The 72,089-nt window shown below is 36.7% G+C and overlaps 2 protein-coding genes across 2 annotated transcripts; both read left to right on the top strand.

Annotated features, from left to right (window-relative positions):
* The first annotated feature begins 27,575 nt into the window (after positions 1-27,575).
* LOC149533146 (uncharacterized) lies at positions 27,576-44,434 on the top strand. Its single transcript, XM_089805815.1, has 3 exons — positions 27,576-27,674; positions 29,362-29,482; positions 44,115-44,434. The coding sequence occupies exons 1-3, from the start codon at positions 27,576-27,578 to the stop codon at positions 44,432-44,434; spliced, it is 540 nt and encodes a 179-aa protein (XP_089661941.1).
* A 12,243-nt stretch (positions 44,435-56,677) lies between these two features.
* Positions 56,678-57,655, top strand: LOC149533145 (uncharacterized). Its single transcript, XM_089804064.1, has one exon. It carries the CDS (start codon positions 56,867-56,869, stop codon positions 57,512-57,514), a length of 648 nt encoding a protein of 215 aa, XP_089660190.1. The 5' UTR covers positions 56,678-56,866; the 3' UTR covers positions 57,515-57,655.
* Positions 57,656-72,089: the final 14,434 nt, after the last annotated feature.

Here is a 72,089-nt window from a genome sequence, read left to right as displayed (position 1 = left end):
ACAAGATATTATTTGTAGAAATATTTTTAGATGATATCATATCTGGTGGACATGAGATGTTATGAAAGACATTTTTTAAAGAAATGAGAAGAGAATTTGAAATGTCCATGTTTGAGGAAATTAAATTCTTTGTGAGTTTACAAATTCATCATATGAAGGATGGGATTCATCACTTAGTCAAAGTACATCAAGGAGACAGTGAAAGTATTTGGAATGGAAGATTCCAAACTAGTTGGAACACCTATGTCAATTGGACATAAGCTCTCAAAGAATGATGATTCAAAGGAGGTAAACTATACTACTTATAGATCAAAGATTGGGAAACTTCAGTATGTGGTATGCACCAGACCTGGTATTGCATTAGAAATTGGAATAGTCACAAGATTTTTTGCTAATCCTAAAGAAAATCACATGATGACAGTCAAAATAATTTTGAGATATCTAAAAGGAACTGAAGAATATAGGTCATGGTATAAGAAAGGGGGAAATCTTGAGTTGAGAGCCTTTACTGATGCAGATTGGGCAAGAAGCATTGATGACAGAAAAAACACTAGTGGAGGAGCATTCTTTCTTGGAAAGAGGCTAGTGTCTTGTACAAGCAAGAAGTAGAATTGTATCTCTAAATACACAGCAGAAGCAGAGTATGTGGTTGCAATATTCAATTATTCTAACATAATATGGATCAAACAACTAATGTCAGGAATGAAGGAAGAAATCAAGAAACCAGTGTTTATCTATTTTGATAACACCAGTGCAACCAACATATCTAAAAATCTTGTGATGCACACAAAGACAAAACACATTATAATCAAGTATCATTTCTTAAAGGAATTGGTTCAAGACAAAGAGGTTGGATTGGAATATGTGAACACCAAGGATCAGATAGCAAATATATTTACTAAGGCTTTACCTAAGGATGCATTTATGTATCTAAGAGGTAAACTAGGGGTTATTTCCCTATCTGATGCTCACTAAAGCAAAAGATAGTGAGGCATCAACCAAGATCTATTGAAAATAAATCAAGTTGATGCAAGTTGTCACACTTCAGGTGTGAAATATAGAGCATATTGCATATGAATTAGTACAAATGGTGGGAATATGATTTAAGATGGATATATGTGCGAAGGAAAAAGTAGAGCAAGAAAGTGTGGAAGATAAGTTACAAAGAACATTTGATCAGGAAGGATCTAGAGGTCAAGCTAGAATAGAGATCTGAATCTACAAAGAAAGTTGCTTTATTAATTAGGTCAAAATTAATGTTGCTTTCTAACCATTATAGCTGTAAAAAAATCTCTTAACAAAGTTGACTTAACAGTCATTTTAAATCCTCTAACAAGGTGATATTTTATGATTGAATTTTTTAAAGACCTCTAACAAGACCACTCCTAATAGGGTGATCTAAATCCTCTAACAGGGTCATACTTAATAGTATGTTTTGTAACCTTCAATAGAGTTGGCTCCTAATAGGGCTCACTTCATAAGAGTGAAAATTATTGTGACTAGTCGCAAGGTGGTTTTTCTCAAATTGGGTTTCCACATTAAATCTTGGTGTCATATGTGTTCATGTTATGTTCTTATACTTTATATTTCTACAACTAATTTACTTAAGGTTATAACAAATTAACAAATCTTGAGATTGCTTTGTTAATTGAATGATAGTAAAATTTTAATGTTAATCGAGCTAGCCAGTATTGCATGATGAGTGAAAGTTTGTATTGACATCTAAGGGAGAAGGATTTTTTTTTGGAGTAACTAATTCACCCCTCCCCTCTCAGTTACACTCTTACATTTATCACAATACTGCACTCACACCTAATGTGTCAAAGGAAGAAGATCAATGAGGGAGATATAAGAACACCCTATATAACAAGAAAAACCTTGGGCATGTTCTATTTGTTGAGAGAAACCTTATAGATTTAGATGATCCTATAGATTCAAAAGTCATCTCTACAAATCCTAATGACCTGCTATCTGAAATTGAAGTACTTAGGAAAAAAGTTGCATAGGAGGATGCTAAATGAATACGCTTGGAAAAAGAGAAAGAAGTGATCACCGTGAATGCCCTCATAGAAAGGAAAAGTTTTTTCAGAAGGATGGAAGCACTTAAAGAGCATAACAAAAGTTGGAAGAGAAATCTTCAACTTTACATTCAGACATATTTGGAGATATGGCAGAAATAAGGTCTAAGATTCAAGATTAAGAATGTGCTCTATGTAAAAAGGAGGGACCTATTATTTCTCAAGTTCAACCTTATAAACCACTTGAAGGTAATGTGATAGATTTTACTAATAAGAATGTTGATAAAGGAAAGAAGAAGGATGTTGGTATTCATATCAATGAACCTCTTGTTGCTCCTAAGAGTACTATTATTTCCAAGATTGATTTGGAGTTGGAAAGGGCTAAGAAAGAAAGGGAAGATTTGACAAAGAATTGGCAAAAGTTGGAAATGAAGCTGAAGCAATAGAAATGAAAAGGAAAATATAATTCCTGAAATCTACCTCTTGTCTAATAGTAGGACAAAACCAGACTTCACAAGGTGTGTCTTCCATCCCAATATGTAGTCCTATGACAACTAGCCAAGGAATTTCCTAGTTAATACGAGTCTTTTCTTCTACCACAACTAGTCAACTAATTATAGTCTGACAAGGAAAAAGTGTTGTACAAGCCCAAGTTGTTGGACCTAGTTCTTCAAATATCTTGGGATCTCAGAAAAAGCCTATCTACATGGAATGATATAAGAAAATGTATTTTATAGGTATCCCTGGTTTTCTCCATCCCATCCCAAATGAATTAAGGGATAAAATCACAAAATTCTCTGGAAATAATGTTATTAGTCGTGAAGAACAACTTAGAAAGTTCACTGACATGTTGAATGATTATGAGGTGGAATTTGAAGATGTTATGATGAAGTTATTTGTGCATTCACTAACAGAGGATGCCAAGGATTGGTTTAGGAGACTTCTTGATGACAACATTGGTTCATGGGATGATTTGAAGAAATTTTTCAAGGAATAGTATAGAGACAACACTAATGCCAATTTTTTCTTGAATGAATTTAACAATATTAAGAAGAATCAAAATGAGTCGACATTTTATTTTAATGTTAGATTCCAAAAAGGAGTGTACAAGCTATTTCAATTCATGAGATTAGGTGAGAATGTATGTTTGACTACCTATTTCAATACTTTTGACAGTAAAATGGCTTATATACTGAGAGACAAGGATCCCAAGATCTTGAGAGATTCTTTCAAGATAGCTGTCAACATTGAAAATAATAGGAAAGCATCTTGGAAGATAGGGAGAAGAGATGATCCTAAGTTGTTCAATCACAGGGGTAATAAAAAAGAAGGAGATAACCCTGGAATGATCAAGAAGATTGAGGAAGATAAAATGGATCAAGTATTGAATTTTCTAAAAAAATCAAAACCCCCAATCAACAATGCAAATAAGCCTAATGTTGGTGAGAAGCCATAGTTCAACAACAATTATAATAGGCAAACCAGATTGTAGATCTACCCCTACAACACACAATAGAAAGATGGAAAGCCCATTAGTAACCCCATGCAAGGTACAAATGAAAAGAATACACCAAATCCATTGTAGATTAACTCTGTTAATATGGTGGAAGAAATGCCTTGGTGTGTTGTTTTTTGTCTCCCCATTCCCTTAACTATTGTGTTTTTTCTCAATCATTTTCGACATCCCAACAAACATAACCTAAAGAACAAAAGGAAGAGAAGATTCATCATGATGTAGCTTGCAATATAATTAATTCTTGTGGTGACTGTGAAGAGTCTAAAACTAAAGAATCTGAATTGGATGTGAGCAATCAGCGAGATATATATGACTTACCATTAGCAGATATTTTTAGATGAGGAAAATGAAGTTGATGACAAAACATGAAACATGACCTCAGGGGTGGATCATATGAAATTGAGAAACCCTTCTAAAGAAGAGTTTGACAAGATAATGTTGAGATGGTTTCCCAAGTTCACAATACTTACAACCTAAGAAACAGAACAATAAAAAATGTTGCTAGCAAAGCTTCAAGAATCTTCATTAAAGATATAACCCACAAAATGAATGATGAAAACAAAGAAGAGGATCAAATGGTTGTCAAGATCAAGGACACTAAGGCTAAGAAATTGGAACCCAAGAGCAAGGTGGAAACTCAAAATGTACATATAGGAAAGATGAATGCAGAAGAAAGGAAGCTAAGACTTGATGTTTTCAGACAAATTGAGGATCCTACTACTCAAGTACAAGAAACTAAAGGTAATTCAAATAAACCTCTCATTTATGATCTTTTTGATATAATGATAACTATGTTGTCACAAATTACTGTGAAGTTTCCTCTGTCTGAAATGGTTAGGATAGAAGAACATAAAAGAAAAGCCCTCTCTTGGTTGGGAGGAATTGGGAACAGTAATGTCGTTAAGGGAGATTCATCATTGGGAAAAGAGGTGTAAGTCATACCAAAGGAAAAGGAAGATAAGGGAGTGATATCTCAAATACCCCAAATGTACTTGGATAGTTCATCAGTAGCATATATAGAAAATATTGACCCTTTTTCCTCACTATAATCATAAATGGAAAAACTCTAAAAAATTGTATAATTGATTTAGGAGCCTTGAATATTGTTATGCCTTTTAAAATCATGGAGTCCCTTGGTCTAAAAGTAGACACCAAACAGGGTAGATGGCGAGCCATGGATGCAAGGGAGGTCCCTATTATAGGTACTATCAATGCATTACCATATAGACTAGTTGCCTATCCTAACATTGATTTGACCATGAGTGTCTTGGTAGTTGATATTCCTCCTCAATATGGTATGTTGATATCAAGGAAATGGAGTGATGCAATGGGAGGAAGCCTACAATGTGATTTATCTTTTTCTACTTTCCACATAAATGACAAAGCCATCAAGGTCAATAGAGAGCCTAGAGTTATTCATATGATTGAGGATAATATTGATATTGATGCTACATGCTTCCTTGACACATATGTAAATGCCTTTAGCGCTGAAATTACTATTCTAGGGACTGAAAAGTCAATCCCATTGATTTCACAAGAGGCAACTAGATGTATTGATTCACAAGGGGTCTCGACAATGTATTTTGATGGGGCTAGTTCTAAGGAAGGGTCTAGGGCTGGAAGAGTTTTCATTTCACCAAAAAAGAACACATTTAGATATTCTTAAATCTTGAACTTTACTTGGACCAACAATATAGCAGAGTATAAAGAACGCTTGCTTGAATTAAAGGTAGCTACTAGTCATGGCATTAAAAAATTCCATGTCATTGGTGATTCTAAGTTGGTAATATCTTAGATTAGACAAGCTTATGCATCCAAGAATAAAAGATTGAAACAATATAGGAATGTTGTGTGGGATGAGATTGAAGCATTTGATGCTTTTGGGATAACTTGGATGGATTGGACAAACAATAAAATGGTTCATACGCTTGTCAATTTAGCTATCAAGCCTAATGATATGTCTTTTGTTGGGGTCTCGGAGATTGAATGTGCAAAATAGGCCCCCAATTCTTGATAATATAGAAAATTGGTAGGTATTTGAAGATGACAAAGACATATTTAAGTTCATTTTAAATGAGGATAAGTATCATGGTTAGGAGTTAGACTGCAATTCCTTTATTGAAAACATAAATTGGAAGGACACAATTTTTGGTCTAGAAATCTTACAGTTATAACTAACAAAGTACCCAAGGGGTTAGTGGTATTGGAGAGTGTTTTTGACAATCAAGATAGGGTTCAGCCAGAAGAGATGGAAGAAATTAATCTTGGAGCAAATGAATCTCCCAAAAAGTTGTACATAGGTAAGACTCTATCCCCTGCTATAAGAAATTCATTAGTTGATTTGTTAAGAAAATTCAAACATATTTTTGCATGGTCTTACAATGATCTAAAAGTTTATAGGGAGGATTTTTTCAAACATGTTATCCCACTGAAGGAAAATGTAAAACCATTTAGGAAGAAACAAAGCCCTGTTAATCTTACATTAGCCCCAAAGATGCAAGAAGATTTAATGAAACTTAGAGATGGAGGGATCATCGAGCCTATAAGGAATTCCACTTGGGCATGTAATTTAGTACCAGTCAGAAAGAAAAGTGGAGATATCAAACTATGTGTGGATTTTAGAAATTCCAATATTGCCTCCCTAAAGGATAACTATGGTTTACCCAACATAGAGGCCACATCGCAACAAGTAATAGGTTCTAAATTAATGTCAATTATGAGTGGTTTCTCTTGTTACAACCAAGTGCTAGTTGATGAAGTGGATGTTAGGAATTAACCACGACAAAAATAAAAATTACATGCAAATATAAACAATATTAGAAAATAATAGATTACATAGAAGAAAACACAAGACAACAAGATTTAACATGGTTCACCCAAACCCTGGGCTATGTCCACTAAACATAAATTCCAATATTATTACAATATAGTAATTACAACTTGATTAAAATCTATAATCCCTTATAGCTCAATATCACCACAAGAAGCAATTTTCACATCACACCTTATAAAACAATCCCTAACCCTAAGCCCTTTTATACAAGTATTTTTGTCACTTTAGGGTTAAAATTAGTTATAGCATGTCATCCATAAATTGGTCAATAAATAATATCCAATTAGTGAATATTAACCAATTGGCGAATAATGGGAAAAAAAAATTATGAAGTATGTACAGCACTTCCCTGATCAGTCACCACAAACTAACAGTGGAACAATACAAAACTTCTTTTACAACACCATGGGGGACCTATGTATATGTTAGAATGTTTTCTGGCTTAATTAATGTAGGGACCACTTTCCAAAGAGCCATGCATGTTGATTTTTCAAAATACATAGAAAATTTTGTGGTGGTTTATCAAGATGATTTAATAGCCTACTCCAAGAAAGAAGAGGGTCATCGCAAAAATCTAGAGAAGATCTTCTTAAAGGCTTTAGAATGTGGAATTTCCTTAAATCAAAGGAAATGTATTTTTAGAGTCATAGAAGGAAAGCTTCTTGGCCACATAGTGTCTAAGGATGGAGTGAAAATTGATAAAGTCCCCAAGCCTATAAATTCCAAAGGTATCCAATCATTTTTTGGCCATGTTAATTTCCTAAGGAGATTCATAACAAATTTTGCAGAGATTAGTACGCCAATTTCCAAGATGCTTAAAAAATGAGCAATAGTCAAATGGGATGGAGAACCTTCAATTGCATTCCAAGAAATAAAAAATGCAATCAAGAATGCACCAATAATTAGGACTCCGGGCTATAACAAGCCCATGCATATATTTTCATTTGTCTCTTTTCACACAATTGCAATAGTATTGCTTCAAAAAAATGAAGAGGGTTTTGAGCAACCCATTGCATTCTTTAGTAAATCACTTCAAGTTGCAGAGCTAAAGTATGGCATAAATGAGAAGTAGGCTTAAGCTCTAGTAAAAATAGTCAAAGCTTTTAGATGTTATTTGGTTGGTGATATTATCATAGCCTTTTCCCCAAGTGTTGTTGTGAAAGATATATTCTCCCAACAAGAGGTATATGGCAGAAGATGCAGATGGATAAACAAGATTCAAGAGTTTAACATAGATGTTTGAATTACAAAATTAGTAAGAGGCTAAGGATTAGAAAAGCTAATGGCTCAATCTAATTTTGATGCCAAGCAAATTAATCTTGACGATGAAGACCACCACCCTTATACCTGTGATATGGATTATTGTGAGTGGTATAAGAGACTCATTTACTATTTTTAATGCATGGAAGCTCCACCTAATTTGACTGACAATGAAAAGAGATCAATAAAGTTGCAAGTAATCAAATACATCATTAATGATGGGAAACTTTGGTGGAGGAACCTTGAAGGAATATTGCTTAAATCTGTCAATCATAAGGAATCAATTTGAGTATTAATTGAGATGCATTCAGCAGTTTATATAGGACATTACATGGCCAAGACAAAAGCTAACAAGGTGATGAAAGTTGCTTTTTGGTGCCCAAGCTTATTCAAAGATGCTCATTGTTTGATTAGGAAGTGTGACCCTTGTCAGAGGTTTGTTGGCAAATTGAAATTTTTTGGGAATATACTATTAAAGCCTATAGAGGTTCAAGCCCCTTTTCAACAATGGGGAATTGATTTTATTGGATAAATAGCTAATAAATTCAGTAGTGGCTACTCATGGATCCTTATAGCTACTGACTACTTGGCCAAGTGGGTAGAGGCTATCCCAACTACACAAGAAACTAGTAAAGTTGTTAATAGTTTCTTGTTGAATAACATAATCACCATGTTTGGATGCCTAGAGAGAATTTTGACAGATAATGCGATGTGCTTCATATCTGATGAATTCATACAATTTTGTCACAAATATGGTATTAATAGGTCTACCTCATCTCCATATCATCCTCTAGGAAATGGGTAGGCAGAATCCACAAAAAAGAGTTTGTCAAAGATTATCAAAAGGATATTGGATAAGAATAAGAAAGCATGGGACTCCAAGTTACCATTGGCAATTTGGGCCGATAGGGTAACATTTAAAAATGCCATTGGAGTATCACCATTTGACCTTGTGTATGGAATTCAAGCAAGAATGCCCCAAAAACAACTGAATGGTCTTGTACAATTTTTTTCCAAAAGTATGATGAAGATATTGCAGATGATATGCAAGAGAGGATAGATGAACTTGTTGGGTTAAATGAGCACAAGAGAGAAGCATTTGCAAGAAATGCCAAACTACAATTACAAATGAAACATTTGTTTAATAAAAGGACTATAGAAATAAAATTTGAAATAGATGACATGGTGCTTCGATGGAATGCTCGATTGGAAGACAAAGGAAAACATGAAAATTTTGATCCCATATGGTTAGGCCCCTATTTGATTCAGGATAGATGGGGTGAAGATTTGTATCATTTGAAAGAGCTTTCTAGTGACCTTCTTGAACTACCAGTTCATGGGCAGTTTTTGAAGAAGTATTTTAGTTGAAGGGGTATCTTTTTCTCCATGAAAAGTAGTTAGGTTGTTAAATTTTTTATATACTATATATAGTGTCTGTCCTTCTGGTTGGTCTATTGTTTTCAGTTTGCAGTTTTAGTGCTCTCCAGTTTTGTCAAGTTTATGGTATGTTTTAACCAAAGTTTCTAAGCTCTTGCATGAATGTGGGCCATTCATCATCCCCAGACAAAGCCACTGTTAGCCCCTTTTTTATTTTCTTCCCTTTGCAAAGTTTGAAATTCTAAATCATGTCAGCAATTACCTCATTTTAATATTTTATAAGGTGGGAAATTATGTCAGAAACCCTAAAAAATAAATGAATAGATTAAACCCTATTATATGTTCAAGCCTTTAGGGTCTTCTTTGATAAGGGATAATATTTTAAAATTAAATTATATCATAAAAAATTTCATGTTTCATTTTCCCCGTGGCCATGTGTTAGTTTTTCCAAGCCTTTCATTTTATTTCCTCAGTATTTTTTACCTTTGGTGGACCCGTGAAACGAGCTATTTTTACAACCATTAGATCTTATTTGGATTGACGATCGTCACTTTGTTGCTGTGAGAAGTAGCAAGGATTTTAAGTATAGTGACAAAGAGAGAAGTTGACATGTGTATAGTGGGTCTAGACAATTATAGCAATTTCAATGATTTAATACAAGTCATCAAATGTAGATCGAATCCACAATGATTGTATAGTCGCCAAGGGAATATGTGAGGTCTTTAGTTATAGCGACAACGCAATAGAGAGACACGTGGATAAAGTGGGACAGAGGGTTTGCAAGTTCCAAAAGGCATGATGTCAGCAGAGAATAACAAGTATCATTTTGTGATTTGGTTGTAGCTCAAGTTAAACAAGTTTCAAAATTTATTTCTAGACATTGATCAGATTGGAGATCAATGGACATCGCTTTCTCATGATGAAAAGGTGCTCAATAGATAAACCATGTGACTAGCCAGAACAAGCCATATGTCTCAAGTGGGCCCCACTTTGAAACAAAGAGTGTTATTTTCCTAATTATTAATCTTAAACAGATCAATGATTATCGCTTTTTCGCGATAAGAATTAGCAAGGTCTTTAGTTATAGCGAAAAAGTGAGAAGATAACACATGTCCATGTGGGCCATAAAAAGAAAAGGTAAGCATCTCTTCTGGCATCTGTTAGATCAAAAGTTCATCTATGTTTTTCGTTATGTTGTTATCCAAAGATGCAAGGTCTTTAGTCCATGCGACTATACAACGAGGTGACATGTGTCCCAGTAGGCCCAGTATTATGAAATATCAATAAGAAATCTTGATCATCCAATGTCGAATAGATCAATACTTGTCACAATGTCACAAAAGCAAGATGCAGGGTCTTTAACCATAGCGATTACATGATGTGAAGACATGTGTCCAAGGTGGGCCATCCGTGGGGAGAAACAATCAATGAATTAAGAATGATCTGAATCGTCCGATGCAAAATGGATCTACCCTATTGTTATGTTGCTATTCAAAGATGCAATGTTTTTAACCATAGTGACATAGCATAAGTTGATGCGTGTCTTAGGGTTTTTCAACTAGTATAGCAAAGATGTAAACAAAGAAGGTGTTTTCCAACTAAAAATATACTATTGGTTTGACTACTATGTTGATATGAAGAAATATGAGTCACCAATAAGATTCAATTGAGATCGTTAGATATAATAGAAATCAACAGCCTAATTTCATTTTTTTCTATGAAGCATGCATACTCACTCCCTACAGAACATTTGTGGAAAATTGAAGTCTCTGGGTGTGGATGAAATATGGAAATATAATGGAAATATAGCATTCTATTATGCAAAAGAAGCAATTGAAGAACTACAATAGAGCACAAGGAAAAAGGAATTTAGTGCTAAGGAAATTATGAATTATTTCAACGAGAAAGTAGTGAGATTACTCTAGTAAGCTTCACCATCCATCTCTATAAGGGATTTTGATATAGAATTATTTGTTTATCGCAAATATGCCACCCAAAAAAAGTTTTTCCAGAAAGACAGATTACCAACACAGAAATGTTCATGACAATTTCCTCGAGCAATTGAGTGAGTCAACCAATAATGTGGCACAAATGAGAAAGTTAGTACCTATTGCTCTGAGATTAAATTTGGCTGAGGGTTTGTATGACAGGGGAAGTAGACTCAAGATGTTGTAACAACCAAGAGCAGGTTACAATTATTCAAGAAATGGTTTACAGAAAGAAAGCTCTTTTCCTCACATGGAAATATTTGAAATTTTGACCTTGGGAAATTGGTGGTGCATGGAGTTTTTATGGATTCAAACCTCTTGACTTCAGTTTTAAGGATGTATGATCCAGTCACTAGGTCAGTGTGAGGAATTAATGGGGACTGCCTAATGAAAATAATGCCCTAGGAGATTAGAAAATTATTTGGGATGGATCTTGTCTGTAAATATCATGAAGTTGTTAATTTTCAAGAATTAGAAAAAGGGTATGAAGCCCAGAGAGTCTATGTCAGACAAAGACATCTGAAACAACATCCGGTAGCCATTGCAAGTACAACATTGGTCATAGCCTCAACCCCAGAGCCTTTCAAGAAAGAAATTTTTAATTCCCATGCTCTAAATATTTACATGTCTTTGTGTCAGGTTTTTGGGGAAGATGAACAGAGCTATATGCCTGTTAAGCTTACGTATATGATGGTGCAAATTTCTTGCTTTGGAGTTGATGTTATCTTTGATTTTGCAATATTCTTAGCTAAAGAAATCCATAATGGGTTGATTGGAATTGCAAAGGGGGAAGTGGAGAAGGCTTTTGGATGGTATTCAATGTCGATGAGTATGTTTCTTTTAAGGGAGCCACCTATTTTGGAGGAGAGATGCAATTAACAAGGGAACATGAAGGAGAATCCTACCTGTCCAACTTTAGAGTGCAGATATCTCATGGGATGTAAATGAAGCCAACTTTGTTATCTAGGGACATTTTGCATCAAAGTTAAGGACATTGTTATCTAGGGAGAATCTAATGATTCCTAAATTGTTGTTATATTTTATCAAACCCATGAATTCCACTACTAGATTAAAGGTTTTTCACAATTTGGTTGATATCATTCCCTATCTGGTTTCTACTATTTTTAGAGTGTATGGGTTTCGAGGAACCCCTCATGCTTTACCATACCAAGTGCCTCTAAAGGTTGGCCTGGCTAATATTCTATAGCAAATAGGAGGTTTGGAGGAAACCAAATTGGCAGGATGGTCAAGAGGTTCAATCTTTCCCACTTGCACCATTGCCCATCAGCTTGTGATCACAAAAGGGGGATGACCTTTCTTGTATAAATTTTTAGATCCTTATAAAATGGAAACATCCCATGCTAGATTCTTTGATACTAAGGGATTTTATGAAATGTTAAGAAAGAGAACAAAGGAAAAATATCATGATCATAGATTTTATTACCTTGAGGACATCATAAGGAATGGGTTCTCCCTACAAGAGAAGAAGTTAAGAAAGAGAAATGGAGGGTCTATTGTAGATTTTTGGAGTTTGTGATTTCTTTTGATAAAGACGATAGCTCATTAGCAGATGCTAAAACTATGGCTAACAAGATGAATAAATTAATGACTTTCTTTGCTAATATTATGGACACATTAAATGAAAAGAAGTCTCTTTTGATAAAATCATACCCTAACCAATCAAGAGAAGTTATATGGAGATTAGCTTTAACTCCTACTATGGGCTCAGGGAAATATGTTATCCAGAAGAAGTTGGGGTATAGCATAGTTTAAATGGAAGGGGGTGATGATGAGAAAGGAAAAGAGAAGAGTGACATTGATGTTCCCTCTTCCTCGACACGCAAGAGACCTCAATTTGAGGTATATTCATCTGAGCATGCATCCAAGAGAAAAAATATTGGAGAAGCTACTATGCCTAAGGGTCAGATGTATACACCATCTCGATCACCACTTTTCTTGGGAAATTATCATCTTATGGTTGAACAATTGGAACAATTTGGAAATTGGGGGTGATTTTTTTGTTATTTGGGTTGAATTGTAGGAAGGGGCATAAAAGGAGCCTCCTATACCAAGCGTGGAATTAACTATTGTTGATTACAAAGGTAAGGAGTTGGATCCTGTGATTGAGCAAGCCAATCATAATTTTTTGTCAGATGATAGTTTTGTGAAATCTAGAGCATTTTTTCAATTTGCATGGAGGTTGAATATTTCTAAATTTGAGGAAAGGTGACAAAAGAGACAAGCAGAGAAACCTAATAAAGAGGACTATGTTGTTAAAGATGAAAATAAAAGAGGAAATGATGCAAGAATTTCATAAGATAACTCCAGAGGAAGGAAGAGTAGTGATCAAGAGGGCTAGAGTACAACTCCTACCTAATTGGGATATGGTTGATGCAATGGTATTCAATGCAGTAAGAAAAAAGGTAAATACCATGTACAAAAGTGAAAGAGGTCAAGAGAGCACCAAAGGTGTAAAATATAGTGAAGGTCATGTTGCTCTGGTTATTTGGTCATTGAAAAAGAGAAATAGGTCTCATTCTTATGAGCCTTTTGACCCAAATTTAATGGGGAACTTAATTATAAAGAGAGTGGAAGATACTCCTAATGACAAGGCTTCTGTCATGAATGTTGAGACTACAAATTTTGCATTAGCTACAACAAGAAAAGAGAATAAATTCATGAATAAATTACATATGAAATATAAGCAAGTTTTGGTAGCTATAATGAGTGGATTAGGAGAAGATTGAAAGTTGAAAATGAGTTTTCTCAATATAAAGGACTTCAGGTTAGACTGTCAAAGGTAGGGGAATCTTCCCAAGGAATGATTGCATCTTTACCTACTCCTCCACCTCCTACTACTCACATAGTTCAGATCCCTGATACTCCATTACATCAAGAAGAGCTTTCTAGAGAAGATATAAAAGAGGATAAAGACAGGCTCAAGGTTGTACAAATAGAAACATGGCAAAGATATGAGGAAAAGATAAGGAATACAATGTTACATTTTTTCTTTGAGATTGACACCAAATGACTACATCATATGATAATTTTTGTCGTTCCACAATGGACGCCCCATTCCCTAGTAGGAATGGGGAGCCCCTATTCTTTTTTCAAATTTGGGACTCACAACTCAGGATCCGAGAAATTCATAGAGTTAAAATCAAAAAAAATCAAAAAATTGAAAAAATTGGAAGAGACAAAAAAAAAAAAAAAAAATTGCACCTACGCAGTTCCCAGGGTGCGCAAGTATGCTCACCTCTGGCGATGCGAGGATGCACACCTGCACACCATCGAAGGTGGGTGGAGTTTATATAAACCCATCCACCCCCTTCTTTCCTTACCACATTTTCTTTTTGCCTCTGTGATGTATACACTTGCACCCTTCGCACTCTACAAACCTCGCCCTCCGCACTCTATGAACCTCACCCTCAGTGTGCTTTGCACCATCTCTGAGGTGTGCAAAAGATCCATCGTAAACATAAAAAAGGGGGGGTGTGCAGTAGTGCACTCGGCTTGGTGTGCTACTGCACACCCCCATACCTTCGCATAGACTTAAAAAACAAAACAAACAAACCCAAAACAAAAGGGGGACGTGGTGTGCACCCGGCTTGGTGCGCTCCCATGGACCCTGCTCCATAGAGACCCTAAAGCGAGGTGCACACTTGCACCCCAAAAACATGTGCTAGAGCATACCTCCACTCATTAAAAAACTTAGAAATGTCAACTTGCACAAAATGAATCCCACTACCAAATTTGGTGCGCATTTGCACACCTAATCTAGTGCGTAGGTGTGCACCTTTTTTTTATCTTTCTTTGATAAATGAAAAGAGGAATTGAATGTTTTTCACACTTTTAATTTTTAGGTTTTCTTGATTCTATGTTAACGTTATTCTAAACTAATAAATTTCTCTTCTTCATGTAGATATAATGGCATTGTCATCTAGCAAGAAAATGGCACCAAAGCCCATAGTTTTCAAGTTTCAAGGGGTCCCACCCAAATCAAGATTCCAAGATGACTACATAGAGATAAAAGACACTAATTTGGGACACAGTGACTTGGGAGAGTTCCTTAGAATATGCAAAAAACCTACAGAGAGATCGGCATTGGTATCTGTTGATCCGATCAGGGTTAGTTAGTGCAACTTCACACCCAATATCAATCCAATCTTTAGAATTAATCATGACACTAGCTCAACACTTTGTTCCTGAAGAAAGGGTGGTGAAGAGCATGATAGGAGAAGTTGTACTTGACCTCTGACCCGACAACATTGAAAGGGTTATTCATCTCCTAAGGACAGATAATTTCATTCGACTCACTTATGAGGCAACTAAAAGGTGGTATAGGGAACACATAAAGGAGGCGACAGATATTGTCCAGTCTTCATATCTCATTGAGAAGACTCCTCTAGGAAGGATAACAAGAAAGGTGGATATGACAAGGAGGTACATGAAGGAGAATATTGGATACTCTATCATTCTTCTGAGCAGGGTGATGGTTCTACCTGCAGCTAGGCACCTCAATGTTTTCATGGTGAATTTCACTAAGACAATCAAGACAACAAGGATGCCACTTGACTAGGCCACCACATTAAGTGAGAACTTGTGTGAACAATTGGCAACAGTCAAGGATAAGAAGAAATTCTACATGACCTCATACATGGTGTATCTGCTAGCAGCAATGGAAATTGATTATCCTAGACTGTACAAGAGGGGCAACATGCAGGATCCCAATGCTTGGCCATACATTGTCTACCCTCAACTGGTGAGGAAGAAGCTCTGAGGATAGAGAAAAGAGTACAGAATCATGAATGATGCATTCATTTTTGCAATCATCTAATTCATTGAGGGAGACTATGCAAAATGATTATCTGATGATGTAATTGCATAGATAACAACTCTTGGGGCCTACTACATCCAGTTTAAAACATTCACGTATCTATGGGTAGCTGGTGCCACCATCAACCCGAAAATGCTCCCTAGATATCCTTGTGATAGACTAGTGTTATTGGAGATATTACGGTAGATTGAGTCTGCATATGGCAAGGTGAGAAAACAACGAAGACCATGTTGGACATGGCCCTCAGTCATAGGGCCATATCAAGTGAAGTGTAAATAGGATATTTTTTCTTTTGAGTGGGAGTGGGAACATTATCCCCTTGAGGAGTACAATTCTCCTAGGCCCTATTTTGATAATATTGGGAAAGTGGAGAGTCTAACCAGCAAAGAATTCCACCATGAAGAGGCCATTGAAGACCACTGGATGAATGCAACAAATGACTATGATGTTTGTATCAGGGACTATTTTAGGATGACTTTGTATCTAGTTGAAAAGGCTCTAAAGGTTCAGATTCTAAAGGAGATACTGAAGCAAGATTCTAGGGAGCTAGTAGACCCTTTGTTCACCATTGGTTGAGGCATGTCATCAGGATGACAAAGGATTGGATCAAGAAATCCTTTCAACTTGATCTAATACCTAATATTGTGATATTTCACACGAAAGCCCGCTCAAAGAAAGTTAAAATTTCTAGCTTTGCAGCCCAATCTCCTATTAGGCGAGAAATAGTATACCAACTTGATCACCCAGTTGGATACTATCACCCTTTAGAGAGGAAAGGAAAGGGGAAAAGAAAGAGGAGTTCTCCCCAGAGGGCTGAAACAGAAGAAGCTGAAGTGCAAGCACCTCCTTAGCAGTAGGAAACAGATGTGCAAGGATTACAGGACATTGGGGCTTCTCAAGACTAGCCTGACCCTCAATTGCCTCCATTTGTGCCCAGCCAGTCTGAAGAGGGTGAAATCCAACAGGTCTTTGTTCCTCCTCCACAAGCAGAACCAACATCCCCTTCTGCCTCCAAGAAATAGAAGAAGATCAAGATCTTGATGAAGAAGAGGAAAAGGGCGATTAGAAGGATGGTTCCTTTTCCATCTATCCTAGAACCTATTCTTGAGGAAGAGGAAGAAGAAGAATAAGAGGAAGAGGAAGGTGAGGAGGAGGAAGTGCCCATACAGAGAAGAATCTAGCTAGCTAGAGCTGCAGAGGAAGAAAGGAGAAGGAGTACCATGGTGACACCACCATCCACCCTAGAGGAACCCTTGGAAGTCTCTTCTTCAGAAGATGAAGTACAGCAATGGGTGGATTGTTAGGATAAACCACGGAAAGAAATGAAAACTACATGCAAATATAACCAATAACAGAAAATAATAGATCACATAGAAATGAACACAAGGCACCAAGATTTAACATGGTTCACCCAATCCCTAGGCTACGTCCACCAAACAGCAAGTTCGATCTTATTACAATCCAGTGATTACAACCTAATTACAATCTGTAATCCCTTACAGCTCAATACTGCTGCAAGAACCAATTTCGCGTCACAACATAATGAAAAAATACCTAACCCTAAACCCTTTTATACAAGTATTTTATGTTGTTTTAGGGTTACAATATGTCAGCCATATGTTGGCCATAACTTTAGTGGCGAATCTATGAATGGTGAATAGTACCAAAAAAAATTCTACGAATGGTGAATCATACCAAAAAAAAATTTCAAGGCGATGCCTCAAACCCTGCTAATTATGAAGTATATATAGTACTTTCTTGATCAGTCACCATAATCTAACAATCTCCCACTTGGGGATTGATCAAGCTCCACACTAAAAAACAATCTCCCACTTGGAGACTGATCCTATAGCAATACCACTACCGCATGGGGGTCCCACTGGATCAAACCACCCTGGACTCTGTTGTTCTTTTATTCATGTTCGGTCGAAAAGACCAACTGAAGCTAAAGAGGAGTTTAGCTTCTCCCTTGTTACAACCTTTGTCAACATATCTACTAGATTATCATTTGTATGTATCTTATCCAGCTTTAACTGTCCATCCTCCAAAACTGACCGAATGAAATGGTACCACAACTATATGTGTTTGGTCTTAGAATGCAAAGCTGAATTCTTTGCAAGATGAATGGCACTCTGACTATCTGTGAACAAATAATTATCCTTTTGAGGATGTCCCAATTCTTCCAAGAAGAACTGAAGCCATATCATCTACTTGGCTACCTCTGTAGCAGCAACATACTCTGCCTCTGTAGTTGATAAAGCATTAATCTTCTGTAACCTAGAAACCTAGCTCACGGTTGCCCCACCAACAATAAAGACATAACTTGTAGTACTCTGCCTGGTATCAATATCCCCTACCAAATCTAAGTCAACATAGCCCTGTAAATCAGTAGTAGAGCCCCCAAAGTGTAAACACTTATTGAATATCCCTCTCAAATATCTGAGAATCCACTTGACAGCATTCCAATGCTCAAATCCTGCATGACTCATATACCTGCTAATGACTCCCAGAGCATGTGCAATATCTAGCCTAGTGCATACCATAGCATACATCAAGTTTCCTACAGTTGAAGCATAGGGTACCTTGGACATCTTATCCTCCTCTTCATGTGTCTTAGGACACATCTCCTTAGTCAATTTCAAATGACCAGGTAAAGGTGTGCTGACAGCTTTAGCATTCTCCATAGAGAAACGTTGTAACACCTTCTCAACATAATCAACCTGAGATAGCATCAATGTTCTATTCTTCCTATCTCTACAAATCTTCATAACAAGGATTTGTTTTATTGCCCCCAAATCCTTCATAGAAAATGCATGTGCTAACTGGCGTTTTAGCCCCTTAATATGATCCATGTTAGACCCAGCTACAAGCATATCATCAACATATAAACATAAAATAATGTAGCTATCATCATCCAACCTCTTAAAATAAACACAGTAATCTGAATGACACCTGTTATATCCATGCTCATGCATAAAACTGTCAAATTTTAGATACCATTGCTGAGGTGCTTGCTTCAAGCCATATAAACTTTTCTTCAATTTGCACACTAAGTTCTCCTTACCTATGACCTCAAAACCCTGTGGCTGAGCCATATATATTTCTTCATCAAAATCACCATGAAGAAAGGTTGTTTTAACATCCAGCTAATCTAAATGCAAATCTTCAGTAGCCACAAGACTTAAAATAGTATGGATAGAAGTCATTTTAACAACAGGAGAAAATATCTCATCAAAATCAATTCCCTTTTTCTGTGCAAATCCTTTTACAACTAACCTGGCCTTAAATATTTTCATACCTCCTTCCTCTTCTTTCAACCTATAAACCCACTTATTCTGTAAAGCCTTTTTACCTGCAGGTAACTTGCACAAATCCCATGTCTTATTTTTCAGCAAAGAGTCCATTTCATCTTTCATTGCAGACTCCCATTGAATCTTAGTATCCACCTGCACAGGTTCATCATAACTTTCAGGTTCAATAGCATCAGTAAGTAAAATAGAATACAAAGAAGGAGAAAACCTTTGTGGAGGTCTAATTTGCCTCGTTGACTGTCTAACATTCACTGGTGTGTGTGGTATTTGTTGTTGCACATCATGAGGAATGGCTGGAACATCAGCTTTTGGAGTATCATCCAGCACTACATAATCATCTTCTTTCTTCTCATGTTGCTGCAACAGATCTTTGTACAACACTTTTTCATTGAATATGACATCCCAGCTTCTTAAAATTTTATGATTTTCAAAATCCCAAAGCCTATAACGAAATTCATTAATACCATATCCAACAAAGACACATTTCTTTGATTTAGCTTCTAGCTTGGTTCTATTTTCAAAGTCCATATGAGCAAAAGCTTCACAACCGAAGGTCTTGAGAAAAGAATAACTCACCTTCTTACCATTCCATGCTTCCTCTGGAATACCACAGCCCAAAGGAGTAGAGGGACCTCTATTAATCAAATATACTGCAGTATTGACAGCCTCCGCCCACATGTATAAGGGCAACCCAGCATGCAACCTCATGCTCCTTGCGCGCTCCATTATAGTCCTATTCATGTGTTCAACCACTCCATTTTCTTGTGGAGTCCTTAGAACAGTTTTTTGTCTACAAATACCATTAGTGGAGCAATAATCTTCAAATTCATGACTGCAATACTCACCACCATTATCAAATCTGAGAAATTTTAGTTTCTTACCAGTCTCATTTTCAACCAAGCATTTCCATTTCTTAAAAGTTTGAAATACATCAGATTTTTGTCTAAGGAAATAAACTCATACTTTTCTAGTTGCATCATCAATAAATGTAACATAATAAGGAGAGCCACCAAGGGAAGATACCTGAGTTGGTCCCCATACATCTGTATGTACAAGCTCTAATTTTTCCTTTTTGTTTTCCTTCCCAGTCTTTACAAAACTCACTCTCTTTTGTTTTCCATACACACAACTTTCACAGAAATCCATATTAACACATTTCAGACCTGGTAAAACTTTCTTTGAATGAAGTACTTTCATACCTTTCTCACTCATGTGCCCAATTTTTTTGTGCCATAGCGTTGTATCAGAATCTACAACGGCTATTTGTTCTCCCTACTCAACTACAGCAATTGTTCCTGAACATTCATTGTTCTCTGAAACAATCAAAGTAGAAGGAACAATTCAACCTGTACAAAGATATAAGATGCCTACTTTCACACCTTTTTCTATTACAAGGGAACCCTTTGAAACCTTCCAATTTTTATCATTAAAAGTAACTACACAACCCTCATCACCAAGTTGCCCCGCTGAAATTAAATTCCTACTCAGCCTTGGAACATGTCTTACCTCATGTAGTAGCCAATGATTCCCATTTTGCAACTTAATCTTAATTTTTCCCTTTCCAACAATCTGACAGGGTTCATTATCCCCCAAATAAACAAGCCCAAAATCCCCTTGGACATAATCAATGAAATAACCTCTATGAGGTGTAGCGTGAAATGAAGCACCAGAATCTAAAACCCATGAATCATCAACACTTTCTAAAGAAAGAAGCAAAGCATCCTCATCGGATTTGTTACTTACCACATTTGCCTCCTTGTCTCCATCTAATTTATCTCCTTCATTTTTCTTTTGATTCCAGCAATCTTTCTTTTTATGACCTGGTTTCCCACAGTACCAACAGTCATTTTGTCCTCTCGATTGAGACCTCTTCCCCTTTGACTTTCCTCTTGATTTCCCACGATTTTCAGAGTTACTTCCTCTCTCAGTCGTTTTGCCCCTGCTTTGTGCATTCAAAGCACTTCCTGATGTAGATCCACCTGAGGATTTCCTATGAGTTTCCTCACTCAAAACAACACCAATCACATCATCATATTTTAGGGTACTAGATTCAGGAACAGAATTACTCACAGCCATTACCAAGCCATTCCAGCTTTCAGGCAAAGAACACAAAATCAAGAGAGCCCTAATTTCTTCATCAAAATTGATACCCATAGAAGATAACTAACTAGTAATAGTATTAAAATCATTTAAATGATCTGCAACAGATCCACCTTCTGCCATTTTCATATTAAATAAACGCTTCATGAGAAATACCTTGTTTGAAGCGGAGGGATTTTCATACAGTGTTGCTAGGGTTTTCATAAAATCTTCTGTCATCTTTTCTTTTGTAATATTAAATGCCACCGATGGTGCCAAGCATAACCGAATGCTTCCGAGTTCCTTTCTGTCCAAAAGATCCCATTCAGCCTCTGACATAGTTCCCTAATTCTTGGTTTTGCCTTCCAACGGCTTCCATAAATACTTCTGATATAGATAGTCTTCCATTTGCATCTTCCATAACTAGAAGTTCTGCCCATTAAACTGTCAACCCTCAGCTTACCCTCATCTGCCATCGCTCCCACTCAACCGTGAGACTTTCCTGCAGAGAATAACTGAAAGACAACCTCGCTCTGATACCACTTGTTAGGATAAACCACGGACATAAATGAAAACTACATGCAAATATAACCAATAACAGAAAATAATAGATCACACAAAAATGAATAGAAGGCACCAAGATTTAACATGGTTCACCCAATCCCTAGGCTACATCCACCAAATAGCAAGTTCGATCTTATTACAATCCAGTGATTACAACCTAATTATAATCCGTAATCCCTTACAGCTCAATACCGCCGCAAGAACCAATTTTGCATCACAACATAATGAAAAAATACCTAACCCTAAACCCTTTTATACAAGTATTTTATGTTGTTTTAGGGTTACAACATGTCGGCCATATGTCGGCCATAACTTTAGTGGCGAATCTACGAATGGAAAATAGTACCAAAAAAAAATTTTCAGGGCAATGCCTCGAACCCCACTAATTATGAAGTATGTACAATACTTTCCTAATTAGTCACTATAATCTAACATGGATGAGCAGAGTGAAGAGGGTGATGACATATTCAAAATGTCAGATTTTGATTTTATGCTCATGGGAATAGAATTGGTTGGGGATAAGATCAAAGATACCCCTATAGGTGAACCCCAATAGGAAGACTAAACGCAGATGTCGCCAAAGTCACAGGGTCCCGATCTTACTCCCCCATCTCCACCGCAAGTCATGGTGGTAGATCAAGGCTTAGTTACTCCTCCCCCTCCAAGTTTTGAAGAAGAACAGGTTTAGAAGGAACCTTCACAAGAGGAGGATCCACCCAAAATGGCAACCAATGAAGTGTCGAAGGAGGGACAAATGGTAGAATACTCTCAAGACAGTGAGGTGCAAACTACAGGGTCCACAGAGACCGAGGCTATAGAAGAAGATCCCTCGCAAAGGGAAAGTACTTTGAGGAGGAGTGCTAAGGGAAAGGAGGTAGCTAAGAATACCACTTCATCATCCTGAGGAAGATCTTCAGCTAAATGTATCCCAAGGTGGCTCAAGAAAGAAATAATGAGGAGCACGAAACCATAATTCTATGCTGACGAGTAGGATATTTTTGAGTTGCCTGAGATCTTGAACAAACCTGAATCTCCATCACATGAAGTGAGACCATTGGCATTTGTCAACAATAACCAAGATCAGGATTTTCTTGCTCAAGTGGTCATCCCTCCTGATGATATAGATATAGAAAGCCTCAGTCCACAAGATTATCAAATCAAAGAGGTCTTCCTTGGGAAACCCACACGGGATACAGCAAAATTGATGGTAACCATGGGGATCAAAGAAGTTTTTAGGAATATGAAACAAGAAGAGGTCAAATTTTGAACACTTCAAAGGCAGAATGAAATCCTAAGAGGATATTTAGCCGAAGTTGTTGGTCCTCTAGATTCCAAGCACCCTAAGGAACCTTGAACACTATACCCAGAGAAGGGGGGGCTATGCATGTAGACCCATTTTTGAAAGCCTTGTAATAGTGATGGGAAAGTTTCGAAGAGAAGGGCATTTTGATAATCTAGGGGAACCTGAAGTTAGTACACGCTACACAGGAGAATGTGTATAAAATGGTGGCAATTTTGAAGCAGGATATCAGTATACTAGATGAAGTAAAGGCCTGGAGTAAGGACTTAAAAGTTTTGCAAAAAATAAAAGGGAAAAGGTATAGGATTTTGGTAGATGTGTATACAGCAGATGAATTAGATTTGATTGATGATTGGATAGAGAATATTGTGGATAATAATAAAGTAATGGAAACATTACACGTGGAGATCCATTGGTTCAAGGACCAAGCGCAAGAGAAAATTTTGGAAGCAAAGAGGCATTATAGCAATGCATGCTTAGAGATTTTTGAAGATGAGGAATGGGAGAAGTTATTTCCTGTAGAAGTAGGAGTGGAGAGTTTTAAGAAGGTTTTTGAGGAAGCTTCCAATGATGAGGACATCTGGCAGGCTTTCAAAATAGAAGAAGCCTTATTAGAATTGGATACCAAACTCGAGGATTTTGTTGAGACTCGAATTGAGGTAGATAATTATAGATAGAAGGTAAAAGATAAATATGAGGCTCTAGACTGATCAGATGTGGCAAATATTATTGAGATTATAGATAATTTCAAGGGCAAACACCTAGACATAGCTTTGGGATGAAGGGGAACAAAACCCAAGAGCCAGAATTTCAAATTTGATACTCTATAAAATTTTGAGATTTTGGGCCCTATTGAGGTGTGCAAGTCTATAGGTGCGCAAGTCTGTAGGTCTATAGGTGTGCATTTCCATAAATTTTTCTGACAGTTAACTACCAATTCCAAAAATATAGTTTTCCATGTATCGAAAATGCATTTTGACGGTAGTTTAACTCTGACAGACGCCCAGTGAAAGATCACCTTCCATTTTTAGCACTTCTAGACACTTCCATTTCAACTGAAACCTTTCTCATTCTTTCTCCTCTCATAAATTCTTTTTTTCTGACATGTAAAGACTCATGCATCCGATTAATGAATGAAAAATGGATGGAGTCCTGATTAGCACCAGCTAGATTGTTAGTTTATATATAATTAGTTTGTTTTATTAAATTAAAAGCATTTTATTGCATGAAGATATCTCTCACTCTCAACACAAATTGAGGAGATGATTTCTTATAAATACTCCATTGTAATATGTAATTGGGGCCACCATTATTTTGCAATAAAATTATGCTTTTAGTGCTTGCATTTGGAGTGTAGTGATTCTTGCCTAAATGTGTCATATTTTTTTGAATTTATGTTCATGGAATTTTGATTGAGCCAAAGGTTTATTGCTTTGTTTTTGGTTGTGCAATTCATTAGTTCTGGTGTTTGCTACAGTTTTATGAATTTTTCTGATGTAACTAGCTTGAGAAGAAATCATTGAATTGTGCCTACATAACTTTTTGTCTCGCATGAGCGCACTTTCCATGGCCTTGTGATTTAATGAAGAGTGAAATATCATACGATTACTAAGTTTCTCAACAATGATTACATCAGTGGAATTGAGGAAGCACTGCTCCTACTTTCATTGGTTACCCACTGATTTCTTTAAAAGCTTTACTCGCAGACGTGTTGTTTTCTATAGCTTATGTCCATTAGGATTTCAATTTCATGTTATCTTCTTTAAAGTCTTGTTATTTTCTTTATTAACCCCTTGTTAGGATAGGAATTCATACTAATTGCATTGTTAGATTACATTCATTAAAAACAAAAAATACAAAAATATAATTCTTTTGTGTGTGTATTTTGAAACAAGGAACAGATTCTACATCTCATGTGAGATCAAAACGAACCAGCAAAGGCCTCCTCATGAACAATCACATTTATCTTCAACTGAGTAGATTTTAGTACATCGTAAGACAACTTCAAACTTGGAGTTGATTCACAAGATTAGCTTTTCAAGAGAGGAGTTCACAAGAATTCTTGTCGTTTAGCATCGTGCATAACGAGAGCTCAACAGAAGTGGCACTAGAAGGAGGGCCGCACTTTTGATTCTCAGAAAAAGAAGGAAAATTTGCCAAAGTTTTAAAATTCTACACTTTTTGTGAAAATCTATGCTTCCCACAAGTTCAAAAAAAATTCTGAGTTTTTGAGAAATTTAGGTGTGCAGGTCCACAAATTTGTAGATCCGCAGGTACGCAGGTGCACAAAACTTAGTGGTGTGTTTCACTTTATGAGAAAATGTACTCCTACAAAGGTGCACTTTTTCAAGAGTTAATGCAAACTGTTGGAGTTGATGAAATCCAACTTCAAAGACACCCAAGATCACCTGCATGCAAAAACTTGTCAAAGAAAAGCCAAGGAGGGAAGAGCACGAAGCAAGGGAAAAACTCTAAATAGACATGAGAGACCACAAGATATTGCAATACAAGAAAATATGTATTTACAATATGCTAGAAGTGATGTTCAAAATACAATGAGGGAGAGACCACTTATAAAGGCCTCAAAGAATCTTCCAAAACAAGCTAGAAGATGCTAGGAGATAAGTGTGACAACTAAGCATACATTCACTTGAGGTGGAAAGTCCTCGAACAATGTGAGAGGATAAGTATGACTTAGGAGAGAACAAACTCCCGTATTGTCAACAACTTATAACAAACTCCTAGGCTACAACTAATTAATAAATGCATTTACCTAATTAAGCTTAAGAAAATAGAATAAATAATTAGTAAATTAATTATTTACTCTAACACCCCCCTTAAGTGCACCTTAGGGAAATGCCTTAAGCTCACAAAACTAAGATGAATGCAGAATGGGTCCCAGCAACAAAGCCATGTTAGGTACCCATGTACAATACAACAAAATTCAATCTCTGAAAATGGGGTAAGAGAGAAGACCACGTGGGAAAAACCCTCCCCCAAAAAGAGGTAACCTAGTGAAGAACAGAAGAAGCCTCCAACTAGGAAAATTGTCTCCAAAAAAGGGACAAGGAGTGATCATGAAGAGCATCACTGAAGCATGAAGAAGCTACAAATCTGCTAAACTGTTGATCTGAAGAACCTCCATTGAAGAAGAAGATATGAACAAAGCATGTCTATATGGTAGATGATCCATCTCACCGAAATGCAGAGGTAGCCAGCCACTGCAATCGCCTTGTACATAGGATCAACCACTGAATACATAGTTCACACTATCAAACTATCTAACCACGGATGCATTTGAACAACAGCATAACCCCCCCTTAATGTAGACGGGGTGTGATGACAGGCAACTGAGAAGGTTAGCCAAAGTCTCCTGCAAACAAACCAATAATAACGAGAGAGGAAAAGAGGTACAAACAATCATAAAGACACGATCAAATTGACTATGCATGGGCTAATGCCATGGAAGGGACACTCACTTGACAAAGGGAGAATGCCTAAAACAGAAAAAAACTATCTCCCCCATGGTACTTTATAAAAATAGTGCATGTACAACTGACTCAAAAACAACATTCATGACCCTCGGAATGCAAGAGTGGCACTTTATCTCAGTGCAATAAATAAAAGTGCTTCAAAATCATAGCTACAATGATCAAAACCAAAAACAAGCTGCAACAAAACAAAGTACAGCCTAAAACAAAGGAAACCATGCCAAGAAAATGATCCTCGAGCCTAAAACACTCAAGATATCCACCATATAGAAAAAATGCTAAAAACATGATAGAAAGAGCATGGGCCAAAAACTGAGAAAAAGGACCACATTTATGAAAAGGTGACAGAACCAGCTTTCCAAAAATATAAAGTTTTCAAAAAATTGACATGGGATGCAAAAGATATGGATGTCGGAGTCAAAAATAGAACTTCAGACTTTGACTAAAAAATAGGCAATAAAAAAGCATCTAAACTTTAAAATACCTGCACCAATGTCTCCATCTCGAAACCAGCTTTCTAGTGCTTCTTTTGGATAAGAAAAATACCTCTGTATGCTCAAGTTATGGCCAAAAAATTGAGAGTAGGTCAAAAAGGACCTAGAAGGAGAGTGCAAGGTGGTTTGATGATGCAGTGCTAACATCATGCTAATGTCGGCATTTCACTAGAAAAATTTTATGGCCATCAAGTCATTTCCACAAAAAAGTAGCCATGTGGTAGTGCCACATGGCAAAAATGTTGATGTGGTAGTCCTACCACATGTCACTCGCAGGCTGTGCGCTGGAGCTGACTTAGACAGCTGACTGTGTGGATGCACAGTACACGTGTCAACAAGCAGAGGATTCCATGCATCGCTGAGGTGGTAACTGACATCAGGAGGCAGAGGAGCACTGCAAGAGCAATGATCTAGTGGAAGACGCTAGCAGAGCTAAGAAAGCTGGGGGCACCACCCAGCCACGGTGGCTGATGGGTGGCCCGCCGACAGCGGCAGTGCTGCGGTAGCATGGTCGCTACAGGCTGCATGCTGGTGGGGTTGTGGTGGCATGGTGGCAGCCGTTGGGTGGCACGGTGTTGGTCGCTTGGTGGTGCGGTAGTGGCACACGTAAAATGATTTTTATTTTTTTTGCCAAAAATTGTTTGTACGATCTGTACGGAAGCCCTGCAACAAAAAAAATTTACCTCCCAGAGCTTTGTCTCCAAAAATGACAAGTTTTATATGAATCCTGAATGCAAACGACCTTCCGAAGCCAATGGCTATGTCCATTTGGGTTGAAAGTGCTCTGAAAATTCATTGTTCCCCTGATTTGAAGAAAAATGCACAAACAAACTAGGGTTTGTGTCTTCGAATCACGGATTCAAAAATTCTTCAACCAAGCACCAGCAGGAAGGCTCTGATACCATGTTGGAGTTGATGAAATCCAACTCCAAAGATGTCCAAGATCAGCTGCATTCAAAAACCTGTCAAAGAGAAGCCAAGGAGGGAAGAGCGCAGAGCAAGGGAAAAACCCTAAGTGGACATGAGAGACCACAAGATATTGCAATACAAGAAAATATGTATTTACAATATGCTAGAAGTGATGTTCAAAATATAATGAGGGAGAGACCGCTTATAAAGGCCTCAAGGAATCTTCCAGAACAAGCTAGAAGTTGCTAGGAGATAAGTGTGACAACTAAGCATACATCCACTTAAGGTGGAAAGTCTTCGAACAATGTGAGAGGATAAGTATGACTTAGGAGAGAACAAACTCTTATATTGTCAACAACTTATAACAAACTCCTAGGCTACAACTAATTAATAAATACATTTAACTAAGTAATCTTAAGTAAATAGAATAAATTAATTATTTACTCTAACACAAACTAGAGGGTTCTGATCCAGAATCCCCATTTCAGCAAGCATTAGGGTCTTCACCTAGTGCCCATGAGTTTCTTGAGCTTACCCACTTCTACAAACCATGCAGTGATAAAGGAAGACCCTAAATTCAACTACTTCCATTTGAACTTTCACCATCTTCTTCAACTTCGCCTCCACTCCAACCACCACATATTCCAATAGTTCCACCTCAACAACAACCCTTAGGTCCACCAAACCCTCTGATGGCCTTCTTCATAAATGTTGTAGAATCACCTATAAACTTGAGAGGTGCACTCCATGACCTCCCCAAAAATCCCAAGAAGTTTTGCCCAAGGTTCATCTATGGAGAGACACGAACTATCAAAGATCACATCAAGGTATTCAATGAAATTTGTAACTGAAAGCAGGTTGCTAACGAGGATGTGGTTCTTCATTTATTCTCCTACTCTTTGGAGAAAATTGCCTTTAATTGGTATGTTAATTTGCCACCTAAATGTATTGGAGATTCGGGTACTTTCAAAAAATTATTCCTAGAACAATTTAAAACTTTCATCAACCCAGCTATGATACATCAACAATTCATATCAATCAAAAGGGACCCAGTTGAGACAGTTTCTCACTTTAACCGTCACTTCCATATGGCATATTGCAAACTAGAGATGCCAAACAGTATACCAGTTGAAGCCACTATTTAGATTTATTTGAATGCTATGGACCATCTTACTACTATTTTTCTGAGAAGATTTCCTGCGAAAAATATCGACACATTGGATAACTCTTCATAGAGGCAATTACCTTCACTAAGCAAGCTAATCCTAACGAAGGGGGATTAATGCTTCCAGCTCCAGCTATCACAACGATGCCAATATACCCTATCAGAGTACCCATGATGTCCAGTCAATTTATACCTATGAATCTAGTTCCATTACAACAGGCACCTACTCTGCAAAATCTCGCTCTACCGTATCCAGGGTATGAACCTCTGAAAGTTGTCTTCTTTAAGCAAAAGGCAGCAGCACCCGCTAAAGCAGACAATAGTTTTGTTTCCAAATTTGGTCAGATGAAAAAGAATATGTCCCAAATGAATAACGAACTAACTCATCTAAGGTTGTCACAAGGACAGAACAACAACTTCCAAAGGAACAACACTAGTCCTTACAATAACAATTATAGTCAGAATTATAATAGGAACTTCAGCAGAAACAACAACAATAATGCAGGAAACAAAAATGGGGGGAACAATTTCAATCCTCCTAATCGTAATAATGGCTTCCAAAGATAGAACCAACAATAGAACACTCAGCTGAATAATGGAAGCATTCTTATCGACAACATTGATAACAATGTTCAGTATGTAGATGTTAATCAGTATGACGATAGTTAGAACGCATCCAACAATGATGGTTCGTATTATAATGGGAATCAAGAGATGACTCAAAGTTCACAAGTGAATGACAATGCTCTTCCTATACAATTTAATGCTATGCTACTAGAATCATATGATTCTACACAAAATGTGTAGGTAGAACAACCAGCTAGTGAAGAATTTTCTTTTCCATTTAGTCAAGAACCCAACCTTTAGCATGAGGAGATGTTTTCTTTTTGCAATGACAATCAAAATACATATCATGTAAGAAATAGAAAGGAACCTTTGATGGATGGAATTCCTTCAGCTTTACAGCCAACTCCTCCCTATCTGAGAGCAATTAAAAATCCCATACCAATTAGGCCACCATATGGAGGACAACGGAATCAAAATCAAGTGAATAGACCAACAATATTGAAAAAGCTTGCTTGGTCTATTGAAAAGTATAGTGTTGTAGAGGACTTGAAACAAACTAAAGAAAATATGTCCATGTTTGACATGTTGTAAAATTGTCCACAACAGCAAGAAGTTCTCATGAAGACTTTGGATCATACAAAGGTACCCCACAATACAAATATTGTCCCTCAAAAGATAGTGTCTCAACAAGTAAATGCTGCAAAAGTGATGCCCACTATGTTTAAAGACAAGGTTGAAGTACCCCAATTCTTGCTCAGCATCAGGATACAAGGAAAGAACCTCCATAATTGCTTTATTGATTCAGGAGCTTCATGTAATGTCATGCCACTATCAATAGCGCAAAGGTTAGGGGTCAATCCTCAACCTTCCAATCAGATAGTGATATAGTTGGATAAAACAGAAGTGAAAGTCATCAGCATATTGAAAGACATTCGGATACAATTGACAATCAATCCACGAATTCAAGATGTCATTGATATACATGTGGTTGACATACCAGAGACATATGGGTTGCTCTTGAGTAGAGAATGGATGAAATGCCTAAGAGGATGGTTTTCTATGGATTTCACTCAACTATGGTTACCATGAAAGGGATTGAACAATCAAATCAAGATAGATGCATAACCCAAATTGAAAATGATGATCACAGAATACAATGCTCCGAATGAGGTGGCATCACTACAATCGGACTTGGGCTCATACAAAGTGATGGCATTTGATATGATTCCCATCAAAATATCAAGTGATCAGGGTAAAGAACTCAAGATATCAATCCCGAAGGACGAGATCATGACACAATTCATAGATAGTATGGTGACTAATTTGCAATGCTTGGGAGAAGAAGCTGATCCAAGTATCTTACTCCTCCCAGGATTTTTCTGATTACACAAAGTTAGTCACTCTAAGTTTGAGTGCTCATCATGCCAAGAAGTAGTCGCGAAGGTGTTAACACACATGATGCAAGACAAGGATAACCAAATTCTATAAAATGGACCCATAGGAAATCAAAGTCATATAAACTCAATTGATTCAGTAGAGAAGATTGAAGAAGAAATTAAAGATCTAAATTTATCATATAGTGATACCTCTTCAGATGGTGGAGGTTTGTCTTCTCCTCCCTCGAGGATGATCAAGATTCAGAGAAGAAGACGATACATGAAAGGCCAAGGGTGGACTTCGGTCATCATTCATCCTGAACCCAAAACAGATGAAATTAAAGAATTGATAGAGGACATTCAAGACAAATAAGAAAAACATACATTTCCTCTATCAACATGTTACAAAGGGGAATCATCAAGCCCACCCTGTGAAAAGTTGCAATGGGTTCCCAAGAAACAATCTTTTAACTCTTAGGTGAAAGAGAAGTTAAGAATGAACAAACACAAGGTTAGAAAGCCCAAGGAAGATCTAATTTGGACACTTCACTTCAACGGTTCCAGATGCAAGTTAGGGGCCAGTGCAGGTATAGAATTGGTTAACCCAAAAGGTAAGTCTTTTTACACAGCATATCGATTACAGTTTAGATGTACTAATAGCACTGTAGAATATGAAGCGTTGGTCCGAGGACTTCTCTTTGCACTCAAGAAAGGAGTCACAGCTCTCATAATCGAAGGAGATTCTCAGTTGGTTATTTGGAAAGTAAAATCATTATACTCTTGCAATGACAAAAGGTTACTTGCTTCCAAGAAGAGAGTATCAGATTTACTAGATGATTTTAAAGCTTTAAACATAAGGTCCATTCCAAGGAGGAAGAACATGGTGACAAACGCCCTCACTATTTCAGCAAGTGCACTACAACTAGTTGAAAGAACAAAATTGAAAAGATTTTTAGTAGAGTTGGTTGTTGCTCCATCTATTCTAGACAATATTACAAACTTTCAAGTCTTTCAGAACGATCAACACATACTTGAATTCATCATGTGCAATGGCCACTTTAAAGGGCAAGAAATTGATGACAATCCGGATGACAAACCTAAGGATGATGAACTTGAAGATGAAAATGGGATCCTAAATTTAAAGACTAACACTATTTCCAAGGGGATGGTTGAGTTAGAATGCATTTTTTATCATGATGAATTAGCGCTTAATAAAAGAATGACCCAAGAAAAGGGGATCAAGGAGTGTGATGCATACAACTTAGGAACTGAAGAAGATCTAAGAATGGTCCGGATAGGGAAAGCATGTAATGCGCAAGAAAGGGAAGATATGCTCAAAATACTTACTGAGTACAAAGATGTTATTTCTTAGAGCTATGAAGAACTAAAGACATACGACCCTGAGATTATAACCCATGACATTCTATTGAAACTAGATGCCAAGCCTTTTTGGCAAAGATAAAGACCTGTTAATCCTATCATTGAACCACTAATAATGAAAGAAGTTAAGAAGTTACTAGATGCCAAGATCATATTCCTCATCTGCCATTCTATACGAGTGGCTAATTTGGTTCCTATACAAAAGAAGCCTCGAGAGATTCAGCTTTGTGTTGATTTTTGCAACTTGAACATGGCATCTCAAAAGGACAATTACCCTTTACCCTCACTAGACAAGGTTCTACAAATTGTAAATGGTTCAAAAATGATGTCTTTCCTAGATAGATATTCAAGATATAATCAAGTGATGGTTGACAAAGGAGATCAACTAAAGATGGCACTTACAACTAAATGGGGAACTTTTTCTTATAGGAGAGTGCCTTTCGGATTGATTAACGCAGGGGCTACATTTCAGCGAGCCATGGATGAAGCTTTTAAGGGATTGGTAAATAAGTGTATAGTCATCTACATGGATGATTTAACCATCTTTTCAAAATATCAAAACACTCACATCGCTGATTTAAGGCAGGTATTCAATAGATGTCGTACGTACAGCATATCTCTCAATCGCAAGAGATGTTCATTTGGAGTCACTAAAGGAAAGCTCCTGGGTTATATCATTTCTGAAGTTGGGATCTCCATTGATCCTGATAAAATTGAAGTTATTCTAAAGTTTTTACCTCCCCATAGTTGGAAGGAACTCGAGTATTTCTTTAGGAAAATAAATTTTGTGCGAAAATTCATAAGCGGATTTTCTGAAATAGTTCGTCCCCTTAATGATTTACTCAAAAAGGGGGCCAAGATAGAATGGGTTCTAGAGATTAAGAAATCATTTGAAGCTATCAAAGTAGCCATTCCTACAGCTCTAGTCTTAGTAAGTCCTGATTACTAGATACCTTTTACGATATATTCCTTTGCTTCAGAACACTCTTGTGCTAAGATCTTGATGCAGAAAAAGGAAAAAGAAGATGAAAGACCAATTGCTTTCATGAGTTTCCCTTTGAAGAATGTCAAGTTGAATTATTCAAACCTTGATAAAAAATCCTTTGCATTAATCAAAGTGGTGAAGAAGTTCCATCATTACATACTGAGAAGTAAGGTGTACACAATTGTACCCGATCCAACAATAAAGACGCTTTTGATGAAGAATGAACTCAGTGAAAGACGAGGAAACTGGATGGCCATACTTCAAGAATTTGATCTGGAAATTCAACCTATGAGATTAGTTAGAGGTCAAGGGTTATCAAAGATGATAGCTAATAACTAAGATGGAAATGAAAAGGAATTTAAGTTTGACAGTGAAACAAACGAAGATGATCAAAATAAAAGGATTGTATCTCAAGTTGATATTGGTCAAGGTGTGGTGACAGATGTTTGGTATTAAGATATTGTTTATTATCTTCTATAGGACCAATGCCCCAATTGGATGAATAGTTCACAACATAGAGGACTCAAAAAGAAGTGTGAGTCCTATATGCTACATGATAGAAAGTTGTACAAGAGAAATTATTAAGGGATCTATTTAAAGTGCTTAGGTCATGAGGAAGCGAAGGAAGTCTCAAAACATTTTCATGACAAGTATGGTACAAGACATGGTTCGGCAGAAGCAACTGCTCATATGATTTTAAGATCGGGTTATTTTGGCCCACGATATTCAAAGACACTTTCGAGCATGTACATTCTTGCCATATTTGCCAGACTAGTGCCAATAGAGAAAGGCACCCAATGATGCCATTACAACTAGTATACGAGGCATGCCCCTTCGCAAAGTGGGGGCTAGATTTCATTTCTCTAGTCAATCCACCATCATCAACTGGACACGCATTTATTCTCACAACTATGAATTACTGTACACAATGGACAGAGGTAGAAACATTCAAAAATTGCACTACTAAAGTGGTAACGGACTTCTTGGAGGAACGCATTGTTATTAGATTTAGAATGCCATTCGCCCTTGTGTGTGATAATGGATCTTCTTTTGCATCAGTATTCTTGACCCAATGGGCATTTGAAAATAAGGTTATCATCAAGTTCTCTTCAAATTACTACCCACAAGGAAATGGGGTAGCTGAATCTACAAACAAGAACTTGATCATAGTAATCAGACAATTATTGAAGGAGAACCCTAGGGATTGGCATACACTCAAATATGCTCTATGGACTAATCGAGTAAGGGTCAAGAACACTTTGGGGACATCTCCATACTTGCTTGTCTATGGACAAGAGCCAGTATTCTCACTTAACCTCAAGATTCATGTTTTGAACTTCATGAGTGGGTATGCTGAAAATGTTGACCAAGTAAAAATCAGATTTATGAATCTTCTAGAGATGGACGAGAAATGGATAGCTACATTGGAGCACATGGGTAAACATCAAGCTTTCGTGAAGAGATCGTTCAACAAGAGAGTCGCTATAAAATCATTCAGAATTTTTGACGTTGTTCTACTGTGGGATAAGGCGAAAGAAAAACTAAGCAACCATACTAAGTTTCAACGCTTGTGGACTAGCCCTTATCAGATTGCAAAAATCCTTGGAGAAAACACTTTTAGGCTCAATTCCTTACAGGGGGAATTTCTTCCCTTGCCAGTAAATGGGCAATTTTTGAAACATTATTTTGAAGCCTAAAAGAAACAAAAAAAAAAATAGTTAGATTTTATTTTTGCAATTAGTTAGATTTTATTTCTACAAGTGTGTTTATTTTCTGCAAGAGTGTTTGCTTTTAGTTGTGTGTTTTCTTCCAGTCGTGTGTTTTCTTTTAAAGTTATGTCATTCCTGGGGGTAAGGTGCACTTGGGATTTTATCTCAAAATATTTTACTAACTACTCTTTTGGTTCTGATTTCAGGAAAAGGTATTTCTTTGTCAAAACATTTGGACAATTGTGTGTCTTATACTAACTGAGCAACGGACGTTACTTGCAAAAATAAGGAGACCTTCAGTCTAAAAATTTAGGATTCTAAACCAACAAGTTCTCAACACTTTGTGAATTTTAAAAATCAATTGTTTTAGGTGTTGTCGAATTAAGGTCAAAGATTGCAAGGGGACGATCCAAACCCCAATTGGTTCAAACAGGACAGGTCTTCTCGAAGGATTGCTAAGATCATTATTTGGCATGAGAGTTTTCAAAAGTTCTAAAAGAGGAACGCAAGGGATGTTCACAAAAGATCAAATCCAAGAAATGACACTGATGTCTTGGCTACACAATCTAAGCATAGTCAAGATACAGAAGATAAAAAGAAAAGAAAAATAAAATAAAATAAAAGAACATTGTTAAGATTGAAGCATTCTAAAAGATCTGAAACGACAAAAGATACATTTCCAAAACAAATTTTCTTGTACCAAAACATTGCTTCATCAAATAGTGACATTGTGAACTACATGGAGCAATTATTCAAAATCTGCCAGAAAACTAAAGAAAAGTGACACCTCACTAAGAGCCCTCGAACTAATTCTCTCATCTGGCCAAGCAAGCGATCAATAATTAGCCTTCATGAAAATTCTTATTGAATGAGCTAGGAGGGGTGGAAGATTGTTTCAAAGTTGTCAGAAAACTTCGATAGACTGCATCCTGAGATGTTGAAGGGAATGAATACACGAACCACACACTGAGCTTGAAAGGTTTTGGATCCTAAATTTTTGACTGTAAAATCATTCAAAATAGGCTTGAAGCATTTGAAATTTAATTGGTGTTCGACACACGTTGAAGGGATGTTTTTTTATGAAGAAATGCCTTTCTCATTTCTTCCTTTTTTCAAGGCTAGTTGTTCTGGTTTCACAACATGCCCCATTCCTTAGTAGGAATGGGGACCCCCTATTCTATTTTCAAATTCGAGACTCACAAGTCAGGATTCAGGATATTCAGACAGTTAAAGTTGAAAAAATCTAAAAATTGGAAAAATTGGAAAAGTCAAAAAAAAAACCGCATCTACGTAGTTCCCAAGGTCCCAAGTGCACTCGCCTTTGGTGATGCGCAAATGCACACCTGCGCATCGTCGCAAGTGTGCAAGTGTGCACCCGTGCACCATCGGAGCTGGGTGGGGGTTATATAAACCCCCCCACCCCCTTCTTTCTTTATCGCATTTTCTTTTTGCCTTCGCGACATATACACTTGTGCCCTCCACACTCTGTGAACCTCGCCCTCAATGCCCTCCACACTCTACGAACCTCGCCCTCAATGCACTTTGCACCATCGCTAAGGTGCGTAAAACATCCACCGTAAACACAAAAAAGGGAAGGTGCACAGTAGCGCACTGAGCCTAGTGTGCTACTACGCACCCCCATACCTTCGCATAGACTTAAAAAACACAAAACAAAAGGGGGTGCACAATCTGGTGTGCTCCGACATACCCCAACTTTCACCACCAAACATGCACAAAAAAGGGGGTGTGCGATGCACACCTGGCTTGGTGCACTCCCGTGCACCCCGCTCCACAAAGACCCTAAAGCAAGGTGCGCACTTGCGCACCCGGACAGGTGTGCTAGTACACATCTCCACCCATTAAAAACTTTAAAATGTTAACTTACAAAAAATGAATCCCACTACCAAATTTGGTGCGCATTTGCACACCTAATTTGGTGCACAAGTATGCACCTTATTTTTTATTTTTCTTTCATAAATAAAAAGGGGAATTGAATGGTTTTTGCAGTTTTAATTTTTAGGTTTTCTTGATTCTGTAATAATGTTATTCTAAAGTAATAAATGTCTCTTCTTCGTGTAGATATAATGGCATCGTAATCTGGCAAGAAAATGGCACCAAAGCCTGTAGTTTTCAAGTTCTAAGGGGTCTCATCCAAATCAAGATTCCAAGATAACTACGTAGAGATAAAAGACATTGATTTGGGACACACCGACTTGGGAGAGTTCCTTAGAATATGCAACAAACCTACAAAGAGATCAGCATTGGTATCTGCTTTGATCCAATCAGGGTTAGTCAGCATGGCTTCACACCTCACATCAGTCCAATCTTCATAATTAATCATGACATTGGCTCAACACTTTGTTCCTGAAGAAAGGGTGGTGAAGAGTGTGACAGGAGTAGTTGTACTTGACCTTTGACCCAACAACATTGAAAGGGTCTTTCATCTCCCAAGGGTGGATTAGTTCATTAGACTCACTTATGAGGCAACCGAAAGGTGGTATAGGGAACACATAAAGGAGGCGACAGATATTATCCAATCTTCATATCTCATTGAGAAGACTCCTCTAGGAAGGATAACAGGAAAGGTGGATATGACAAGGGGGTACATGAAGGAAGATATTGCCTACTCTATCATTTTTCTGAGCAGGGTGATGGCTCTACTGGTAGCTAGGAACCTCAATGTTTTCATGGTCAATTCCATTAAGACAATCAAGACAGCAAGGATGCCACTTGACTGGGCCACCACATTAAGTGAGAACTTGTGCGAACTATTGGCAGTAGTCAAGGATAAGAAGAAATTCTACATGACCTCATACGTGGTGTATCTACTAGCAACAAGGGCAACTGATTATCATGGACTTTACAAGAGGGGCAACATGGAGGATCCCAATGCCTAGCCATACATTGTCTACCCTCAACTAGTGAGGAAGAAGCTCTCAAGACAGAGAAAAGAGTATAGAATCATGAATGATGCATTCATTTTTGCAATCATCTAATTCATTGAGGGAGACTATGCAAAACGGTTATCTGATGATGCAATTGCACATATAACAGCTCTTGGGGCCTACTACATCTAGTTCAAAACATTCAAGTATCTACAGGTAGCTGGTGTCATTGTCAATCCGAAAAAGCTCCCTAGATATCCTTGTGATAGACTATTAATATTGGAGATTGCATGACAGATTGAGTTTGCATATGACAAGGTGAGAAAATAACAAGACCATGTTGGACATGGCCCCTGATCATAGGGCCATATCAAATGAAGCAAAAATAGGATATTCTACCTTTTGAGTGGGAGTGGGAACATTATCCCCATGAGGAGTACAATTCTCCTAGGCCCTATTTTGATAATATTGGGAAAGTGGAGAGTCTGGCCAGCAGATAATTCCACCATGAAGAGGCCATTAAAGACCACTAGATGAATGCAACAAATGACTACGATGTTTGTATCAGGGACTATTGTAGGATGACTTTGTATCTGGCTCTAAAGGTTCAAATTTCAGAGAAGATACTTAAGCAAGATTTTGGGGAGCTACTGGACCCTCTGTTCAACTTAGAAAAAATTGGGGAAAGGCCATAATGAACACCGAGATTGATAGGGAGGAGAGTGATGACATAAACCATCGGGCGAGGCATGTCATTAGGATGACAAAGGATTGAATCAAAAAACCCTTTCAACTTGATCCAATACCTGATACCGTGATATTTCATGCGCAAGCCCGCCTAGAGAAAGGTAGAGGAAAGAAAGTTACAATTCCTACCTTTGTAACCCAGTCTCCCATCAAGCCAGAAACAATATACCAACTTGACTGCCCAATTGGCTACTATCACCCTCTAAAGAGGGAAGGAAAGGGGAATAGAAAGAGGAGTTCTCCTCATAGGGCTGAAACAAAAGAAGCTGAAGTGCAAGCACCTCCTCAGTAGTAGGAAATAGATGTGTAAGGATCACAAGACACTTGGGCTTCTCAAGACCATCCTGACCCTCAATTACCTCTATTTGTGCCTAGCCAGTCTGAAGAGGGTGAAATCCAATAGGTTTCTTTTCCTCCTCCACAAGCAAAACCAACATCCCCTTCAGCCTCAAAGAAATGGAAGAAGATCAAGATCCCAATGAAGAAGAGGAAAAGGGAGATTAGAAGGATGGTTCCTTTACCATCTATCTTGGAACCTATTCTTGAGGGAGAGGAAGAATGAGAAGAAGAGGAAGGTGAGGAGGAGGAAGTGCCCATATAGAGAAGAACCTGGCTAGCTAGAGCTGTAAAGAAAGAAAGGAGTACCATGGTGATACTGCCATCCACCCCAGAGGAACCCTTGGAAGTCTCTTCTTTAGAAGATGAAGTACAGCAATGGGTGGCTGAGTAGAGTGAAGAGGGTGATGACATATTCAAAATGTTAGATTTTGATTTTATGCCCATGGGAATAGAATTGGTTGGGGATAAGATCAAGATACCCCTAAAGGTGAACCCCAATAGGAAGACTGAACGTAGATGCCACCAAAGTCACAGGGTCCCGATCTTACTCCCCCATCTCCACCACAAGTCACGGTGGTAGATCAAGGCTCGGTTACTCCTCCCCCTCCAAGTTCCAGAAGAATAGGTTCAGAAGGAACCTTCACAAGAGGAGGAGCCATAGAAAATGGTGACCGATGAAGTGTCGAAGGAGGGAAAAATAGTAGAATATTCTCAACTAGCCTCCCAAGATACTGAGGTGCAAACTATAGGGTCCATAGAGATTGAGGCTACAGAAGAAGAGCCCTCGCAAAGAGAAAGTACTCCGAGGAGGAGTGATAAGGGAAAGGAGGTAGCTAAACATACCCCTTCATCATCCCGAGGAAGATCTTCAGCTGAACGTGTCCCAAGGTGGCTCAGGAAAGAAATAATGAGAAGCACGAAACCACAATTTTGTGCTGACAAGGAGGATATTTTTTAGTTGGCTAAGATCTTGAACAAACCCGAATCCCCATCACATGAAGTGAGACCGTTGGCATTTGTCAACAATACCCAAGATCAAGATTTGTTTGCTCAAGTGGTCATCCCTCCTAATGATACAGATACAAAAAGCCTCGGTCCACAAGATTATCAAATCAAAGAGGTCTTGCTTGGGAAGCCCCCACGGGATACAACCAGATTGACTGTAACCATGGGGATCAAAGAATTTTTCAGGAATATGGAACAATAAGAGGTTGAACTCTGAACACTTCAAAGGCAGAATGAAATCCTAAGAGGATATTTGGCCGAAGTTGTTGGTCCTCTGTAGATTCTAAGCACCCCGAGGAGACTTTGAACACTATACTCAGAGAAGGGGGAGTTTTGCATGTAGACCCATTTTTGAAATCTTGTCAATAGTGGCGAGAAAGTTTTGAAGAGAAGGGCATTTTGATCATCCATGGGAACCTAAATTTACTGCATGCTACATAGGAGAATGTGAATAAAATGGTGGCGATTTTGAAGTAGGATTTCAGTATACTGGATGAAGTAAGGGCCTGGAGTAAGGACTTAAAAGTTTTGTAAACAATAAAAGGGCAAAGGTATAGGATTTTGGTAGATGTGTATATAGCAGATGAATTAGATTTAATTGATGATTGGATAGAGAAGATTGTGGATAGTAATAAAGTAATGGAAACATTACACGCGGAGATCCACCGGCTTAAGGACCAAGCCCGAGAGCAAATTTTGGAAGCAGAGAGGCATTATAGCGATGCATGCTTAGAGATTTTTGAAGATGAGGAATGGGAGAAGTTATTGCCTCTAGAAGTAGTAGTGGAAAGTTTTAAGAAGATTTTTGAGGAAGCTTCTAATGATGAGGACATTTGGCAGGCTTTCAAAATAGAAGAAGCCTTATTAGAATTGGATACCAAACTCGGGAGTTTTGCTGAGACTCGAATTAAGGTAGATAATTATAGACAAAAGATCAAAGATAAATATGAGGCTCTAGACTTACCGAATGCAGAAATGATTACTGAGATTATAGAGAAATTCAAGGGCAAACATCCAAACATAGCTCTGCGATGAAGGGGAACAAAACCCAGAAGCCAGAATTTCAATTTTGACACTCAGTAAAATTTTGAGATTTTGGGCCCTGTTGAGGTGCGAAGGTCCACAGGTGTGCAAGTCCATAGCTTCATAGATCTGCAGGTACACATTTCCAAAAGTTCCATTGACAATTAATTGCTATTTCCAAAAATAGAGTTTTCCATGCATCAGAAATGCATTTTGACGGCAATTTAAACTCCGACAAACACCCAGTGAAGGATCACCTTCAATTTTTAGCACTTCTAGACACTTCCACTTCGATTAAAACCTTTCTTATTCTTTCTCCTCTCATAAATTATTTGTTTCTAACATGTAAAGGCTCGTGCATTCGATTAATGAATAAAAAATGGATGGAGTCCTACTTAGCACCAGTTAGATTGTTAGTTTGTATATAATTAGTTTGTTTTATTAAATTAAAAGCATTTTATTGCATGAAGATATCTCTCACTCTCAACACAAATTGAGGAGACAATTTCTTATAAATACTCCATTGTAATATTTAATTGGGGCCGCTATTATTTTGAAATAAAATTATGCTTTTGGTGCTCGCATTTGGAGTGTAGTGATTCTTGCCTAAATGTGTCATATTTTTGAGAATTTATGTTCATGGAATTGTGATTGAGCCAAAGCTTTTTTTTTTGTTTCTTGTTGTGCGATTCATTAGTTCTGGTGTTTGTTATAGTTTTACGAATTTCGTTGGCGTAACTAGCCTGAGAAGAAATCATCGAATTGTGCTTGCATAACTTTTCATCTGGCATGACCGCACTTTTCATGGGCTTGCAATTTGATGAAGAGTGAAATATCATACAATTACTAAGTTTCTCATCGACGATTGCATTGGTGGAATTGAGGAAGCATTGCTCCTACTTTCATAGCTTACGCACCGATTTCTTTGAAAGCTTAACTCGTAGACATGTTGTTTTTTGTAGCTTATGTCCGTTAGGATTTCAATTTCATGTTATTTTCTTTAAAGTCTTGTTATTTACTTTATTAACCCCTTGTTAGGGTAGGAATCCATACTAGTTGCATTATTAGATTGCATTCATTAAAAATAGAAAATACAAAAACATAGTTCTTTTGTGTGTGTATTTTGAAACAACGAATAGATTCTACATCTCATCTGAGATCAAAATGAACCAGAAAAGGCCTCCTCGTGAACAATCACATTTATCTTCAACTGAGTGGATTTTAGTTCATCATAAGACAACCTAAAACCTTGGAGTTGATTCACAAGATTAGCTTTTCAAAAGAGGAGTTCGCAAGAATTCTTGTCGTTTAGCATCATGCATAACGAGAGCTCAATAATAACCAAATTCATTTCTATAATAAAATCTCCTTGTGATAATGAGGATAAGTTGAGAGGAATCCTGAGTAAATGGATTGGAAGAGAAGAGATAGTGAATTCAATGTGGTTGATAAGAAATATGATGGCTATCATGTTGAAAAGACATATGATCAATTAATTGTTTTGTTGGATTTTGATATAAATAGGGAATTGTTGCAAAGACAAATAATATGTTGCATCTCCAAGTGTAAAAACAAAGAATTGACAAGAGTTGACAGTGAATTGTATATTTTCAAAGGAGGTAATACAAAAAGTATTTGCAGTCTGATTACTCAATTGAGATCTTGTCTCTTCTTGTGTTGCTTTCAATTTGCTGGAACCTAATGATAATGTCTCTTAAGTTTTAGTTATAATTCATTTTGAGTTATATTTTTGTTCATATTTTACTGATAATCTAATGGTTATGTAAGTATTTGATATGAATATGGAAGGATTGCAAGTTGTCTAAAGAAGATTACTATAAGAATGAGATCTAGATTGAGTATTGTTTTCCTTTTCACAAAGTGATAGGATAGATCTAGTTATTTGTGTCAAATTTATGTGAGGAATAGCCCAATAGATAAGGCACTGGTCATAGTTTAGGAGCCGATGGACTCTAGGAGAAATTATACAATAAAAATTAATCAAACAAAATCTTTTAATTGTGTTGTTATGAACTCAAAAATATAGTCTGCAGTTAAGGAGTATTAGGGTTTATGGAGTTTTCCATCTTGTATCCCTTTTGTAATCTTTAATTTAGAAGAATCATAAGCATTCATCTATTATTATGAAATTCATTTTAAAGAGAATGACAAATTTGTGAAGACTCATGAATTTCTAGGTATACCCAATTGAATTTTGCAGAGTTCAAAGGGAAGAAGACTAAAGCATTCTAAATAATTGGCCTTGTTGATTTGTCTTAGGAATGTCCATTATGGTCTCTGACTATCTCCTAGGTATCATTTGCATTTACAATAGGTAGTTAAAATCTTGTCAAATCAAGAGCCAATAGCTTGTATCCAAATTTCTCCATTGGAAAAAGACCTTTGTTGTCTAAGTTCTTCCATGAAGAAGAATCACATGTCTTGGATACCTCTCCAAGGCATAAGACCGGGCCCTTTTATGTCTATATTTATCATCATGTATAAATTGAGCAATTGCATCATTGATTCTGGGGCATCGAATAATGTGATGTCAACTCTGGTAGCTTGTGCACTTGGGCTCCTAGTGACTAAATCCTTTGGTCACTACCACTCAATAGATGCCAAACAAGTCCCCTTGGTAGGACACAGTAAGGAAATGCAGGTGGCCTTGTCAACTCATCCATCCAACAGGTTATTGTTGACTATCTTCATGGCTAACATCCTTGCCAACTATGGTATGTTGCTAAGTAGAAGTTTTTGCATGGATATGGGAGGATAAATTAAACTAGATTGCTCACATCTGACTATTCCAATTAGCAATGAAAAGATCAAGCTAGAGCTAGAGGTGAAGGCAAAATTTACCGTGCTAAAGTGAGATGATCCCAAGGCTTAGATTTTATACCAAGAACTCGAGTTTGGAAATTATATTCTCTTTAGTGATTCATCATTGGTAAAGGAATAGGAAAGCTCGCAGATGAAGCCCGCCTTTGGACACTAGAGTTCAATGGTAATTGTGCATCTATTGGCTCTGGAGATGGTGTAGTGATGATATCCTGGGAAGGTGAGATGATCCACCTCGCATACAAGCTTGAATTCAAGAGCACAAATAACATAGCAGAATACGAAGCACTGCTTCTTAGCATACAACTTGCCAAGGATAGGAAGGTGAAGTTTCTCAAAGCTCAAGGAGATGTTGAACTAATGGTCAAGCAATTATGGGGCTTGTATACCATGAAGAATCATAGATTAAGGATTAAGGAATTGAGTTTGGGATGAGATCAAATATTTTGAGGATTTTTTCCATTGAGATCATTCCTAGAGACAAGAACACAAGAGTTCATTCCTTGGTCATGTACGACTTATTGTTGTTAGTGTAGTTTTTTATTTTTCCTATTTTGCTAGTTTTTTCTTACACTTTTAATAATCTTTCTTAGGTTAATAAAGCATGTCTTATTAGGTGAATGGTTGTGAGGTGTCACCTTCCTACATGTGAGCATCCATTAGCTATCTTGGGAAGATACTTTGCTATCTTTAGTCCGATAGATGGTTGCTCCTCATTGGTTGGTGTTGCCACCTCCTCCCTCTTCCTAGCCTATATAAGCATGCTACCTGGCTTGTATTTGTATCTCTTATTTTTGCATCCTCTTAATGCTATTTTGCTTCCAGCATTTGCATTACTCTCTTGGAGACTAACTCTATGATGCTATTTTGATTATGTATCATTTGCATTCATAGTTTAGATATTTACTCTTTGCACTAGTTTTCTAGGTTATTAATCTTATCAGATTCTAACATGGTATCAGAGTTTTTCTATATGCAAGAGTAGATTTTAGTTTCCTTATTTGAGAGATTCGGGGGGGGCAAATAAACTTTATTATAGTTTTTTGAAAAATGAAGTATGCTCTTCTCTTGCATCCTTGGATGATCCTGAGAATCAAAAAAGTTTTGACAAAAACAGTTTTTTCTCTGGGGTTTCAATCTCAAATTTGACAAGCAACTTGCATATTTGGAGTTTTCAATCAGTTTTGCAGGTTCCAGCATGCCATTGATGGACTTAAGAAGTTGATCCAGCATTTGCATGTCATATTTTGGTTGCTGGGGTCATTTTTTAATTTTTGGAGCCGTTTTTTACTGTTAAAGGCATCTGATTTACACTACAGCAACATCTTCTGTACATCAGCAAGAAAAACACTTTCTGGGTTTTGTTCGCAGCCCTGAAAAACCATCTGGGTATCTTTTAGATTTTGCATGCAAGCTGTATATTTTGCAGGATCTAGTGCGGAAAGCTACAGCAATACCCCTCTCCATTGGCAGTCGTAGATTTGAACGTAGTTTTCAAATGTCTCTTTCTTGCTCATAATGACTCCGATTTTGATGATTCTTGTTATGAACTTGGCTATTTTTTTGTGCTCTATCCACTAGTGGAGTTGTTTTTTGATTTTCATGCATGAATTCTTCAAAAATTGCAGATTCTCAGCCGTGACTATGCACAGTTTTCGTTTTGGAAACTTCGGAGGATCATAACTTTCTCATACGACCTCGTATCGAGGCGATTCTTTTTTTGAAAGTGCATGATTTTTTGAGTAGATCGTAGTGGTGCTATTTGTTTCCTTGATTATTGTGCCCAAGTTTCACTTTTAGCACATGCTCTTCACGAGGGTTTGTAATGCATTGAAATCAAGACCACTAAGTATTTCTTTCTAGTGGTAGTTGTAAATGCACTAAAATAAAGTGCCAAATCATATTTCTTGTGGGGGGGGGGGGGGGGGGTTCTTTGATTGAGTAAAGAGGGGGGGGGCATTGTTGTGGCTGGGTTCTCTTCTTTCTAGCATTTCTTCTCTGCATTTCTTCATCATGGATCAAAAAAATATGCCCATCCTAACTCCATATAATTATTTTGAGTGGAAATCACGCATGAAAATTCACTTAAGGAAAGTTGGATTAAATAGGATAACTATGGGACTTGAGACTGAACCTGCTAAAGATGAAGATAAGCCTAAGTGGTTTAACAAATGTGATGAGGCATTTGGAACATTGTGTTTGTCTGTTTCTCCTGACTTGCTATTTCACATTGAGTCTTTGGATACACCAAATGAAGTATGGACAAAGCTAGAAATACTATTTGGCACACAAGATTCAATGAGGGGTCATATGTTGGAAAATGAATTAATAAGTTTGAGTCCAGGCAATTTCAACACAATCCAAGATTTCTTCACCAAATTGAAATCACTAAGGCTGCAGTTAAAACAATGTGGAATTGAAAAGAAAGATGAACAACTGATTCTTAGTATTCTCTCTAAGCTAAGTTCAGAATATTCTGTGTTTGTCTCTACCTTCTATGCTACTAAGGGTGCACTTGGTACTCAATTCACCATGCCATCTTTAGATGATTTTGCTGTCAATCTCACTCGAGAACAAGACAAGCTAATCCAGATGGGCATTCTTAAGTCCTCTAAGTCACATGCCTTGGTTGCCAACCAAGGCACAAAAGAACAACAAGGACAAAGTAGTAACAACAATAGTAAAGACAAGAAACAAAAGAATAGCAAGGAGAAGAAGGATCAGATGCCAGTTTCTTCAAAAGCAACTATTGATACACCATCTTCCAAGGGCGATAAGCCTAAGAAAGAAAAGGTCAAATGTGCTTATTGTAAAAGACCTGGTCATAATGAACATAAATGTTTGCAGAAACAACTTGATCACTTGACATACATTCTTGAGAAGAATAATATCAGTGTTCCTGAGTCTATCAAACAAAGTTCTAATGAAGGGTCTAACAAGGAAAAAGAAAATAGCAAGGGGAAAGGAAAGGGCAAGGCCCTTTTTGCAGTTGCTTCCTCACCATCCACTTGGGTTCTTGATTCGGGTGCTTCACACCAAATGGCTTCATCTAAGGAAGAACTTGCATCCTTGGAGCCCTATACTATGCCTTCTATTTTGATGGGTGATAACACTCTTGTTGAGGTGTGTGGAAGAGGGTCTATTGATGTGGGGGATGGTACATTCCATGATGTTCCTTATGTACCCTCATTGTCAACTAATCTCCAATCGATACACCAGATCACTCACACAGGTTTAGGCAAGCGGGTTGAGTTCACTCCTGATTCAGTGGAGATATGTGAGTTGCACAATGATTCTACAGTTGTAGTTGGGAGAGCAGATCATCAGTCATGACTCTATATGTTTTCTCATTTTGTTCCTAATCCTCCTTTGACTATTTCACTCACTCACTTTAATGATGTGGGCAGATTATAGCATGAGCGGTTTGGCCATCTTAACTTCCACTACTTGCATTAGCTTAACCAACAGAGCATGGTCACAAGGTTGCCTTCTACTTTGACATTGGAGTCACTTGGAATACATGATAGATCTTCTGATGGGTCAGATTCACTTGAGCAGTCTTCTACCTCCACTTTTGATGTAGAGAGTGATTCAGAGGACTCACCTCCTTCCTCTCCTAGTCATCATTTATAGGTTGATGATTCTCCTCTAGATTCTCCATCTTCTGGTCCACTTTGGGCTAGACAGACCTTGCAGTTTGCAGCTGATTGGGTTGGGGATCCATCAGACACCAAAAAGACTTGTTTACAATTCCAGGATGCTCTACATATCTTCATTGCTACTGCCTCAAATCCACAGTCCTTTCATGAGGCTTCTAATATTTCTGAGTGGGATACAACTATGCAGGAAGAGTATAGTTCCTTGATGAGGAACCACACTTGGGATCTTGTCCCTTTTTCTAAGGGAAGAAAACTTGTTCGATGTAAGTGGATCAACCGGACAAAATTTGCAAGCTTTGCTGGAGGTGCGGGATGCTTCATCTTTTGGGGGGGCTTCTTCCTCTCACTTGGAGTCCTAATTTTCTTTGGGGAGTCTCTTTTCTCTCTCTTTTGGGGGAATTTTATGTACATGGGTACCTCATCAGGCTTGACTTGCCGGGACCCATTTCTACATCCACCTAAGCTTCGCTTATGGGGGGGTGTTAGTGTTTTTTATTTTTCCTATTTTGCTAGTTTTTTCCTACACTTTTAATAATCTCGCTTAGGTTAATAAAGCATGTCTTATTAGGTGAATGGTTGTGAGGTGTCACCTTCCTACATGTGAGCATCCATTAGCTATCTTGGGAAGATACTTTGCTATCTTTAGTCTGATAGATGGTTGCTCCTCATTGGTTGGTGTTGCCACCTCCTCCCTCTTCCTAGCCTATATAAGCATGCTACCTGGCTTGTATTTGTATCTCTTATTTTTGCATCCTCTTAATGCTATTTTGCTTCCAGCATTTGCATTACTCTCTTGGAGACTAACTCTATGATGCTATTTTGATTTTGTATCATTTGCATTCATAGTTTAGATATTTACTCTTTGCACTAATTTTCTAGGTTATTAATCTTATCAGATTCTAACAATTGCTCCTTCCACATCTAGATTTCAAGGATAAGGAATACAAAGTAGAGGTCTTATTTCAACCCAATGTATCAGACAATGTTGATGCTTGGAAATTCTTTGAATATGATCAAAAATTACAAACATTCTTGGAGAATGTGGAGATGTTTGCAGGGAAATACTTCAAAGGGAGCCAGGATGCATGCAAAAATTTCTCTCCAAATAATAAGAAAGATTTGGAACAAGGGATGGTTTAGCTCAAAGGTAACAAGATCCCTCCTCATTTGATTTCTCATGAGAAACTCTTTGATAGACATGATGCATACATGTAGAAGAAGGAGAGTGAGCAGAAGAAGACCATAGGGGAGTATGATTGTTTGAATATCGAAAATGAGCATGACTCATGATTTTTCAACATCAAGGAATGTTACACCAGAGAAGAAAGAGCTGAAGAAAAGGTGTTGGTAGCATACCAAGATGTATTCTCTTGGAGATATGAAGATTCAAAGAACTTCATGGGTGGTCACTTCAAACATCACATTCCCCTTAAGCTAGAAAGCACTCCTTTCTATCAAAAATAGAAAATTCACAATCTCATGGTAGTTGACGCCATCTTTAGGGAGGAAGATAAGATGTTCAAGATGAGGATCATCTATCTGATTCACCACTCCACCTGGATCACAAATATCATGCAAGTGAGGAAGAAGAACAAAGAGATAAGGCTATGTGTTGATTTCCAAAATCTAAACCAGGCTTTGCTCAAAGACAATTATGCATTGCCTAATATAGATCACTTGTTACAAATTGTGGTTGGGTTGAAAATGATGTCAATGCTTGATGATTTCTCTAGCTATAATCAAATTGAAGTGGAAAAGGGTGACCAACATAAAATGATATTTACCACCCCATGGGGAACTTTTGCATATAATATAATTTCATTTGGATTGATCAACACAGGAGCCATGTTTTAAAGAGCTATGGGCCTATCTTCGAGAATTTGAAGGATAAGATCATAGTCATTTACCTCGATGACTTGACAGTGTTCTCCAAGAAAAGAAGGGATCACTTATTGCAAAGGTGTCGGGAACATGGGATTTCTCTAAACCCAAAGAAGTCAGTCTTCTATGCAACCGAAGGAAATTTGTTTGAATGCATCATCTCTCAAGAAGGGATTCAGATTGATCTAGAAAGGATCAAAGCCATACAAGATTTAAGATTCCCATCAAGAAAAATAGGGGTCAAGTCTTTCTTTGGGAAGGTGAACTTTTTGTGAAGGATTATTTATGACTTCTTAGAAATTACCAAACACGTAGTGGATATGATGAAGGGTAGTTAAAACCTCCATTGAAGTCCATCTGGTAAGCAAGCCTTCAAAGATATTAAAGGTCCTATTGAACGAGCTCCAATTCTGGTTCATCTTGACTATACTAAGTAGTTTTTTGTTTACTACTAGGCCTCAAAGCATACATTGTCAACTATAGTCATGCAAGAAAATAAAGAGGAGATATAGGCACCCACTGCCTTCATGAGCATCCCTCTCAAATATTATGAACTGAAGTACTCACAAGTTGAGAAACACGCATATTCCATGGTAAGGGCCCTGAAGAATTTTAAATTTTATATCTTGCACTCATACATCATGGTGTATGTGCCTGAAGTAGCAGTGAAGACCATCCTCACTTAACAAGATGTGGGATGCAATACTCCAAGAACATGGGTAGCAAAGGTGCAAGAATATGATATAGATATCAAGGCTACTAAGATAGTTCATGGAAATCAACTATGCAGAGAAATAGCAAAGAACAAAGTGGGATAAGGAAACGAAGATACACTGAAGGTTTTGATGGTAAGTCTCCAAGATCCCTAGTTTTCTAACATAGTGTACTTCATCACATATGGAGATTGTCCCAAGGGTCTCACTCCAAAGAAGAAGAGAGACCTTAGAATGAAAGCGTCAAAGTATGTAATTTAGAAAGATAGGCTTTACAAGAAGGTCATCGATGGGATCTTCCTTAGATGCGTAAACAAACAATAGTAGGAGAAGTTACTTTGAACTTTCCATGATGAAGCGTGTGGTGGCCATTTTTCATCCTCTGTCACTGCATTCAAGATCTTGAGACAATGTTATTATTGGCCAGGAATGTTTAAGGATGTCTATAAGTGGGTGGCTCAGTGTGAGAAGTGCAAAATGTTCACAAGTAAACCACAGCTAGTAGCTCTTCCCTTAAGGCCTATGGTGATAGAGAGTCATTTCAAGTAGTGGGGGTTGAATTTTGTAGGCCCAATTAACCCTCCTTCCATCTCAGGACACATCCCCATTATAATCACCACTGACTACTTAACTAAGTGTGTCGAGGCCAAGCCCATGAAAAAATAACGTCACTAGTAGTCTTTGAGTTCTTAAAGGAGAACATATTGGTTCGGTTTAGAGTCCCCAAGAAGTTAGTCATGGACAATGCTTTATATTTATCATTAGCAAACCTTCAATTTTTCTATGAGCATAGAATATAGGTGGGGAATTCATTTGATTATTTTCTGCAAGGCAATGGGAAAATCGAGTCAAGCAACAAAAACTTGATAAATATTATGAAGTTGGTCTTTGATAATCAAAAGAACTAGCACAAAAAGGTACATGAAGCATTGTGGGCAGATAGGATTGTCTTAAAAAGAGTTATTTGGATATCCCCACTTGAGTGGTATATGGTGCAAAGGCTAGCCTACCACTTTCTCTAGAACTATCAGCAAGTAAACTTCATACTGTGATAGAATATAGCTCATTTGAAGACAACTTGGAGAAAATAATAATGTACCTAACTCAATTGAAAGAAGAAAGGTAAGAAATGGTGGCTAGGATTACATAGCATTAGATGTGGGTGAAGGACCTCTTTAACAAAAGGATGAGGCTTTAGAAGTTCCTGGAAGGAGATATGGTCTTACTATGGAACAAAAGGAGAGAACCAAAAGGGATGCACTCAAATTTTGAAATCCTGTCAAAAGGCCCATTCAAGATCCATCAAGCCCACGAACACAATTCCTTCAAGTTGGCATATCCAGATGGTGAAGTCTTATCATTGTCTTACAATGGCCAAGACTTGAATTTCTACCAAATTTGATGAGCAGGTAACCCCTACCTTGTATTATAGTTAGTTTGTTAGTTTCTTTCACATATTTTCCCTACTTGATGATTTGCTTTAGTTTTAGGTTGTTTTGTGTCTGTGCATTTTCGTTGTGTCTAACCATCCTTTCATTTGCAAAACCAAAGATATCTAATTGCCTTGCTCATGTGCTTCTACACTTGAGTCCCCAGTCAAAGGCAATTGTTGCCCCCATTTTTGTCTGATATTCTTTTTCATGGTAAATCTGAGTCCAAAGTGCCCAAGTTCAAATCATGGAATGTAAAGCTTAAGTTTAATCCCATGCCTCTTTACGACTGTTGTTTTATATGATGGTTGTATTCATGGGAGGTGTTATTTTGGGATGTATATGTTAGCAAAGACATTGTTGATAAGCAGGTCACACAAAAAGCTTGTCATGTAAAAGATGATGATTTCCTTTTATCCGATATTTGCGAAGTCATGGAACTTTTACTTGTTTTTGTATATGAACATGAGAAATATTGATTCCAAAAGGCTTTCCCTTTTGAGAAATAATGAATCACGCATGTGGAGATTATGGGGACCACTCAGAGAAAATAGTGTGAATTTTGATCAGGCATGACTTCTTGTGATGTTGATGAAATGATGACCTTAACAGCAACTAGGATGCATCCACATGGTAGATGTGTTCAAATAGGACATATGGAAAGCAAGCGAAGCTTCGCAGGGCAGATTATGAGGTGATCAAAGTATGTTATGAAGTTACACCAAATAATTGTGTGTAAGGTCACAGGTTAAGTCACGATTATGGAGCACACCAAAGTTAATTTCATGCAATAAATCATTTATGAGAAGCAAGTTCACATAAAGTCCAAATACACCTCCAATCCACGTCCAAACACTTTCAATCAAGCAATTTTGTTTGTTTCCAAATTCTCAGAGAGGGAGAGGGGAGGGGGGGGGGGTGTGGGGAGGGCGTTCTTGAGTGAGAAATTTTATTTATTTTTTTAAAGGATGAATGGAAAATGCATGACATCCATGAATTGAAAGAACTCAAAATACAAGAAAAATGAGCAAATTACCTTCAATTTGGACCTCACCAAATTGTCAATTTCCATGTAATAAATCATTTTGGAGAAGCAAGTCCACATAAATTCCAAACACACCTCCAATCCAAGTCCAAATGCTTCTATTTGAGTTCTTCGTAGTGAACCCACTCAAATTCAAATCTCATTAACCTAATTATTAGAATTAAGAGTATCATTGTACTAACTTCAGATTTGGGAGGATTTATTTCGTACATAATTATATTCATACGAATAGCATGTTGACATCATATTGCATGTGTTGAGACTTGCCAACATTTTTTAAAATAATAATAATAATTTATAAAATCAAATAACACAACAATCAAACAATAAACAACCATACCAAAATTTATCGCATATTAAATGTTCAAAAGCTAGGTGATTGCAAAAGTACACATGTCCCGCATAAAACCATAATAATTAATAATATCAACAAATATTAATGATCTCAAAGACCAATGAATTAAAACACTCAAAATTAATGTTTAAGAAGCATTTATTTTTCATCTTTATCATACACTTTACATCTAATCCACCATTGACTATAAATAGATCAACATAATTGTCCAACAAAACAAATAATTTATTGTACTTTTAGAGTACAAAACTAACAAAAATATAGCCAAGACAGTACAAAATATATTAATCGTTAAAATTGAACAATTTAATCATTGAGGTTTGGTTCTAGTAGTATGGCTACTCTTAGTTGGATATGTGGTAGCTTGCTCATTCAAATTCAAATCCATTAATGTAATGATCAAAACCAAAAGTATCCTAATACCAACTTAAGATTTTCAAGGATTTATTTCCTCATTAATTATATTCATACAAAAAACATGTTGATGTCATATTGTGCTTGTTGAGAAGTTGCCAACATCCTTCAAAAGGAAGATTAGTGAGGTGATTGAAATTAGTAATACTCCCTCCAACCTTACTATGGACGATGAGTGGAGCTCAAGTAATGCCTGACAACCTCTGTTGTCTTCTCTCGAGTTTTTAACACGTCCTAACTTGTCTTGGGTTGTCCCCCCTCATTATTTTTTGCTTATTTCTGTGTGTGGGCTTCTTTGGGTGTTGGTGTTCTAGTGTGGTTCCTTGCTCTCCTTGTCCTTGTCTCCCCTCTCCCTCTTTCCTTGGTTCCTTCTATTGTGGGTGGACTCTCTCTCTATCTGTCTCTGGGTTGTTTTGGTTGTTTTGGTTGTTTTGTTTGTGTTTTACACACACACACACAAACACAAAGTAATGTCCCCACTAATAGGGTTAGTTAGGGACAAGTAATACCTGCAAAATAAATGTTAGAATCACAATAATAATAAAACTAATTATATTATTCTACCCTCTAAATTAACCCCAATCTTAAGGACATCTCCAGATCATGCTTCTTAGCTCATAACTACCTCACCATCATCCCGGGAGTGCACCCCTTAAGATTATTCTTGGATGGGCATCCTTTATCCAAGGCCAACGACATGCATATGTTTGACAACATCAGAATATTTTGGCACATTGATTATCGGCCATGGCGGACAATGAAGATCTTAACATCTCCATGCTCTATTCTTTGATATCGATTCTCGGTCATGACAGACAATGGAGATCTTAATATCTCACATGCTCCATGCTTCGAGTTCACATTAATATCCATGGTGTTAAACCCATGAGCTAACACAATATTATCCACAAGTATGGTTCATTAATATAAATAAATTCATAAACATAATTAAAAAATATAATTCATAAACATACCTTTCTTACCTTCTTCTTTTCCAAGAGTCACACACATTCATCATACAAATCGTTTGAAAAGCCACAACACTTCATAGTTATAATACTTTCAAAAAGTCACAACACTTCATAATAAAATCCTTTGGAAAAATCTCACTACTTTATAATAACAATATTTTTGAAGAGTCACAACTATTCATAATTATGACTCTTTCGAAGGTTCACATCTTTTCAATGTCATTGACACCTTTTCAATAAGTCACTTCCTTATTTTCTTCATATTACTTCCCTCTTCCATTTTTCCTTTCCGAACTCCTCTCTTCTCCTTTTTTTCCCCCCTCTAAAATAAACTCTCCTCCCTTTTATATCTTAATTTTAAAGAGTCATGTCTATTTGTTAAGCATATCTTGACTTTTCATTAGATTTAGTTAATTTATATTATTTTATGTTATATTATTTATTTATTTACTTATTTATGTTTATTATTATTTATTATTAAATTATATTTAGAAAGTTAAACATACTTTCTACAATATTGGTTCTTGTATTTAATTTAGTTTCTTTATTTACTCATTGAAATTTTATTATTTTTTAATTATTTAAAATATCATAGTAAATATTATTTCGTTAATAATATAGATTAAATTATTATTATTTCATAGAATTATATTTTAATATTAGTTTTAATATAACTTTACTATCATTGTTTATTTAATAACATTGTATTATTTAATTATTATTAAAAATCTATCTTAATAGGGATATCACACACACACACACATATTGTGCATGTGTTTTCATTTTGGCCCTTCTTTTTTTTATTTCTCCCTCTTCTTTTTTCTCGCTCTTCAATTTCTCTTCTTTGATTGCTCATCTTTTGTGTTGTCTTTGTGCTCTTCTTAGATTTCTCTTGTTTGCATGTGGGGGGGATGTAGACATGGTTTTGCTCTTGGTTTGGATTATTATTATTGTTGTGTGTGTGTGTGTGTGTGTGTGTGTGTGTGTGAGAGAGAGAGAGAGAGAGAGAGAGAGAGAGATCATTTATTTTAATTTATTTAATATTATTCATTTCTTCTGTTTGTATGTGTTGTTGTATATATTTATTAATTTTGGGTCTTTTTGAGTGTTTCATCTTTTGAGGTCTTATTACCCTTGGTTAGTGTATATCTTTTTAGGTCTTTTTTTTTGTGTTTGATCTTTCAAAGCTTATCAACCTTAGTTGACATGTAGTTTTTCCCCCTCTTGTGCCCTCTTTTTATGACTTGCTTAGTGTGCAATCTACCATTTCCTTGTCTCTCTTACATCTTAATGATGAATCATATAATGTAATCGAAAACATTAATGATTAAAAAATTATTACACCTTTAAAAAAATCATAATAATAATTTATAATATTAAATAACACAACATAAACCAGTCTTATTAGCCTTGGTTAGTGTATATCTTTTTAGGTCTTTTTTTTTTGTGTTTGATCTTTCAGAACTTATCAACCTTAGTTGACATGTAGTTTTTCCCCATCTTGTGCCCTCTTTTTATGACTTGCTTAGTGTGCAATCTACCATTTCCTTGTCTCTCTTACATCTTAATGATGAATCATATAATGTAATCTAAAACATTAATGATTAAAAAATTATTACACCTTTAAAAAAATCATAATAATAATTTATAATATTAAATAACACAACATAAACCTAAACACAACAATCAAATAATAATAATAATTTATGAAATCAAATAACAACATAATTCCAAACACAACAGTCGAACAATGACCAGCCATACCAAACTTTTATTACACATTAAGGACCCGAAAACTGGGCGATTGCAAGAGTACACCTGCCCCATGCAAAACCCTAATAATTAATTACTAATAAATATAGGTACACATCATATTTCAACCTACTTCAAATCAATAAAATCCTATTCCAATTTAGTCAATTCAGCCAATTATAATTAAGTAATAAGTTGATTTAAATCATTAAATTCCTCCAACTGTCACCTCAAATAATTCATTTTAAAAAACCGTTCCACAAAACGCTAAATTAGTACATTGCTGTGACGGTCAACAAAAAGACTTACACTTACCTTCCTTCCAATAACCAGGCACTGGAAGACCCAGATGCATTCCATACTCCTCGGAGCTCAGGGACACCGTCCAGTACAGAATTTCATTCGAGCCACTTGGGAAAAAATCTGGTTATTTTGAGCTTGAAGGCACGTCAATCGAGAAAATTATAATCTTTGAATGTGGCTTTGCTTGTAAGATTTTGATCCATATAAGTAAACCCACCGTCCTGGGGACAGACATTTCACCAGCAGAATGGTTGGAATCAATAATTGTAACAACAATGGATTCTTTGAACAGAAATGAGAGATAATCCTCCATTATTATCATTTCCCGGGCAGAAAGAAGAAAAATGGGGAGCCGTACAGATCAGAAACGATCGGGATCCCTGCAGGGGATTCGAACCTCGGTGGCCCTGGCAATGTCGAGTCCATTCAGTCCGGGCAGAGATTTGAGTAGACCGGTGGATTATTCCTCGCGCCTCCGATCCCCAAAGCGAGCAAATGCGGCCTCCATAATTCCGCACAGAGACTCCGGGTTCGAAACCCAGGAGCCCTCGTCGCCGGAAATAAGCTGCATAGGGCAAATTAAGCTGAAACAGAAATGGAGCAAATCGTCAAAGCGCGGAGAAAAGGGAAGGAAAGATCGCAGCTTGATGTCGAAGCTGAAGAATTTGGTGTGCAGGCGGAGTGTTAAGAAGGTGGAGGAAGCACCTGCAATGGCGGAAGAGGAGGAGGAAACGGTTTACCCTTCTTTAGGGCAGATTAAACGCTATATTTCAGGGTCTTATGATGGTAAATTTGGGGATATGTTTGCGGAGGAGACGGCTGTGGCGAATTCTGAGTGGATTGTTTTGAACGGCGTTGCAAATGTGGAGGGAAATGATGGAGGAGGAGAAGGAAGAGAAGGAGAAGGAGGGCTGTGCATTCCGGCCATGAAAAGCTTGGATGTCGATAATTTGAGCAGATTTGAGTTGCAGAAGAAACCCTTCTCCACGTGACCACCGGCTTATCCCTGGATGTCGGCTGTAAATTTGTGTAGAGTAAAATGTTTGGAATGTCGAATGAGTTTTTGGATGAAATTTTTTCATCAAAAGGAAAAATATATATTTGAATTGAGAATTTGACGGATTTTGTGGGTTTCTGGGATCCAATGCATATACCACTTCACAGCAATTTCAGTTTGAATTTTTTTATCAAATCCTAATTGTTGTTTTTGGCTTAATTAGAATCTTAACTAGCTAATTTAGCTGTGTCAAAAGGGTTGAAATAAAGCTTCTCGGTTAAAATCTGAAGTGAAATACAATAGAATAATAATAAAGTGCATTTCAATTTTAATTGTGTTTGGTGAGGGTGGTTGTAGAAAATGATAAGGTGCTAGAGAGAAAGGTAAGTCTTGTTGTTTCTATCAATATGAAGCTAATAAGGGTAAGTAGCTCTAATTTTAGCTCTCGTCCTTTGTGAAGCTATTGTCAAGTAGACTATTTCATGCATGATTTGAGTCAATCTTTGAATTGCTAAAATCTTTTTTCTTTTGTCACATTAATTTCGTATATATGATTATAGTCATGTACTATGTGATACTGGAACTTGTAATAAAGAGATTGGGTGTCTTGCATAAAGTGGTTATGTAGGCACTATTAAGTACATTTCATTTTTAATTATGTTCGAGTCAGTCTTTGAATTGTTAAAATCTTTTTTCTTTTGTCACATTACTTTCGTATATGATTATAGTCATGTACTATGTGATATTGGAACTTATAATAAAGATTGGGTGTCTTGGATAAAGTGGTTATGTAGGCACTATTAAGTACATTTCATTTTTAATTATGTTTGGTGAGGTTGGTTGTTGAAAATGATGAGGTACTAGACAGGAAGGTAAGTCTTCTTGTTTTTGTCAATAGGAGGCTAACAAGGTTAAGTAGTTCTAATTTTAGCTTTCTTCCTTTGAGAAGCTATTGTTGAGTGGACTATTTCATGCATGACTTGAGTCAATCTTTGAATTGCTACAATCTTTTTTCTTTCACATTAATGTCTTATATGGTTATAGTCGTGTCTTATATTGAAATTAATAATAAAGATTGGGTATCTCAGACGAAGTGGTTTTGTAGGCACTATTAGGGCCTCTCCTAGAAACATCTTTAATATATTGATCAAATCCCACAAACATTTGAGAAAATATCATTCAATTTCTAATTCTAAATAAGCTAGGTGATGTTGGTTAGAAAATTACGAGACTAGAAAGCAGATGGGTAAGTCTTGTTGATTCTATCAATAGGTGGCTAACAAGCTCTAACTTTAGCTTTTGTACTTTTTTGAAGCTTTTACCAAGTTGGCGAGGTATTTCATGCATGATCATATCTTACTTTTGTGTCAATCTTTGAAATGTCACAATCTTTTCTTTTGTCACACTAGTGTCCTATATGGTTATAGTAATGTGCCATGTGATATTGTCACTTATAATAACGAATGGTTATCTAGGATAAAGTGGTTGTGAAGGCACCATTAGGGTCATTCACGTAACAGGTTGAATGCAAACTTCCTTAATATACTAATCAAAATCCACAAACATTTGAAAAAATTAATCAAAGATCGGATGTGTTGAGAAATGTAGGAAAGCGTGAATCCTCTCTCCCTCCCTTATTGTTGTGTGTAATATAAGATAGATATGTACCTTCAAATTATTGCATATAAGATTATGTGAAGGTATAATGACAAAAATAGAACAAGAAGAATTATAGAGAAGTGTAAAAATCCAATGCACTCCATATACACTTCTTCTTTAAGGAAGTCATTTTGTCAAAATCCTGTAAAGGAAGTGGGTAAGAATAATTCATTAATGAAGCATCTCTAGATAGTGTTAGCCTCGTAGACAATAAGGGGACCCAAAATAAAGATTGCAAAGAGCATATGGATTTTAGTTTTTTGTTTGATTCCCAAACTCATTTTGGCTTGGTCTCCTCATTAGTAAAACTTGTGCAACTAAGAATAGAATTTTGATATTGCACATTCAACTGTGGAGTTTTTTAGTCAAACTCATTGACCCTTGTTTCATGAGTAGTGGCTCAAGTGGTTCACATGAACCCCTCTCTCATGAGAATGAATGAAACACTTAGAACTCATTGGATCTAGGTGACGCATCAAGACTTCACAGGAGTTCACCTATCCCAGTACAACTCCAGCTTGAGTATGCTTAACTATGTAATTCCCTCCATGGTTAAACCCACTTTGCTTGCAACCCCATTTTCAAAACCTTCACCAAGTTTTGTGCCTTATAAATCATTCATTATGAAACCCCTTGAGCTCATCAATTGGTAAGGAGATATTTTTCCATAGAAAGACAAATAGTGATATTGTTATCAAGATTCAACTATGTAGTTTTTGCCTCAAACTTATAGACTCGTTGACTTGCTATGGAAAAATATCTCATACTTATCAATAATATAATTGTTGAAGGATTAGAAGAAGTTTGGTTTCAATTTAGAATTTTTAGGATGAGATTGAAGTCTGAGTTCATGAAAAGTGGATTTGGGAGTATTTTAGATTAACAGGGACTACGATATGAGAGTTGTATTTTGAGTTTTGGTTGAGTTGGTGGCTTGGTTTGAATAAAGCTTTGAATATGTTAAATTTTAAGTTGAATGTGTAGGTTAGGTTTAAGGACTAGTTTACAAATAAAAGGTACAAAGTGAAACAAAGGAGCAAATAAAGGAGGTGGTAAAGTATCATGCTTATTGTTGATATATATATATATATATATAGATTGCAACCACCCCTTGGCCTTTTAGGATCCCCACAATGGCTCGTAAATGCATGCAAAATCATTAGTTTGGAATGTCCTGATTGTAATTCCTATTAATTTTATAAAAAATGTCATTTCAATGGTATTTAAATTCCCTATACTTTTAAAAAGTATAGGGAATTTTTAATATTCCCTATACTAAAATAAAATACCCCCGTTTTAGCAATTTTATGATGCTAACATCATTCTATACCTTTGGTCTTTTTTCTCCCTTTTTTTTTAAAAAAAAATCTATTTTTTTCTACCTTATGTATGGCCACCCCAAATATAGGGCTTAATGACCAACTTGATCACAATGATTATGGGCCAAGTAGTGGGACCTAGTAATTTTAGGCAGTTTTTTTTTTTCATTTTTGACAATTTTTTGTACCTAGTGTATGGACTACCGAAGATATAAGAATCAATTACAAGCTTTATTGCCATTTTGGACCTAGTATTTTTTCCTAGGCATTTTTTCCATTTTTTGGCATTTTCTATTTAAATTTTATACCAAATTTATGGAATACTAAAATATAGGGATCAATTATAAGTGTGATCACAATGATTAGTCCCCAAGAGTGGTCCTACAAATTTATTTTCTATGATCATTTTATACAATTGCATACCCACCATCCCAACCCTACTCTTTTTTATAAGCAGTATCTTGACTCTTTCTCATCATAATCCCCCTACTATTTAGTTTAGAACTATTTCAATCATCGCATGGTACATAGATAGTCAAGTAGTTCCTTTAGATTAACCTGTCAGTGTCACTAACCATTGTTGTTTATTAGTGTCAATCACTTAGTCATTTACAAGGCAGAATCAGATGGTCATCACTATGACCAAGCTACTCTACATAGGTTGAGTCATGTACATAAGCAAGTATGTACCAAGCTCTATAGGAGTTGAGTAAGTGTATGGTGACTAAGTATTCACAAATGGATCAAGCAATGGAGAATAAGGAGAAAGGAAGTGATCCTATAATCTTGGCTATGGAAAAGTAAGTACTTGAAATCTGAAATGAATAGAAGATAAATACTAACCTTAAAGTGGGATAAATTTGGAAAATGTTGATTTATGATGGCTATGTACAATTTCAAGAATTCTACAACCTGTTCCAAACTGGAAATGTCGAGACGGAGAAAACCTGAAAAACTTTTGTCCTTTTGAATGTAAGTTGACCTTGACCCAGATAGAGGAGCACAATCTTACAACCTTGACTTGCACTGCTCTGACGAAATTTTTATTTGCAAATCCCGCAAGTCCGGCAAAAAGGGTATCCAAATTTGCACTTTAATTCATTGTTCAGCACCTGTATCTGCAAGAAAAATGGTTATGTTGTTTGGATGGGCGGTTTGACCCCCTAGTTTGGAATCAACCTTGAAATATAATTGAAATTACAATATGAATAAACAAAGTAAATGGAACTATTCATGTAATATATCTTGCCCAAACTGATTGATTTTAGCTCAAGGAATTTTGTCAAAAACTTGTATGCTTCCTTCTAATGCTAAGAAATTTGCAAATGATGTTACAATGCCTCTTACAATGAACTAATATGCAAGTGCAATTCTTTTGGTACTTTTAATGCATATACATGGAAACTAGATATGGAATGCATACCTACAGCCAACTGACATTTTGACAAACAATTGACATACAACTATTATGCTGATCATATATGCTATTAGATGGACATTTCGTCAAACAAATGGTAAGCAACATGTATATCCTTTATTGAATTCATTCTCATGTACAATGTTGCTATGAGTTTGCCAAGACAAATGGCCTTACAATAATGACTACAATAATGCTAAAAATATCATTCCAAATTATCACAGCAAAATCATATGCCTAAAAATTACAATGCTAACTGCTAATAATTGCAAGAGGAACCTGATAATAGTGATGCCCAAGGATGGAGATGAATCAAGCATAAGTATTGTAGCACAACATCATTCTTGCATATTGTAGTAGCCAACAATAATTGTATTCTCCAATTTAAGCACAAACAGAACTCCTCAATTGAAGCTTTTCTGAATACCAAATTTAGTGGATATTTCACCACCTCAAATGGTTGCAACACCAAAGAGTTGACATTCTCCAATGGGTGACTGAAATCAGAAACCTTAGTTTCTTCTCCCAAGTTTATATCAAATACAATTCACAATAATCGGATGATTATCAATGAAGCTCTCACCTCTATTTATTCTTTTCCTTCACCCTTCTAGAAGGAAATAAAATATTTTTTGATTGCATTCTCTAGAAGCTTCCCCCATTCCAATACAATAATTAATTGTAATTCTAGAAAATGCACTCTCTAGAAGCTTCTCCCTTGCAATACAATAATTAATTATGCTTCTAGAAAATTAAATTAATTAAATAAAAAGCCACCTTTTAATTTATTTATTTTTAATGACTTTATAAGAAATTAATTTAATCAATCTCTCTATATTTCTTCACTTAGCCTTTGGAGAATGTAAAGGCTAAGAACTCTATTGAGTTGCTAAAAGATGGGGACATTAGAGTCCGCCCTCTCTGAAATTGTTTGTCCTCAAGCAACTTTAAGTCTGGATGCTACAAAATCTCCTCATTCTTCCATGTCGCATCCTCTACTGGCAGGTCCTTCCATTTCACCAAATACTACCTTATAGTACGCCGCCTTAAAAAATGTTTTAGGCTATTATGGTCAGTTTTGATACAAAACTTGCTACCTACCAAGTATTGCTTGAATTTAGCCAAAGCATGCATAATGGCTAACATCTCCTTATCATATATGTTGAAGCTTCATTCTGGCCCTCTTAATTTCCTACTCTCATAAGCAGTAGGGTGCTCTCCTGCATAAGCACCACTCCAATACCCTCTCCAAAAGCATCACAATGTAGCTCAAAAGGTTTTCTAAAATTTTGGTAACGCTAACACTGGACAAGAAGTCATCAACTCCTTAAATTTCTCAAAACACTCTTGTGCCTCAAAAGTCCACAAGAAAGATCCCTTTCTCATCAAATCTGTCAAAGGTGTTGCATGCCTAGAACATCCATCCACAAACCTAATGTAGAAACTACATAATCCCAGAAAGCCCCTCAACTGTGTAAGGTTTACTAGTGAAGGCCATTCCACAATGGTATGAATCTTTTTAGGATCCATGCATACGCCTTTTGCATTGATGATGTGACCCAAATACAACAACTCTATCATACCCAAATCACATTTTGACTCCTTTGCATACAAGGACTCTCTGCCCAATATATCCAACACCATGTCAAGGTGAACCAAGTGCTCCTCCCAAGATCTATTGTACACCAAGATATCATCAAAGAAGACAAGTACAAATTTTCTCAACTAAGGATGGAAAACCCTATTTATTGTTGTCTGAAAAGTAGTAGGTGTATTAGTTAGCCCAAATGGCATAACTACAAACTTAAAATGGCCATAATGACATCTGAAGGTTGTCTTCTCCATGTCTTGCTCTCTAACTTTGATCCGGTGGTAACCTGATCTCAAATCTATCTTTGAGAAGAAGCAAGCTCCATGAAGCTCATCTATCAATTCAGGAATCCTGGGAATGGCGTACCTATTTTTAATTGTCTTCCTATTAAGCACCCTCTAATCAATGCACATCCTTAATGTCCCATCCTTCTTCTTCACCAAAACCACTAAAGAAGCGAAAGGAGACTTACTTGGTCTAATGTGGCCCATAACAAGTAAAACCATTATAGTTTTTTCAATTTCATCCTTCAACCTCTTCGGATGCCTGTAAGGTGTAATCATGATGGGCTTAGACCTCTCCTCTAACTCAATGATGTGCTCAATACCCCTATCTGGTGATCTACCTGGTGGAATGTCACTGAACACCTTAGAGTGTTTAACTCTAAGCTCCTGAATATCAAGAGGATCTTCAGTCTTATGTTGTCCCTCATGTGATGTCATTAACATGCACTCTGCTACCCACTCTACCTAATCATGTCGAATCAATCTAGCCATCCTCCAAAAAGAGACTATTCTGAAATCACTGTCTCTGATTGCCTTAAGAATCTGTGTCTTCTCATTCACTTTAAACCTCATTTCCATCTCCTTGAGATTAAGAGTGAACTCACCAATATCATGCAACCAACTCATCCCAAGGACTATATTTGTATCTCCCATAGGCACAACATAGAAATCTGCTTTAAAGGCATAATTATTAACTTCCACAGGGAGTCCAGTGATCTTACGATCACAATTGAGGACATAGGCATCAGCTACCCTCACTTTAATTCCCCCAAACTCCTTTATTTGTATGCCACGCTTCTCCACCAACCTAGCATCAATGAAAGTATGATTGCCGCTGGTGTAAACCAAAGTTATAACTTGTCTAACAAGTACTCCTCTCATTCAAAATGATCTTTCCTACTTAATACTAGTGAGACGAGCTTCCCTAGGTTTCCCATCTCCTTCCTCATCCGTGGACTCTATTTTAGAAAAGTTTTCAGCCTTGTCTTCCTTTTTTTCACCATCTATTTCCTCTATATCAGACTATTGGTCTGAATTATTTGATTCTGGTTCCTCAACTAGTCTAAGAGGAAAATCATGGTTTGCATCATAGGGTCCCTTACAGTAGAAACGTAATCTTTTCTTCCTCAAATCATTTAATGTTTCCCTATCAAAAGGTACTAGAGTTTTATCTTTAGAATCATTTTTAAAATCAGTCCTCTCTATTTTTTTATAAAATGGTTTGTTATCCTTACTAGAAGATGCTCCTTTGGACTGAAATTTGTTTGTTGGGACTGCATGTTCCATGCTTCTTGTCTTTTTCATAGCTTCCTATAAAGAAATGGGTTCAAGTGCCTTTATCCAACCTCTCAATGGTTCGGATAGGCCCTCAATGAAAAGAACTATTAATCTATGCCCTGACATGTTTGGTGCCATGACTATCAACTGTTAAAATTCACCAATGAAATACTCCGAGTTGCCTATTTGTTTCAACTATGCTAATTCCTAGAAGTAAATCTTTGGATCTTTCTTGTCAAATCTTTCAACCAACCTATCCATGAAGTCCTGGTACTCTATCACCTGATTATGCTAAAGTGTTACCATACCATGGTACCACCAATCATGTGCTACTCCCTCCAAATGCAAAGTGGTGTATTTGATAGCTTCAATTTCTATTATTAGCCTTAGTGCCAAGAATGTGTCAAGTTTATGAATCCAAGCTTGAGCTGTCATTTTACCACTCTCATCAAATGTAGGCATAGTAAGCTTGTCTGTAGCCCTCTTCAACTCACTATTTTGACCCCTAGGCCTCCTATCCTGTATGAGTGACCTATAATGTTCTCTCCTTTGATTTACAAAGAGTTCAAAGGTCATCCTCTCCCGAACCTATGGTGCCAATAATTCTCATTCATCATTTGCAACCATAAGGATATCGACAAATGTCTCATACTCAACTTCCTCTTTTGGTTCTTGTATTGGTTCCTCTCTGACAAAAGTAGGACGTGTAGGCATGTATGTTGTTCTACAAAGAGTTATATGAGTTTTAGGTGATCCCATTGCACTCCTATTATTCCCTTGTTCCTGATTCCATCTGTCTTGTGGGTTCATGCGCTCAACCATGGTGGTGAGTGCTCGCAAAGCCTAAGCCATTCACTCTCATCCTGTAACCATTGCTCTGAAAAATTCCCTTGTTTCTTGATCATCATTACTATTGTCTCTTGGTGGACTATGCTCATGCCTGTCACCCATGGTGTCTGGCTGCCTGATAAAATCTTGTTCCCTATCAAACAAAGCTTACCTGATACTAAAAAATCTGTGAGAGCCAACCCTAGGTGGCTTGTGATTGCTAAACCCTCAGGATGGCAGGATTTAGCTCTGATACCAATGTAATATCCCTTGCCCAAACAGACTAATTTTAGCTCAAGAAATTTTGTCAAACACTTGTATGCTGCCTTTTAATGCTAAGAAATTTGCAAATAATATTACAATGCCTCTTACAATGAACTAATATGAAAGTGCAATTCTTTTGGTACTTTCAATGCATATACATGGAAACTAGATATGGAATGCATACCTATAGCTAACTAACATTTTGGCAAACAATTGACATACAACTATTATGCTGATCATATCTGCTATTAGATGGACATTTCGTCAAACAAATGGTATGCAACATGTATATCCTTTATTGAATTCATTCTCATGCACAATGTTGCTATGAGTTTTCCAAGACAAATGGGCTTACAATAATGACTATATTAATGCCAAAATCTGATTCTAAATTATCACAACAAAATCATATGCCTAAAAATTACAATGCTAACTACTAATAGTTGCAAGAGGAACTTGATAATAGTGATGCCCACAGATGGAGATGAATCAAGCATAAGTATTGTAGCACGGCATTGTTCTTGTGTACTATAGTAGTCAATAATAATTGTATTCTCCAATTTAAGCACAAACAGAACTCTTGAATTGAAGCTCTTCTGAATACCAAATTCAATGGATATTTCACTACCTCAAATGGTTGCAACACTAAAGAGTTGACATTCTCCAATGGCTGACTGAAATCAAAAACCTTAGTTTCTTCTTCCTCAAATGCAATTCACAATAATTGGATGATTAACAATGAAGCTCTCAACTCTATTTATTCTTTTCCTTCACCCTTCTAGAAGGAAATAAAATATTTTTTTAATTGCATTCTCTAGAAGCTTTTCCCTTTTCAATACAATAATTAATTGTATTTCTAAAAAATCCACTCTCTAGAAGCTTCTCCCTTGCAATACAATAATTAATTGTGCTTCTAGAAAATTAAATTAATTAAATATGAAGTCACCTTTTAATTTGAATTTTTTTTTAATGACTTTATAAGAAATTAATTTAATCAATTTCTCCTTATTTCTTCACTTAGCCTTTAGAGAATGTAAAGGCTAAGAACTCCACTAAGTTGCTAAAAAGATGGGGACATCACAATTCACCTTGCTTATGTTGTAATTGTTGCGGAGGATTTGGATCCTTGAGTCCACAAGTATGGATACTCCAAATGAATGTAGAAATGTATGTAGGATGTCCCAAATCAATGGCATTAGATCTTCAACACCAATATTGAATGGATCTTTACATAGAAAAAGGTTTGGATGAATGTGGATGGAGAAATCTTCAACAAGAGGGCCCCATTGAGATTGAATCCTTCAATGGCTAACAATGGACCTCCTTTAATTAGACCTTGAATGTTTGAATGCTCGATCATGAAAGTGGATGCTCTTAAGACAAGTAGATAATAACTTTTCTCATAGATAGTGGATCTTCACTTCATAGTAGGTGCATAAATTATAGATCATAGCTCATAGAAAGTAGATGTCAAAATGAGGGAAGAAGGCTTCCTTACATAGAGATCTAGGGCACAAACTTCTAGAGAAGGCTGACATGGAAGCATTAAATCCCAATTAACCCTAACCCTTAGAAATGGGCCTAGATTAAATGTAATTCAAGAGTGTACCATTCTGAAACCCGAAACAACCAACCCGAAAGTGGAAAAATGAAACTTTTTGAAGCCCGATATCTCAAGACACCCAAAAATTGAAAATTGGACCTGGGATCAATGACGAGGTTGACCCTGCCCCAGGTCAAGTTTGAAGTCACCCTTGACCTAGGTCAGGGTCGAGGTCAACCTTGACCTAAAAGGAAAAGATAAGTAACTGTATGTAGTGAAATCCTAGTATGTAAAGAACATTAAAATGAATCTAACATTCATAACTAAAGAAATACAACAAACTTTATGAGAGGACGAAGGAGACACAGAAGATGAATGCAAACCAAGTATGGTAAGCTCCCCTAGGTGTGACCTTTATACTTCAATGTGTCCAAAAGATGGTGGGTGTGTGCTTAGAGTGATCTCAAGGTTCAAGTGATGGATTATGGTCAATTATGAAGGCAAGTGAAGGGTTTAACAAGGGGAGCATGGAGAGATTTTTCCATTATAGATGGTATTTTGATAGTTTGTGAGCTCTCAAAATAGCATTATAAGTTTGCATGGGAAGTGGATTGATTATGAGAGGGAGAGGGTCTAGTTTATAGGCCAAGGGGTAGTGAGATGGAGGGACAAGATGCAAGGATAGAAAAAGGATGGAGGAGGGCTAGGATGCAAGGAAGGGGAAGTACATGGATTGTGCTTCTTTAAATCCATAGCCTTGTGACAAGTGTCACAAGGGGATTGGATGGGTTAAGAGGGCCAAAATGAAGACTCAAAGGGAGTTATGAGGGAGAAGGACTGTAGAAAAGGGATGTAAGAGGCCTTAAAGAGCCATCAAGGCATGTAAGAGCCTTAAAGTCCTTTGGATAGGTACATAAGAAGGATGGGATGGGATTTTGACTTTGGTTTGCTTAGGAAGTCTTAACCCTTGTTTAAAGTTGTGCACATGTTTAGGAGTGGGATTAGGTTTAGCTTATGAGAGGATTAGGATGTAAGTGACTTAGCTTTAATGAAATAGGTTAATTAGTTGGCTAAGTGAGGTTAGCATGGGTGAATGGTTTGGATTTGGATAATTATAGGGTTTAGGAATGGTTAGGGGTTGGGAAATGATTTATTTAATGATTTATTTAATAAAAGGGGTTTGGGATTAAATTAAATAAGTATAGTGCAATTATTTAATTTAATAGAAGAATAAGGTTTTAATTGATAATTTGACTTTAGGTTGTCATTTGATTTTATCAATTCGGACTATAGTTAATTAAATTAATTAATTAACTAGGTAATGATGATTAATTAATTAAATATTAGATATTTAATCAATAATGTCCTAGAAGATGACTAAATAGGATTGCTTAATTATATATTCAAATTTATGTGTCTACAGTAACATCATATTAGAGGAGAGGATCAGTTAACAAGAGAAGACTCGAAATTAGCTTGTAGAGAAAATCAAGAGTCGGGTACTGAATCAATTTTAATAGGCTTGAATCAAGGTAAATCTCTTAACAGAGTGGTCATAATTGATCTTTGTAAAACTCCTTATAGAGTCCTTAATTCATTGTAAGTGTTAAATCCTCTAACAAGGTGAGACCTAGTAGTCTCTTAAGCCTTTGACAGGGTAGACTCCTCACAGGGTAGATCATATCTTATGATCAAACATTGTAACCTTAACTAGTTAACTTTATTACTGCAGTAGTGTAGATTTATGGGTGTCATCCCCACCCCAATTTTACCTTCACCTTGGAGGGTTTCTAGGTAACAAATATGTGTTATGCATTTTTTAATACTTTTAATTGACCAGATTTATATGTTACAAAATATTTACATTATAGGTTTTACGTGCACAAGTTTATTGGCAGATGTGAGTGAATTGATGAAAAGTTTAAGTGTTTAAGATTCTGATTCACACCCCTCCCCCTCTCTCAATATCTTATTTATCCTATTTATACCTCCATCAGTCAACAATTGGTATCAGAGCATTGGTTCTTTGAAGGAAGCTTAATAACTTGGAGATTAGATCTTGGAGATGGAGGCTTTCAAACTAGATAGGCTATTGATAATCAAGTGATTGACATCCAACTCATACTATAGAAACTTGAGAAGGCAAGACAAGATCTAAAAGATTTCCTTAAAAAGAGAAAGGAAATTTCCATTTAGATAAAATAGTTTTCATATGAAGAAGTGGAGATTGAAGAACTATTTGAACCAATCAATCCAAATGACAAAGCATCTTTTGATCTACTTGACAAGAACAAACTTATGAATGAAGAAATAAGAGGACTGAAAGAGAACATGAAATCCAATCAATAAGACTATGTGAAGCTATAGAACAAAAGAAGAAAGTTGAAGAAGATAGGACTATGGCTGAAGAAGACCAAAGGGTGATGGTTATTGTTAGGATTAAACTCAGACAAAAATAACAGTTACATGCAAATATAACCAATATCAGAAAATAATAGAGCGCACATAAGAGAACACAAGACACCAAGATTTAATGTGGTTTAGCCAATCCCTGGGCTACGTCTACCAACAACAAGTCCAGTATTATTATTATCTAGTGATTACAATCTGTAATCCCTTACAACTCAATATTGCCACAAGAAGCTACAGTATCACCATTACATTATGAAATTTGTAACCCTAAGCCTTTGTATACAAGTTTTTTACTACTTACACAATTAAGGCTAGAATAAGTCATCCAAAAGGAAAATAGCAGTCAACACTTTTTACAATATAAGGTCATTTTTGGCTTTAGGAGCACTACCCCTGAAAATGCTTGTAGGGGCATTGCCCCTCGACCCCACTCTGTACTATGACAAGGAGTACTGCCCCAAGACCCCGTAGGGGCGCTACCCCCAAACCCCGATAGAAATAATATGGGGAGAAAATTGTGCCGAATAAACCTACAAGTCTGATTAGGCTCCACATCACAATAGCTATCAGACTTGAAGAAACAATATCAAATGTGTAGAATCTCACAAACACACATCTGGACATCATGAATCAGCTAATGCTTGCAAATCAGGAATTGAATCACGAGGATGTGGAAGTGGCAAATCTCAAATCACAGAAGGACATACTATAGAATGAATTGAAAGATGAGAAAGAATCTATGGATAAATTCAACAAACCTAAAGAGGCAATGAAGTACTTTGAAGAACTTATGAATTCATCAAGTTGTTTTGATGGGTCTGTACATTTAGGCACTAAGAAAGGTAAATCATCTAGAAATGGAGAAATAAGGAATGCAAAGTCAAAGGACAAAACAACATGTTATCACAGTGGAAAACTTGGTCATACTACAAATATCTTTCAAAGAAAACATGGTATGCAAAATTCTAAACCTAAGTTTACTGGTTACTATTTTTACTGCAAGAAACAAGGAAATCAAATACATGAGTGTAGATCAAGACTAGGGAAGACAACTACTACACCTAAATTTAAAGGATATTGCTATAATTGTTAAAAGTATGGGCATAGAGCATATGAATGTTGATCACAGAAAAAATCATTTTGGACAAATCAAAGGAAGAATTATGCACCTAACAATGCATGTTCCAGATGTCACAAGTTTGGACATCAAAGTGAGAATTGCAAGACTCAAGCATATTCAACAAATTAGACAAAAGACAAAGGAAAAGGAAAAGGAAAAGTGGACATTGAACAAATTAGAAATGAAATGAACCAGAAATGGAAAAGAAAAGAAGATGGAACTAGTGGAGCTAATGGAGAAGAGGTCACCCAATCCAATGGAGAAGGTGATCATGTCGTCTCAAACTAAGCAAGAGAGGTATGTATGGAACTGTATACTTAATTGATATATCATACATTAGTTCCTTACATGAAAATGTGCCAAAGTTCAAATCTGCGTATGTGAAGATACAAAAGACCAAATTTTTGAAAGATTGCCAAGTGTCAATAAAAATTGTCTATGTTGATTGAGCATTGCAACATAGATCGAGCATTTTAGAAGAGAAATGATAAGAGACTAAGTAATATGGAAGAGACCAAACTATAATACAAAGACCTAGCTGAAAAGCATCAACATCGACCAAGATAGTTGGCTTCCACCTACCTAAGTACACAACATTAATGGAGAACCCTAATCAATCAAAAGAAGGTATATAAAAAAATTTGAAGACATTATTACATACCTTGCATTCATATTTTTGAGAGCATAGAGAAATTTGGCAATTTTAGCGACTAATAAAGATTTTAAGAGTGATTTGGATGAAGAGGCTTGAACGAGTGAAGATCTCAACTGTGTCCAGTATCCAAAGAAGAATGAACTTCAAGCTATAAATATGAACATGGAAGCTTCATCAACCACTGGAATGAGCCAAGAGGT

This window comes from Cupressus sempervirens, chromosome 10 (assembly GCF_028749045.1).
Source record: "Cupressus sempervirens isolate cs-2001-9-10 chromosome 10, ASM2874904v1, whole genome shotgun sequence".
Taxonomy (NCBI): Eukaryota; Viridiplantae; Streptophyta; class Pinopsida; order Cupressales; family Cupressaceae; genus Cupressus; species Cupressus sempervirens.
This window is presented reverse-complemented; position numbering and strand designations above follow the sequence as displayed.

What these genes read in the sequence shown, in the direction of transcription:
- LOC149533146 (XM_089805815.1), top strand. Translation starts at nt 27,576, where the DNA reads ATGGTCGCTACAGGCTGCATGCTGGTGGGGTTGTGGTGGCATGGTGGC. An exon ending in GTGGTGCGGTAGTGGCACAC is followed by an intron (nt 27,675 to 29,361) that starts GTAAAATGATTT and finishes CCATTACAACAG; the next exon opens with GCACCTACTCTGCAAAATCT. An exon ending in TAGTTTTGTTTCCAAATTTG is followed by an intron (nt 29,483 to 44,114) that starts GTCAGATGAAAA and finishes TCATTGGTAAAG; the next exon opens with GAATAGGAAAGCTCGCAGAT.
- LOC149533145 (XM_089804064.1), top strand. Translation starts at nt 56,867, where the DNA reads ATGGGGAGCCGTACAGATCAGAAACGATCGGGATCCCTGCAGGGGATT.